This window comes from Pan paniscus, chromosome 12 (genome assembly GCF_029289425.2).
Source record: "Pan paniscus chromosome 12, NHGRI_mPanPan1-v2.0_pri, whole genome shotgun sequence".
Taxonomy (NCBI): domain Eukaryota; kingdom Metazoa; phylum Chordata; class Mammalia; order Primates; family Hominidae; genus Pan; species Pan paniscus.
Window position 1 is genome coordinate 31,789,947 of NC_073261.2, and position 71,592 is coordinate 31,861,538.

The 71,592-nt window shown below is 46.3% G+C and overlaps 1 protein-coding gene and 1 long non-coding RNA gene across 3 annotated transcripts; both read left to right on the top strand.

Annotated features, from left to right (window-relative positions):
• The first annotated feature begins 9,091 nt into the window (after positions 1 to 9,091).
• NEURL3 (neuralized E3 ubiquitin protein ligase 3) lies at positions 9,092 to 20,980 on the top strand. Of its 2 annotated transcripts, none has more exons than XM_034953763.3 (4): positions 9,092 to 9,435; positions 17,703 to 18,188; positions 19,176 to 19,247; positions 20,182 to 20,980. In XM_034953763.3, exons 1-4 carry the CDS (start codon positions 9,360 to 9,362, stop codon positions 20,382 to 20,384), a joined length of 837 nt encoding a protein of 278 aa, XP_034809654.1. In that variant the 5' UTR covers positions 9,092 to 9,359; the 3' UTR covers positions 20,385 to 20,980. The 2 variants fall into 2 exon arrangements, with proteins under 2 accessions (XP_034809654.1, XP_034809656.1); XM_034953765.4 differs by lacking the exon at positions 9,092 to 9,435 and adding an exon at positions 12,881 to 13,362.
• Positions 20,981 to 32,001: 11,021 nt separating this feature from the next.
• On the top strand, positions 32,002 to 40,325 carry LOC117979005 (uncharacterized). The gene is made up of 3 exons (XR_004669626.3): positions 32,002 to 32,159; positions 36,826 to 36,902; positions 37,082 to 40,325. It is a non-coding gene; the product is annotated as an uncharacterized LOC117979005 (long non-coding RNA).
• The last annotated feature ends 31,267 nt before the right edge of the window (positions 40,326 to 71,592 follow it).

A 71,592-nucleotide genomic window follows, 5' to 3' on the forward strand; every position in this document is an offset into this window, starting at 1 on the left:
ATGGAATCTATTTCGTCTCCTTTTGAATTTGGGATGACCTTAGTGACTTGTTTGAGTCAGTAGAATGTGGTGTGTGATTTCTGAGACCAGATTAGAAAAGGTCACCCATCTTTCCTAGTTCTTTGGAGCACTTGCTCTCTGGACACTCCCATGTAGAGGCCATTTGTAGATGTTACAGTCAACAGTCTTCACTCAGCATGGTCTTTGAATAATCTTAGCTCAGATCCTAGATATGTGAGTGAAGGGGCCTCCAGGTGCTTCCAGCCCTCAGCCACATGAGCCATTCAGGACTTTCCAGCTGGAGCCCCAGACATCATTTAAAAAGTTGAGCTGGCTGGGCTTGGTGGCTCATGCCTGTAATCCCAGCACTTTGGGAGGCCGAGGTGGGTGGATCACTTGAGCTCAGGAGCTCGATACCAGCCTGGCCAACATGGTGAAACCCCGTCTCTACTAAAAATGCAAGAATTAGCCGGTCGTGGTTGTGCACGCCTGTAATCCCAGCTACTTGGGAGGCTGAGGCAGAAGAATCGCTTGAACCCGGGAGGTGGAGGTTTCAGTGAACTGAGATTGTGCCATTGCACTCCAGCCTCGGCAACAAGAGCGAAACACCATCTCAAAAAAAAAAAAAAAAAGTCGAGCCATCGTTGCTGTATCTGTTTGAGTTCCTAACCCACAAAACCTGTGAGCATAATAAAATGGCTGTTCTTTTACTTCACTAAATTTGGGGTGGCTTGTTATACCCCCAAAAAATAACTGGGACACTTCGATTGCATATATTTCCTGTGGGTTCCATTTCCATCTTACCAATATATATCCTACAGTTCCTATAGTAATTATTTCAGTGAGGATCTTGAGTGATAAAACTTGTTTTTGTCTACAAATATCTTTTCCCCCTTACTCTTAAATAATAATTTTCATGGGTCTGGAACTTGAAGTTCATGGTTGTCTTCCCTCAGCACATTGAATATATTTATGTTTATTGTTTTTGGCAGATATTATTAAGAAAATTTGTCTCCAATCTAATTATTGATCCTTTTAAATTAAGCTGTATTTTCTCCCTAGTTGCTTTTAAGATCTACCTTTGGTGTTCTGCAATGTCTATTTGTATATTTATTTTTATCATGCTCAGTAATCAATGTGCCTCTTCAATCTGAAGATTCATGGCTATTTCTTGTTCTAGAAAAACTTCATGCATTATTTGTTTGAATGTGGCAAATATTATCACTTTCTGATTCATTTTGACTTTTTCTTCTGGAACTCCTATTAGTGGTATATTGGACTTTCTCGTTTTATTATCCATGTCTTTTAGCTTTTCTTTCAAATATTCTCTTTGCCAGAGTTCTGGTGAATTTCTGCAGATCTGCCTTCCAGTACACCTATTCTCAATTCAACTGTGTCTAATCTGCTGGCTTGCCAGTATATTGTGTTTACAAATTCAATAACCATATTCTTTCGTCTCTGTGGTTCTTTTCCAAATCTGTTGTTTTACACAGTATCCTGTTCTTTATCATTTTTATTCCTTCCTTTGTATTTTTAATCATTTTAATATGCTAATTTTATATCTCTTTTGGCTTGTCCTATTATTTCAGGTTCTTAGAGGTAATGATTTTCTTTTTTTTTTTTTTTTTTTTTTTGAGATGGAGTCTCACTCTGTAGTCCAGGCTGGAGTGCAGTGGCGCAATCTCGGCTCACTGTAAGCTCCGCCTCCCGGGATCATGCCATTCTCCTGCCTCAGACTCCCGTAGCTGGGACTACAGGTGCCCGCCACCACGCCTGGCTAATTTTTTTGTATTTTTAGTAGAGACGGGGTTTCACCGTGTTAGCCAGGATGGTCTCGATCTCCTGACCTCGTGATCCGCCTGCCTCAGCCTCCCAAAGTGCTGGGATTACAGGCGTGAGCCACCACGCCCAGCTGGAGGTAATGATTTTCTTGTGTGTTGTGCCTGCTGGCTCTCCTTCATGGCAGATGGTTTCTTCATGTGATTTGTAGCTGTTGTTTGTGAATTCATCTGCAGTGGAGTTGTTTTGTTCCATGGGAGTCCTATATATTCTGGATTGTGAAAATGGCCTCAGAGATGTTTTGTATTTGTTTCTGACAACTGCTCCCAAGGGCTCATGGGGGAGCATTTTTGTGTAATTTTTCATCTTGGGAATTCTTTGCCATATGGATATCATAAATTTGGCTGCCACCTTCATGAATAGTTTTGGTTTTCAGTTTTGATTTTTCCCAGGAAACTTTTCTGCCACCCAGAGGCCTGGGCAAAGACAAAATTCATGTGTCACCTCCTAGTTTTGTGGGTAATTCTTTTCTGAGGGGCCATCCTTCCAGGGTTCTTGCTTTATACAGAGGTCTCAGTTCCAGTTCTCCACAAGGCCACACCTCTGGATCCTAGTGGGTGTTGAACCCTCAGCTCCCGTTGGTGGGGCCCCCGTCGATGTCCAGTTTCTCACTGGGCCCCCTGGGTTAAAGCCCAAATCTGGCTCTAAGTTCTCTCTGTACACTCGACACCTCGATGCTTCTCCACTCCTTTTTCAAGTTCCGCTGTTGTTCTAACATCTTTCACTTATATTTGGTTCTGAGTTTCTCAGTGTTGGCAGGGGAGGTGGCATCAGCATTAGCTGAGTCCATGGTGTTGCCAGAATCTGAAGTCAGTGGTCTTGATGTTTAGCAGAGCACCTCAGGGAGATTTGGGGGCACGCAAAGTTAGGCCTGGGGATAATATTAGTTCAGAGGGGGAGCTGTACTGCTCTGCATGAGAAATAGATTTGGGGGTGAGGAGATTTGAATTGGCTCCAAGAGAGGGAGAATGAGGGGGCTGGGGGTGGAGGAAGGCTCTGGCTTATGAAGAATGAACAGTGTGATGTCATGTTGACACAAATATTGCAGGGCCCTTGAAAATAGGGGTTGGGGGTGCATGGTGGCTCACAGCTGGAATCCCAGGACTTTGGGAGGCTGAGGCAAGAGGATTGCTTGAGCCCAGAAGTTCAAGACCAGCTTGGGCAATATGGTGAGACCCCATCTCCACAAAAGTTTTTAAAAAAACTTATCAGGCATGGTGGCAGGTGTCTGTAGCCCCAGCTACTCAGAAGGCTAAGGCAGGAGGATCACTTGAGCCCAGGAGTTCGAGGCTGCAGTGAGCTATGATTGCACCACTGCTCTCCAGCCTGGGTGATAGAGAAAGACCAGGTCTCTAAAAGAAAGAAAGAGAGAGAGAAAATAAATAATGGTTTCCTGAGATTCAGTTTAACTTGGTTCTCTGTGCTGTGAGCTGCACTGTAAGCCTTGCCTCCCTGCTCACACTTTGTGTGACCCTAAACCTTCAGTAAAAGTTGCTGCTCACAAATGTCTGTGTCAGTGCTACCTGAGTAAAATCAAGGGGGAAGAGGCTACCTGGGTGCACTGGGCTGCAGGGAAGAAAACATCCGCAGGAAAGGAGACAAGGAGAAGGAGGGACCTAGTGGGAGATGATTGAATCATGGTGTGGGGGATCTTTCCCGTGCTGTTCTTGTGATAGTGAATGTGTCTCACAAGATGTAATGGTTTTTAAAACGGGAGTGTCTCTGCACAAGCTTTCTCCTTTGCCTGGTGCCATCCATGCAAGATGTGACTTGCTCCTCCTTGCCTTCCACCATGATTGTGAGGCCTCCCCAGCCATGTGGAACCGTAAGTCCAATAAACCTCTTTCTTTTGGAAATTGTCCAGTCTCGGGTATGTCTTTATCGGCAGCATGAAAATGGAGCCTTGCTTACCCCACCCACCCTGGAGTCCCTGGAGCCCTTGAGCAGGAGGCAGTGGGCTTCTCTCTGAATGGAGAAAGAGGATCCAGAGGATCCAGGCAGTCTCCTTACTTCAGCTCAAATAAATAGCACACTACCCTCAGCTAATGCACTCACCTGCAGCCTCCACTCGGAGTGACTTCTGCAAACATGCATGCTATGTCTGCAGTTCCTTCCAAAGCCTGCAGCCCCACACCCACCCAGTAGCCTCTGACTTAGCCACCTGGATGATCCAGAACAAACCTGAGAACAAAGAAGTGTGGCTTAAAAATGATACATGTCGCCCAGTACATGTACTGTACTTTTGCACATTTTCAAAGGACATGTGAGATTTCACTCAGGACCCTGATCTTTATTTTATTTTTATTTTTTTTGAGATGGAGTCTCTGTCACCCAGGCTGGAGTGCAGTGGCCTGATCTTGGCTCACTGCAACCTCCGCCTCCCAGGTTTCAAGTGATTCTCCTGCTCAGCCTCCTGAGTAGCTGGGATTACAGGTGTGCACCATCAAGCCAGGCTAATTTTTATGTTTTTAGTAAAGATGGGTTTTTGCCATGTTGGCCAGTCTGGTCTCAAACTCCCGACCTCAGGTGATCCGCCTGCCTCAGCCTCCCAAAGTGCTGGGATTGCAGGCCTGAGCCACTGTGCCTGGCCTTATTTTTTATTTTATTTTTGAAATAGAGTCTTGCTCTGTCACCCAAGCTGGAGTGCAGCCGCATGAACTCGGCTCACTGCAGCCTCTGCCTCCTGGGTTCTAGCGATTCTCGTGTCTCAGCCTCCCGAGTAGCTGGCGTTACAGGCGTGTGCCACCATCACACCCAGCTAATCTTTGTATTTTTTTGTAGAGACAGGGTTTTGCCCTGTTGTCCAGGCTGGTCTCAAATTCCTGGCCTCAAGCAATCCACCCACCTGGCGCCTCCCAAAGTGCTGGGATTACAGGTATGAGCCACTATGCTCGGCCTCATCTTTATTTTAGAATTAACAAAACGGTGGAGAACTTTGGGGTCAGTCCTGGTTTGACCTATACGAGTCACTCAGTCTTTCTGAGCCCCAGTCCCCATCTGTAATACACCCCAGTCCCACAGCCAGTGGGTGGCAGAGTCCCCACTCCGTGCTGCTGACTGTGCTAGGCTATTTCGTGGCACTTGCAAAGGCTCAGCACATCATGGGCCCCCAGTGTGTGCTGACTGTATGGCTGAAAGGATTGATGAGACACTAAAGTCCCCCATGAAGGCACAAACCAGAAAGTAAGTACTCGTCCAGTCACAATGAAAGGAATGAAAGCATAAGGACGATGTGCATGCACGTGTGGCGCCGGGGACCCATGCTCCAGGTTAGCTACTGGAAGACACAGAGCCTAACCCAAGCCAAGACAACTCAGATACACTGACAGGATTTGAGGACCCTGTCTTTCTTCCCTCCACCGAATATCTTCACACACAAGGAGGAGCAGAGAGAGGCAGCAGCAGCCCAGTCAGGGCAGAGGTAGTGCTTCGCTTCAGAGGGAAGTGTTGACTCTTAGCTTGCTTCTCAAAGCTCAAGTCGGGGGCTGGGCATGGTGGCTCACGCCTGTAATATCAGCACTTTGGGAGGCCAAGGCAGGCAGATAACCTGAGGTCAGGAGTTCGAGACCAGCCTGGCCAACGTGGTGAAACCCCATCTCTACTAAAATTGCAAAAATTAGCCTGGCATGGCGGCATGCCCCTGTAATCCCAGCTACTCGGGAGGCTGAGGTGGGTGGATTGCTTGAACCCGGGAGGCAGAGGCTGCAGTGAGCCGAGATCGTGCCACTGTACTCCACCCTCATGACAGAGCTAGACCTTGTCAAAAAAAAAAAAAAAAAAAAAAAAAAAAAAGCTCAAGTTGGGAGAGGAGAGGCTCCTTAAGACAGAATGGGCTGGAGTCCACTCCACTCCGGCAGGGAACATTTGGCCCTAGCTCTGCCAGGGTGGAGGGGGTGTCAGGAGACCTAGGGAATGGTCAATCCCTGCCTGTGGAGGATGGACCGTGCCCAAGGCCTGGGCAGTAGAGACAATGACAATGGCTGCAATGAGCTTTGACAATGGGCAAAAACTCAGAGGAGTGGAAGGAAGATATTTTCTTCCTCTCTGCGCTATTTTGGCTTTGGTGAGGGACCAGAAGGAACTCCAGGGATCTGGAAAAATTCTACTGGAGAAGTTGGTGATTTGTCCTTCTGGCCAGTAGAGGTGGTCCTCAGCTACAACAGCTCCCCTGCCCACCCACCCACAGTGCCCCCACAGCTGAGTTCCTGCGGGCTGGGTGCCAGGCGATGTGCATGCCGCACATGTGAGTCCCAGGTGCATGGGGTCTCCCAGCGCTCAGAGCCTCCCACCACCCTGCACCCAGGGTGCCATGCCCTCTCTCTTTCCCTGCACCCTATGGCTGCTGTTTTCCCTCAATATCCATTCTCTCCTTCTCTATTGTAATATTGGAACACTCCAATTTCTGTCTAGCTGGGCACATGATTGCCCAGAATGAAGCCTACACTTCCCAGTTCCTTGCAGCTGGATGTGGCCACACAACTAAGCTTTGGTCAATGGGATTCAAGCTGAAGTTTGGGCCATGTGTGCTCTTTCTGGCTGTGCCCTTTAAGGAAAGGGGCATGCCATGGCCCACTCTGGCCCCTTTTCCCTGCTGGCAGGAGGCATAACACTTCTCTTGACCCACCTGTCTGGGGCTGCAGATGCCCCTGTCCAGGAGGTTTGGCAGAGCCAGGGGCTGCCCTAGCCATGCTGGGTTGGAGGTCTCAGGGTCCTGGAGAGGCACAGTGCTTGTGACCTCACCTGAGCGATCCCACACAGGGCTCCACGGGCCCCACCTTGCAGTGAGAGGACTGTTGGGCACAGTGAATGGCCCCAAGAAAGGCACTGATGTCCTCTTCAGTAAGTGGGGGGCGGGGGGGGGTGGTTTACTGGTAAGAGCAGGTATTTACTGGTTAGTGCAGTTCCCTGTGTGGGAATGTGCTACTCATTACTCATTCAGCCCTCCTATCAGCCCGCACAGAAGGCCTCTTTATTTCCATTTTGCACATGAGAAAATTAAGGCTTAGAAAGTGTTGTTAGCCAGCCCACAGGCTTATGGCTATTAAAGTCTGGATTTGAACCCAGCTCTGGCTTCAAAATTTATGCAGTTGGTCACTCCATTGTTCTCCTTCCCCAGTAACTCCGAAAGATCCATCAGAGTCCTCCAGCTGAACGACTGGATCCCTGCCTGGCTGATCCCATCCACCACTGTATGACTGATCGCTCCATCTATGTTCCCAGTGCTGTCATCTCACCTGAGCTTCCACTTGGATTCTCAGTTGCCTTTGAGCCACCTGACTTGATGGTTAACAGCTGCCTCAGACACAGCTATCTGCTAGTACTGTGTTCCTCCCAGACTACCCTCAGTAGATCTGTGTCCCTCCCCGGGGCCCTGGCATCACCTCCCACTGTTGCCAGGCTTAGCCTTGGCTCTCCTGGGGTGCCCTTCCCTGCCTCGTGCCCTTATTAACTTCTCACAGTTCCCTTCCCCTCCTTGCATGCTTCCATTTTCTGCCCAACAGTTCCAGGTTCCTCAACCCTTGGCTCCTGCTGAGAATCTTTCAGCAATCCCCTATTTGCTACGGAAGAGTCCAGCCCCTCCACGGCACGGCCCCTGTGATTAGGCTGCCTTCCTGCCCCCCTCCTCACAAGTTGAAGGACCACTGCTCCACTCTACCCTGGGCTAGGCAGTGCTGGCTTCCCACCAACATCCAGTTTCTCCTTCTTCCTTAGTGACAGACCCCAATTTTTAGCTGCTCTTCCCGATAAAGACTACATTTCTGTTTCCCTTGCAGCTAGCTGTGGCCATGTGACAAGCTTCTGGCCAATGAGCTATAAATGAAAACGTTACATAGGCCCTCCAGTAAATCAGCTTAATTGCAAGCTGGCTTGGCTTAGCTTAGAGGAGTGCCCATTTGAGTCTTTCTCTTCCCTGATGCTTGGAGCTCTGATGTACTGGCTGGAGTTCCAGCAGCACTTTTGGTACATGACGTGACCTTGAGGCCAGTGCTAGAATGGTGGAGCTGAACAGCGGAGAAAGCCTGGGTCCCCTGTGACTGCAGAGGTGTCATGACTAGCTGGACTGCCTGTCTTCAGCTTATTTTATGTGAAAAAGAAATGAACATGCCTTGCTCAAGCCACTGTCCTTTTGGACATTCTCTTGCATGCAAGCAATCCTAATCCTACCTGATACAACCATACAGCACAGATCATGTCTCCGTTCCTATGCTTTTGTGTGTGTATTCCTTCTCCCTGAAATGCCTTTCATTCCTTTCCTGGCTGTTGAAATCCTATTTACCTTTCAGGGCACAATTTTAATAACTCTTCTTCCACAAAACCTTCACCCATTCCCTGGGCATAACAACCCCTCGACACCGCTGGTTTTCCCAGCCCTCAGTTTGGCCCTCTTGTAGCACTTACCTAAATTCCAGGGCATGCACAAAGTGGCTGAAGGATGAGGATTGGGTTTCCTTCAATCTCTGGTTACCCAGAACTGGGACAGTGCTTGGCACATAGCAGGCACTAAATCAATTCCTGTTGAACACACATGCATGCACACATGCACACGCATGCACACGCACACACGCATGCACACGCATACACACACTCCACACAGGGCAGGCACCACCAGGGCAGGTACCAGGTGTCTTTCCAGGACAGACACCCTGACAGTTGTGTATGGGGTGAGGGGGCACGGGAAAAAGGAAAACAAGAAACCAAAAGAAGAGAGGGCACACCTTTCCCTTGACCCTTCCCTCACGCACAGGCATGAGCAGCCACGCCAGGCCTGGAAGCTGTGCCTCTCTCCCCCAGCTCCCCTCTCTGGCAGGCTCCCCATTCATGCCCAGTGGGCGCTCCCGTGCTGGCTGCTGGCGGGGAGAACCAGGAGGGAGGAAGGCTGTGGAGGCGCCCGGCAGAATCAGGACCCAGGAGGACCGCAGCAGAGCGGAAGTGACAGCACAGACCTGTTAATAACTCTGGGCTGGTACTGTGCTACAGGCTGGCCTCCCTCTCCTCCCTCCCACCCCCAAGGCCCCGTGGGGGCTGCAGCTATTGGTCCAGAGGGCTTGTTGGAGTTGTTGGGTGCTCGAGAGGCAGGCCGACTTGGTGGCTGAGGGCGGCGCCTAGGACACAGTTGCAGTCCTGGCGGAGCGTTTGTGGCCCATTCCCTCCAGGGCACCAGGCCTGTGGTCAGTTCCGCTGCCGGCCACCGGGTGGCAGTGCTGGTCAAGCCCTCCAGCCTCCAGAGCCGGTCTTCCCAGGCGGCGTGGATGCTCCCTGACTCACCAGCTCCGCCAGAACGACATTGTTAGGGCTGGAAGGGCTTAGCCAACATAACACGAAGACGCAATTTATGTATGATTTGAGGGTCCGATTGGAAGGGTTTTTTGTACATCTACACACCTGTGTGACCACGATCAAGGTGCAGGACGTTTCCAGCTCCCCAGAGGCTTCCCGTGTCCCTGCCGATCACTACCTCCCAAAGGCAGCCTTGTCCTGCTTCGAACACCACGGATGGGTTTTGCCTGAACTTCCTATGAATGGCAGCACGCGGTGCTCTTTGGGTCTTCCCTTACATCAGCCTCACGGCTGTGAGGTTTATCCACGTCGTTGCAGGTAGCAGTAATTTGTTGTCATTGGCACAGTATTCCATGGCGCGCATATGTGGCAGTTTAGGTCCTGCTGATGGTTGTGGGAAGCTGGGCCGGGAGCAGCCTCTGAGACAGAGATCAGGGACAGGGCTGCTTAGGCGGCAGACCCGGGGAAGCATAGGCCTGGACTGGGTGTGGGTGGGACACTGGCCTTGGCCTCCGGGGAATGGGCCCTGCATTCCCGGGGATCTGAGCAGTTCAGCTCCCCCAGCTGAGGGTGAGGTGGACAGCAGTGGACATTCGCTTGTTTCCAGGCTGGGGCTGTTGTGCAGAGCGCTGCTGTGGGCCAGCACACTTGGTTCACGGGGGTGGCATGGCTGGGCCATGAGGCTGGCAGAGGGGTGCCTTGTGCAAAAGCTCCCAACGCTGCCCTGTTTGGCCCCTGCGCGCCCTGGCCGACCGCCCACAGCGCCCGCGGCCCTGATGTTCTGGGGCTGGTTTCTAGGCAGGGCAGCCCCTGCCCTCTGAGATTTTGGCCCGGCGGGGAACGGATGAGGGCTGGCAAGTGTCATAGGTAGGCGTCCCTGGGCCTTAATGGCAGGGACCACGAGGGACCGGGCTGCCTGACAGTGCCCCAGGTTGGGCTGGGCTCCCGGTCCCGCTGGGCCGCACGCTGGAGTGGGCGCGGGGCAGCAGTGGCTTCCTCGTGTGCCAGGCTCTTCCCGGAGCGCGGGTTGAGTCTTGAGAGATAACCTGCGTGAAGACATGTGTAGTGATGGGGCTCTGGGCAAGAGAGGCCGACTGCAACAGAGGGGTCCCAGTGAGGCTACCACCCACCCTGGGAGACGGGTGTGTGGGAGCTGCGGTATAGTGAGCCTCGGCGCCGCTCACCTCCCTCTGGGGCGCCCCTCCCGGCTTTGGGGGCTCCCGGGCCCTCGGCGCCTCCTGCAGTACTGACCGCCGCCAGCAGGGGCCGCCTCAGTCTCGGCACAGCGGAGACCGCCCCGCGCTCGAGGGCACGGGCCCGCCCGTCTCAGAGCAAAGGTTTGCAGCGGGGCTGGCGGGTGACATCTACTGCGGGGCAGCCTCCAACTGACACTCAGCAGCCAGTTAGGCCTATCTACAAATCTGCTCTGTGCCCGCGCAGTCCAGTGGAGGAGATATTCCTAATTAGGGGGCACTTCCAAGGGGCGGAGTCTCCGCGGCGAGTGGCCGTGGAGGGGCGCAAGGCAGATGGTCTCCAGCCACGATACCTGGGCCAGTCCCAGCCTGTCACGTCATGCCTAGTGAGCTGAACAAGCTGCGTAACTGTCGTGTGCCTCAGTTTCCCCACGTGTATAATGGAAATGATTACAATAAACAGGACCTTTTTGAGGAGTTGCCATGAGGACTATCAGGTAAGTTCTGGACTTAGAACGGTAGCATTCCGGGCCAGGAGCGGTGGCTCACGCCTGTAATCCCAGCACTTTGGGAGGCCGAGGCGGGTGGATCACGAGGTCAGTAGATGGAGACCATCCTGGCCAACATGGTGAAACCTCATCTCTACTAAAAATACAAAAATTAACTGGGCGTCATGGAGAGCGCCACAGTCCCAGCTACTTGGGAGGCTGAGGCAGGAAAGTTGCTTGAACCTGGGAGGCAGAGGTTGCAGTGAGCCGAGATCGTGCCACTGCACTCCAGTCTGGGCCACAGAGCGAGACTCCGTCTCAAAAACAACAACAACAACAACAATAACAACAACAACAACAACAAAAACGGTAGCATTCTGCAGGGGAGGAAAAGTACAAAAGTAAAATCTTTCCCCACCCATTGCTCGGTTCATGGCTAGGACACCTATAACAAAAGACAGGTCAACAAGAGAAAAGCACACAAATTTATTTCATGTAAATTTTACATGACACAGGGGCCTTTGGAAATGAAGACCCAAAGAAATGGAGACATGTATTTTTATGCGTTGGTTTCATGAAGAGTGGGCATCGTGGAGAAGTGATTGGCTAAAGGGGGAAGGGGTAATAAACCGGGGAGAGTCGGCCAGCCTGTTCAGATTCTTCTCTCTGTCCCTGTGTCTTCAGAGGTAAGGATGGGTCTTATGGCCTCATGGCCCTACTTCAGGGGATTCGGGCAAAGGGAAGGTGAGCGAGGCCTTCCTGCTTCTGCTGTTTTCTTAAATGCCAAAGTGCCATATTTTGGGGTGGCATGTCCTGAACCCTGGCAGTTTGTTCAATAAACAAACACAGAGTGTGTGGCGGGTATGCCTGTACCCTGGATGGGAGGCTTTAGGCAGGCTTTAGCTCCTCAGAATGACCTCCTCTGCCCCCCAGCTGCCTCATGGCCCAAGGTCCCACTGATGCAACTATACCACCCCAGCCTGCTGGCTTTGGGTGGCCTGAGGGCCATAGCTTGCCAGGTAATTTTCCAGACAGTGTGAGGCTCAGAGTTGACTTCCCTGATAAGATGCCATACATACCTCTCATGAGAGTGTGATTTATTAACAAGATGCATGGCTGCAGCGCTCTGGGGAACCACCCAAGGCAGCCTGCACTAAGGTGGAGACGTACCTGGCACTAGCCATCCCTTAGCCGAGCAGTCACTGATTGTGGCCTTGATCTGGGGTCTTGGGAGGGGCTTAGCCCACAGGTTGAGGGTCAGGGCACTCACAAGGCTCCAAACCCACCAGGCCCTTGCCCCCGAAAGTGGGGTCCACTTGGCCAGGTGCGGTGGCTCATGCCTGTAATCTCAGCACCTGGGGATGCCAAGATGGGGGGACTGCTTGAGGCCAGAAGTTTGAGACCAGCCTGGGCCACATAGCTAGACCTGTCTTCACAATATCAGAAATATTAGCTGAGCATGGTGGAGTGCAGCTGTGATCCCAGCTACTCAGGAGGCTGAGGTGGGAGGATCAATTGAGCTTGGGAGTTTGAGGTTGTAGTGAGCCATGATCACACCACTGCACTCTAGCCTGAATGACAGTGAGACCCTGTCTCAAAAAAAAAAAGTCGGGTCCACATATCTCAGGTAGGGCCTCAGGCTTTCTGAGTCAATCTGCATTTTAACAAGATCCCCAGGAGATTTGAGAGTATGTTGCAATGTGAGTGAGGAGCACTAGGTTAGAGTAAGCCACCTTCCCTCCATGAGCCTCAGTTTTCCTAACCGAAATAAATATTGACGGGCTAGAATACCTTTGGCTTCTTTTCCAGTGCTAACACATTGGGAGCTAGACCTTTGCAGTGACCGTCTGTAGGGCTATTTGCATTTTGTGGCAGTTCTGGGAAAGTGGAATTCCCAGAAATTCCAGTGGGAAAGGCTGGAGGGACCATCAGCTCCTCTCCTCTTCTGTCTGCTTTACCCCTCCTCTCTGTTGGAGGTGCACAATTTCCCAGGTCCTGGGATACAGCAAATCCAATTCAATCTGCTTCAGCAACACAGATTGAGTTCCTTCTGTGTGCCAGGGTCTGCTGCAGTGAATCTCCATCCTGGCTGTACATTAGAATCATCTGCGTTGCTCTGTAAACTCCCGATGCCTGGGTTCCACCCTAGGCCAGTGGAACCGGAGTCTTTGGGGGCGGGGCTGGACATAGGTATTTATTAACATGCTTGGACCATTACAATGCACAGCCAGCTTGAGACTGGTCAGAAGTGAGAAAGAAGGCTACCGTAAGACCTACCCAGGCCAGTCCCCCATTCCTGTTTCCTTCTCTTAGGCCGGCCAGCACCAGCAGGTCAGGCTGCGAGTCAAGAGAAATCACTGGGAAATCCCCTGGATATAGTAACACATGACAGCACCATTGAATTAATCATCAACTTTGTAACGTGATCTCTGGCCCATAAAAAGCAGACCTGCTGAATCTTTGGTAACCTGTCCACTGGCCTTCTCCAGGCAGTTCCTTCTAGACCTGGGGACCTGTGCCCGAGGACCTTAGACTGATGGGTGCCCAGCTCTGCTTCGAGGCCAGTAAGTAGACCTCCTGCAAGCCTGGAGCTTGGTCTCTGGACTGGGGTACAGGTAGCAGAGGGTGCTCTGTGTCATTGCTGGAGTAGAGATGTGGTCAGTGTAAAGTTTAGGGGGCTGGTGGGGTCCCAGTTCTGCCAAGTTGAGCTATGGGACCTTGGGTAAGTCACTTTGTCCCTGGGCCTCAGTTTCTACATCTCCAGGCCGGGGACGATGCCTGCTGGCTTACAGGGATCTTTATAAAATCAAAAGCACAAATCAAAAGAGTGATAGGCACAAAGGTTCTCTGCAAGCCTCACCTGAGGCCACAGGTGTCCCGTAGTGGAAGAGCCATATGCGGGGGAGATAGAGGACCTGGTCTTTTTTTTTTTTTTTTTTTTTTTTTGAGACGGAGTCTCGCTCTGTTGCCCAGGCTGGAGTGCAGTGGCGTGATCTCAGCTCACTGCAAGCAAGCTCTGCCTCCTGGGTTCACGCCATTCTCCTGCCTCAGCCTCCTGAGTAGCTGGGACTACAGGCACCCACCACCACGCCCGGCTAATTTTGTTTTGTATTTTTAGTACAGAAGGGGTTTCACCATGTTAGCCAGGATGGTCGCGATCTCCTGACCTCGTGATCCACCCGCCTCGGCCTCCCAAAGTGCTGGGATTACAGGCATGAGCCACCGCACCCGGCCTTGAGGACCTGGTCTTTCAGCACCAGCTATTGGGGTTGTGCATCTCTGGACCTACCCTCCCAGGTAAAGAGCTGGGAGCCTGGGCTCAGGGTCCTCTGTCCCCTGGTGGGCACCATGGGCTCACAGACTAGTAGTTGGCTGTGCCAAGAGCCACTGCTGCTGTCACAGTAATGGTGTTTGGCAGGGAAATGATGGGCCTTAAAGGAGGTGGCATGAGAGTGAAGCAGCCAGGAGCAGCGCTGGGATCCCCCACTTTCTGGCTGCAAAAACACAGATGACTAGCACAGCCTTCTCAAGCTCTGAGGGCTTCCCCCGAGGCGGGATGAGGAGAAAAAGAGGCTGCAAAGTGCTTATGGGTGCCTGACACCCCGAAAGGCTTGACACCTGGAGGAGTGGTGAGGATGGAGATCCCTAGAGGCTCTTGCTGAGCAAGGGGCCGCCCCTGCCCCACTCAGATTCCAAGACCTTAGAGAATCTGGAATCTGACTCTACCTGTCCTGGAGTAGAGACACCCCAGAGGCCCTGTTTAGCCCGCAGGCAGTCCACCCCCTCAGCAGTGGGGACCCCGGGGCAGGTGGAGTAATTGGAGAGATTGCCCATGGGCAGGGCACTCAGCTTCTCTGAGCTCAGGGTCCTGCCTGCAAACAGGACCCATAGAAAGAGCGGCTGCCTCTAGGTGTGAGGGTGCTTGGGCACCAGGATGATCTGAACCCTGTGCCAGCCCAGCCACTGGGGACAGGTCTGCTTGGAGAGCCACATGTGGCCTATGCCCACCTCTGCCACTCCCCACCCTGGGAGTGGGGTGTCCCGGGCTGCCTGGGTCAAAGTGTGGGAGGACCCCTGCAGGCCTCGTGGGAGGAGGCAGGTGGAGTGGAGGTGGTGATCACACCCGTCAGGCCACCCCGACCCTGCTCCAGACCCAGGCACAGAGCCCTGTGTGAAGTAGGTGGACACGGTCCTGTGGGCCCTTGCCAGGCTGGTGGGTCGGGGGTGGGTTTCGGCCCCACTCAGCCTTAGTGGTGCACAGTGAATAGCTGACATGACCATGCAGACAGACCAAGAGTCTTCATAGATGAGAGGCTGTGCCCTAAGGGACCTTTTGCTGCCCTGCCAGGTCCCAGGGGGCTGCCCGAGGTAGGGGGCGGAGCCTGAGTGAGCAGCACAGAGGAGGCTGCTTAGGTGCCCCGGCTGCGGAATGACCTGTGCAGCCACCACGTCCCCTCGGCACCCATCAGCCCTGGTGACATGAGGACTTAGCTCCATACAGGGCTGCTGAGAAGGCTCCTGAAGCAGGGATCGGGGAGCTTTGCAAACTGTCAAATTATCCTCCAGGGCAAGGCCTGCTTCTCAAGGGCTCCCAGGGCCTCATGCACCCTCAAGGCCATTCCGGGGGAGTTCCCCTCCTCCCTGGACTGCCTCCAGCCAGCCAGTTCCCTACTCCCTCCAGGAAGTGGATGGAGGAGTGAGGTCACCTGCCGTCCTCCACCCCTCCTTGCCCCCAGAGCCAGTCCTGCATGGAGCCAGCCTCTGTCCCGGGCACCTGCCTAGAGGGTGGGGTGGAAACTCCATCCCCAATGAGCACGGGCTCATCTCTGCTGGTTCCCATCTAGGCCCATGGTGCTGAGCATGACAGGGCTCCAGCTCCCCTGACCCCAGGGGTTCCCCTTTCCCTGTAGGGGCTGCACTAGGTGAGGCTGGGAGAACTCCTCATCAACCCTAGTTCTGCCCCTGATTGCTGTGGGGTGGGGCTAGCCACTTGCCCACTGTCTGCCTCTTAGGATGGCAGCAGGATTGGGTGTGGCAGTTTGTAGAGAGGGCTCGGATGCCGGCCACCATCTCTGGCACCGCCCCTCGTCCAGGGCCATTGCTCCAGCCTCTTGCCAAGCCCACTCCAGGGCTTCTCTCCAGTTCCCACCTCAGGGATGGGCAGTGACCCAGCCAAAGGGCTGGCCTCTGCCCTCCTAGATTGTGGCTGGTTGTGCCAAAAGGCCCTGCTTGCCCTGTCACCCCCAGCCCCATGCCTGGCCAGGTAGGCAGTGAACAGGACTCCAGACAGGTGTCCTGAGACTCCTGGCCTTGCTGGACATGCACTTCACTGCCGTTTGTGGGTGAGGAGGCTGGGCCCTGGAGGACAGTGACCTGCCTGGGCCAGCAGCAGGGCAGGCCTGGAATGGGGGTGTTAGCCATGGCCCAGCTGGTGTCCCACTGCCCTCCATGGAGCAGCCTCAACCATGGGCACAAGGTCAGGTTCACTGATGTCAGGGACCCCAGCCTGGCTCCGGCTCTCCATGTGTGCTGGCTCTGGGACTTCTCCTTGCCTAGGTGCAGCCTTGAGGCACGGGGAGCTGGGCAGGCCTGCTGGGATTCTCGGGAAGGGATGAGTGCATCATGGGAAGGCACGGGCGGGGCACAGGCGAGGGGTGAATGCGGATACACAGGGCTCTGTGAGAGTCCCAAGGCCACGGTGAGCACTGGTCTTTAATGCTGGGGAAAGGTCACTGCAGGTAGGCTTACCTTTGGCCTGTGGAAGTCAGGGACAGAGTCACTGTCACCGCAAACATGTCCTGGTGCCTGACCAGATGGAGCCTCCTGGCCCTGGGCTCCGCTAGAGGGTGTAAACCTGTGTGTAGTCAGAGTGCCTGCCTTGCCAGGGGAGTGTGACCTGATCTGGGAGGGGAGTGGCCTTGCTCCTTAGGATGGGGTCTGGCTTAAGTTCTGATTGAATTCGCCTTTTATTTTCAACAGCAAACAGCCAGCCAGCCTCCCTCCCCCAGCCCAGAAAGAGCAGGACCAGGAGGGGAGGGGCAAGGCCGGCTAAGGCAGTTCTGGGGTAGGAAGCCCCACCAGCTTCCTGCAGGCTGAGTGGAGAGGAAGGGCTGCTCAGTGAGGTGCTTTCCCCTTCTGACTGCCAGGCAGAGTCCTATGGGAAGTCCCCTGGTTTCAGAGCCCATGCCAGAGCCAGGCTGGACCCCACCCAGGATTCTGAGGGGCTAACCTGGGACTTCCTCTCCAGCCTGCACCTATACTCTGTGGGGAGCAGCCAAGCCCCTTTCTCTCCCAGGACAAGGATGTCACCATTGCTGGGGGCCATGGTCTTCACAAGTGATGCAGTTCCCCATGGGAAAACAAGAGAGACAAGCAGAGAGGGAATAGCAGACAGCCTCCTGGAGCAGACCACAGTCAGCGAATCTGTCTGTCTCCTCTTCCGTCATTTTTAGGTGCATATGGAATAAACGTATGGGCTGGGCGCAGTGGCTCATGCCTGTAATCCTAGCGCTTTGGGAGGCAGAGGCAGGAGGATCACTTGAGGCCAAGAGTTCAAGACCAGCCTGGGCAACACAGCAAGAACTCATCTCTGAAAACAAAACAAAACAAAACAAACAAAAAAGCCGTGTATAACAAATATATAGATATTTATGCCTGACTAACCCTACTCTTTCTCTTGAACAATAATAACCATTACTAGATTGGTCGCAGGAAGAGCGCAAAGAGACATCAGTTCCTATAGTTTTCATAACAACCCTGCAGGAACCGAGAGAGGTGGAAATGGTCCCTAGGGGAAGGTCAAGGTGCTCCCAGGTGTGAGGGACTCTGGGATACTGGGGGCTCTCTGGGGAGCTGGTGGGTCCAGACCCGGTTAGCACTGACACTCCCCATCCTCAACCCACAGACGCCAAGGCGCCCCGAGAGGCACTTCGCTTCCATGCCGAGGCCAAGGGCGCACAGGTGCGTCTGGACACGCGTGGCTGCATCGCGCACAGGCGCACCACGTTCCACGACGGCATCGTGTTCAGCCAGCGGCCGGTGCGCCTGGGCGAGCGTGTGGCGCTGCGAGTGCTGCGGGAGGAGAGCGGCTGGTGCGGCGGCCTCCGCGTGGGCTTCACGCGCCTGGACCCCGCGTGCGTGTCCGTACCCAGCCTGCCGCCCTTCGTGTGCCCCGACCTGGAGGAGCAGAGCCCGACGTGGGCGGCCGTGCTGCCTGAGGGCTGCGCGCTCACTGGGGACGTGGTCCGCTTCTGGGTGGACCGCCGCGGCCGCCTCTTCGCCAAGGTCAACGCCGGCTGCCGGCTCCTGCTGCGTGAGGGCGTGCCCGTCGGCGCCCCGCTCTGGGCCGTGATGGACGTGTACGGGACCACTAAGGCCATCGAGCTGCTGGGTGAGGCGACCATGGGGACCCCGCAGGGGAGGTGGGGAGATGGGGGCTCCAGTGGCACCCCACACCGATCCAGAGCCACAGGAAGAACGTTCACATTCAGTTATTCCATCAGCCCCTGCCCAGTGTTAGCTGTGAAGATGGGCACTGGAGACGCCAGATAGACAAAGCTCAGTCGTAGGGAGGGCAGTCTTGTCCCTAAAGAATGATAAGCAGATAGGACCAGCACTCACACCATCTGTTACTCAAACACCTGTTAGAGTGCCCATCTCCTTTTACAAAGGAAGAAACATTTGGGCTGGCTTTGCAGCCTAAATAGGAGTTCACTAGATACAAAGGTGGCAAGCAAAGGGAACACACAGGTGAGGCTAGAGGTGCGCATGGAGAGTGCCTGCAGGGAGAAAGCTGAGCCTCTCAGTCAGTGGGGGGGAAAAGAGAGCCATCCCTTTAGCCACCCCAGAAGAAGGTGGATTTCAGGAGAGCACAGAGAGGCAGTAATACCCATAACAAGAAATATTGGCATTCCTGGGCCGGGTGGTGGTCCACTCCCCGCCTCCTGCCAGCAAATTTGTTAAAACCATTTGTCACAGCTGCCAGCGCCTCACACCTGAAGCACCTGATTTGCTGGGTCTGGAGTGGAGCCCTGAACCTGTGTTTGTCCAGGCTCTTGGGAGATGTTGATGCCCATCTGGGTTGGGAATGTGGCTCGGCTGAGGGTCTCCACTCAGGCAGCGGCTGGAGGGCAAAGAAGAGGGGCCTGAAGGAAGGTGGCTCAGGAGGAGGAATCTCCAGCCCCAAGGAGTCTCGGATTCTCAGCTGGGTCAAGCTGGGGAAGGGATGGCCAGGACAGGGTCTTAAAATTTGGGGATGGGGGCTCAGCATTGCAACCCAGGAAAGAAAGGAGACCAGACACTTTGCTGCGGGGCCAGGGGCGGGGATGGGGGCACCTGGGCTTGCCGTCCTGGACCTGAGTTTCTCTCTCTGCCTCAGATCCCACAGCCAGCCGGCTCCCAACAGCCATGCCATGGGACCTCAGCAACAAGGCTGTGCCTGAGCCCAAAGGTGAGTGCCTTCCCAAGAATCAGGGACTCCCCGGGAATCCAGCACGTGGGAGTGGAGGGAGAAGCCCCACGTCCTACTGGTTGTTCATTCAAGTCTCTCACAGGCTTTGGGCCAAAAGATTTGGCTCTGCCTACTGGAAACCTAAAAGCAACCTGGCGTCTCTGCCTTCGAGAGCATTTGCCTACTCTGTGAGTTATAAGAGCACTTTTATGAACAGACAGTGTTATTTTGTTCTTGCTTTAAAAAGTCATCCACATTCATTGTAAATGCTTTGCCGATGGAAATAAAGATGAAAGGATAGGTGGGGTGCAGTGGCTCACACCTGTAATCCCTATACTTTGGGAGGCCGAGGCAGGAGGATCGCTTGGACCCAGGAGTTTGAGACCAGCCTGGGCAACATGGCGAAACCCTGTCTCTACAAAAAGTACAAAAATTAGCTGAGTGTGCTGGTGCATGTCTGTGGTCCCAGCTACTCGGGAGGCTGAGGTGGAAGGATGGCTTGAGCCCAGCTGGCTGAGGCTGCAGTGAGCTGTGATCACACCACTGTACCCCAGCCTGGATGACAGAGTGAGACTGTCTCTAAAAAATAAAAAAAGATTAAAGGATAAAGAGGAAAGTTAAAAAAAAGCACCCATTACCTCTTGGGTGGATTTCCTCCCAGTATTTTCGGTCATCGATATAGACATGTGTGTATATACGGACTTGTCTGTGCTGTGTTTTCCTTCTCTCTAAATTGGAATTGGAATATATATATATATAAAATGGTTTTCTTCCCCCTTTTTTTTCACTTGATTACACTGTAAGCATTTCCTCACTAGGTAACAGTCTTCAAAATATAGCTACATGTTTCTCTGTCATTCTCTGTGGTCACATTGTGAGCGGGTTGCCCACCCCTTCCCCCATGTGCCCTGACCTGTGTTGTTCCCTCTTCCAGCCACACCAGGAGAGGAGTGTGCCATCTGCTTCTATCACGCTGCCAACACCCGCCTTGTGCCCTGCGGCCACACATACTTCTGCAGATACTGTGCCTGGCGGGTCTTCAGCGATACGGCCAAGTGCCCTGTGTGCCGCTGGCAGATAGAGGCGGTAGCCCCTGCGCAGGGCCCTCCTGCTCTGAGGGTTGAGGAAGGCTCATGAAAGGAGGCTTCCCAGTATGAGTGGCAGCCCGGGCCTAGATCTGAGTCTGGCCCCTGCAGAGGAAGGAGGCGCAGCCCTACCTTCTTTCTGGGGAAGAGTCAGAAAGGCTGATTAGCAAGAGGTGGGGCAGAGAGAGGAAGGCAGGGAGGTGCTGTCTGCTGCCTCCACCTGTTCCCCAACAGGATAGCAAGGAAAAACCCCTCTTTCTGTCCATGCCAGAACTATCCTTCTGATGGGGTGCTTTGTTTAGAGATGGGGTGGCCCAATCCCCAATCAGTTTTACGTCTGAGGGAGTTCAGGTATCTGTTGTGTCTGGTGAAGCCCTGTACCTCCTGGGTATTGAAGAACCTGGACTTGAAGCAGGAGGTATCTGCATGGAATGTATAAAGTTCCACGTGGAAGCTGGGTTGCCTCCTACAAGTCCCCAGTAGAGTGGATCTGTAGTTACCCGCCCTGCCTCCCTTTCAGGGTGGTCATGAGGTCCCAGAGAGACCATGCATCTGAAGATGATTTAAAACATGAAAGTGTATTGTTGTCACTGTGGTAATTTCCTTGCCAGTTTCTGAGATATCAAAATAAAGTTTGTGTTTCCTGAATGATTTTGTAGTGCCTGTATCCTCTTGCTTGCAGTCTGGGAGTGGGGTAGGAGCTGTGGGCTGTTCGGGATGATGCAGCATTTGGAGACATGCCATTCTGTCTTCCCCACAATCTGGGCTTGTAGGTGGCCTGGGTGGGCCTCTGGGCACTCGGGCCCATGGACTGAGCACATGAAGGGGGTAGTCTTATAATCCCAGTCCTTAAGTCCCAACCAGACTTTTCGCCGTTGCCACCCTTGATTTTGGGGCACTGCCTGGAGGCTCTGACCCCCGACTGAAGGCAGGAGTTGGCCGGCCTGGGAGCCCACCTCAGCAGGTGTCTGGCAGTGGCAAGCTGTGCCTGTGACTTTGCTGTTGTCCCCTGCTCTGTGGCTGCTGGGGAGGCCACTCCTGGGGGAGAGGGCTATATGAAGGGAATCCGAAACTATTGTGCCCCAAATGGAAAGTATGGGCACCTCCACACACTGCCTTTCTGCCCATCGCATAGCCAAACAGAAGGTCAGGATGCTGGATTTGATGACACCTGAGTATCTTTCACTCTGGAGTGGGATCCCCTCACTACCACCCACAAGTGCTCTGACCTGGGGCATGTGAGTTGACCTCCGTGAGCCTCAGTTTCATCATCTGTAAAATGGAAGTAGGATAATTTTCTTGCTGGTAAGTTGTGAGGAGCATGAACATTCAACTTCTAACTTAGAAGAAGGACTCAAAACTGGCAGCTCCCTTTCCCTGGAAAAGGCATCTCCAGGGGAAGTTCCCAAGAGTGCACTGGAATGGTTGTCAGGGGCCTTGTGTGAGTCCCGGTAGCCCACTGACTTTTACCAAGGGCCTCCAATCACCCCAATACTTTGGAATGATTTCTATGGATCCTAAAGCAAGTGTTTTCATCCTTTAAATGTCTTATTTTTCCCCCTATGCCCAGATAGCTTCAAGGTGAGGGCAGTACTTTAATCCTAATTCCAGTGAACACTACCTTATTGGGTAACATCTAGAAAGACTGATTTTAGAAAACATCTCTAACCAGAGGTGGACCTTCTGGAATGGTGGAGTAAGGAAGGACTTCTGTAAACCCATTGTTCCATAAAAACAACAAAAATACTGGCAAAATTACCAAAATCAACTTTTTCAGAACTCTAGAAATTAACCAGAGGCTAACAATAATCTGAAGGATGCTTATCTGAGATAAACTGCTGTACTTTGGTAAGAACAGTGGGATTTGTGTGGTTAACTCCTCCCATCCCTCTGCCTCTAGCTCCACAGTAGTCCTGAAAACCAGCAGCCTTGAAGCCACTCAGGGTGGATGGACAGACTCAGTTGGGAGCTCCTCGGGAAGCTCCATCCCTAGACTATTGTCACTATCTGACTTACATCTTCGTTCTCTGGAAAAGTTTCATTTACAGGGCGTTGTCATTCTTTAACCCTACTTGGGGCCCTCTCCATGGGAAACCCCTATCCCTGGGACATTTGCCAAGCATAATCAGTTTCAATTGTTTAACATTACAGCTGCCTAAGTCTGTGATACTAGCTGAGGCAAACAAGAGCCTGGCCAGAGATTTAAAAGGAAGATCTGTGAAATGAGACGTCCGTAGAGAACTTTGAAAAGTTATGATATACTGCTGGGGATCTACAAGGCTGTGTACACACTCAGGAAAGACTAAGAGGACCCCAATCTCTCACTTTGGCTGACCTTGAGGCCCTGTGAAAGTAGGAAGCGAAGGGTAAGGCAGAGTTAGAAACTTCCTGAGCATTGAAGGTGTGCCCCAACCCACAAACAGAGCTCCTTGTCAAAAGATTTACTAGCTCAAGGCATTTAAGGAAATCTCTGTCTGATCATTAGCTGACCACTAATCTAACTGGGCAGAGACTTCAGTTGGCTACACATTACAAGGAGTGTAGACTTTACAGAATTAGTCCAGGAAAGTGAGCAAAAAACAACAGAAAAACAACAACAACAAAAGCCCCACAGAAACAGCAGCAACAAACTGGCAATGACAACAAGCCCTGGAAGAGTGAGTGTCTGATTATCAGGGCTTCCAAATTATATTACCTAAAGAGCTCTAGTTTTTAAAGAAAAATTATGAGATCTGCAAAGAAATAAGAAAGTATTGCCTATGCACAGGAAAAAATCAGTCACTAGAAACTGTCCCTGAGACAGCCTTGATGTTAGATTTACTAGACAAAACCTTTAAATCAGCTGTTATGAATATGTTCCGTGAGCTAAAGGAAGCCATGTCTAAAAAAATTTTTTTAAGTATGTCAATCATGTCTCACCAAATACAGAATATCAATCTATCAGAAAGATAAAAAACCAACCAAATAGAAATTCTGGAGTTGGAAAGTACAATACTTGAAGAAAAATTCACTAATACCAGCGGGGTCCAATAGCAGATTTAGGCTGGCAGGAGAAAGGATCAATGAACTTGAAGACAGGTTAATAGAGATGATTATGATTTAGTCTGAGGTATAGAAGGAAAAAAAGAAGAATGAACAAGCCCCAGAGACCTATGAGACACTGTCAAATGCACCAACATACATGTAAAGGGAGTACCAGAAAGAGAACAGGAAGATAAGGGGGAAGAAAGAAATTGTATAAGTAAAGTCCAAAGAGTTTTCAAATTTTCTAGGGAAAAAAAAAATCTATATATATATCTATATGTATATATTTGAGACAGAATCTCACTCTGTCACCCAAGTGGGAGTGTGGTGGTGAGAGCTCAGCTTACTGCATCCTCTGCCTCCCGGGTTCAAGCAATTCTCCTGCCTCAGCCTCCCAAGTAGCTGGGATTACAGGTGTGCACCACGAGGCCCAGCTAATTTTTGTATTTTTAGTAGAGACAGGGTTTTACCATGTTGGCCCACCTGGTCTTGAACTCCTGACCTCAGGTAATTCACCTACCTCAGCCTCCCAAAGTGTTGGAATTACAGGCGTGAGCTACCACGCCTGGCCAATTTTCTGAAAATATTAATCTATACATCCAAGAAGCTCAATGAATTCCAAGTTGGATTACTTAAAGGCTGGTCCTCACTCTAATGTGCTACTCTGCCTCCACCCTAAGAAGGATAAACTGAAAGAGATCCACACCAAGGTATATCGTAGTCAAATTGTCAAAAACCAAAGACAATGGAATCTTTAAAGCCTCAAAAAAAAAAAAAAACCACTTAATTGCATACAAGTTATCCACAATAACAACTAACTTCTCATCAGAAATCATGGGGACCAGAAGACAGTGGAATGATGTAAGTACTGGAGGAAAAGGACTGTGAACCAAAAATTCTGTATCCAGCAAAACTGTCCTTCAAAAGTGAAGAAGAAATTAAGATATTCCCAGATAAACAAAAACAGAAAATTCATTACCAGTACATGTGCTCTACAAGAAATATGGGATTCTTTAAGACTGAAATGAAAGGAATGATCTCTAACATTTCTCTAATTTTATAGATAGGAAAACTGAGGGGCAGGTAGAAGGAATCATCTTATAAATGATGGGATAAGAATTAGATCCTTGTTATAACCACACTGATGCAATCATTTCTTCATTCATCAAATTAATTCCAAGAACATTGAAACATCTGACTCTAGAAGCCATCTTAGTATGAGCACAGACTTGCCTATGTCCTTGGGAGCAACACTGGGGAATAAATAATTATATTCAATGTGGTAAGTGTTAGAATAGCTTATACTGGCTGGGTGCGGTGGCTGACGCCTGTAATCCCAGCACTTTGGGAGGCTGAGGCAGGCAGATCACAAGGTCAGGAGTGTGAGACCAGCTTGGCCAATATGGCGAAACCCTGTCTCTACTAAAAATACAAAAATTAGCCAGGCGTGGTGGCGCACGCCTGTAGTCCCAGCTACTCGGGAAGCTGAGGCAGAAGACTCGCTTGAACCTGAGAGGCAGAGGTTGCAGTGAGCCAAGATCATGCCACTGCACTCCAGCCTGGGCGACAGAGTGAGACTCTGTCAAAAAAAAAAAAAAATAGCCTATACTAAGAGCTTTTCAACTTCCATTTCAAGATGATAGACTGAGCACATGTAGTTGTTTCCTTTTATTCCAAGTCTCTATACATTGCTCAGAATGATTTAAACAAATATATTTCTTCCCTATAAAACAATATAGGGAAAATCTGGTGAACTAAAACCACAATAAAAGGTGGAAAACAGGTGGGATCAGATTAAATATGGAAACCGTGCCAGAGGAGAGGACTGCCGCAAAAGGTGAGAGCAGCTCTAGGAATGCTTCAAACTCAGGACTTGTGAACTGGGAACCGCAGGTGGTCCCTGATCGACTGACCGTGACTGGTAGAGGCTCACAGAATAGACAGCCAGGAACGTTCACCTCAGGCCACACAGTGAGTCACAGAGGTGTCTTCCCATGGGCAGGATCAGTGAGAGGTGAACAACTGGGTGTGAGGCAAGACAAAGCCCCAGAGATTAACAGCTCCCAAGGATAGCAGGAAGCTTCCACATCTGGAAGTTTCACCATTGGCTCATGCTGCCCAGCAGCACATCCCATCCTTTCATTCCACTTTACACAGGTACACCAAGTCATAGCTGCATGTCCTACACCTTTCTGCAAGCAGGCCACTTAGGCTAACAAGGAATTTCAGATCCAAAGGTGAACTCACAGCCAAGAAAAGCCAAATATTTGAAAAAAGTGAATATCATGATGGAAAGGACTGACAGCAAAAGGAGTTCATACCTGAAAAAATAGGGTTAATAAAGCATACAAACCTGGGCTTTAGGATAACTATAATCAGATATGAAAGGATATTGCATTGAAAAATCTAGATACCTTTGGAATTAGAAGCTTGACTATTAAAATTTAAAATAACTTATTTGATAGAGTGAGTAGCAGAAAATATGTAGCTGAAAAATGTATTAATGATCTGGAATCAACCAGAATGCATTCCAAAATTAACAAGAGATGAAATATATAAAAAGAGAATAAACAGAATAGATGAAGTTCAAATAACCATCCAATGTGAATTCCAGAAGAAAAAAATAGAGAAAATGGACAAAAGAGAAACTCAAAGAAAGATTAGAGCTGGGCGTGGTGGCTCATGCCTATAATCCCAGCACTTTGGGAGGCCAAGGTGGGAGGATCGCTTGTGGCCAGGAGTTCAAGACCAGCCTGGCCAACATATAAGACTCCCATCTCTACCAGAAATAAAAATAAAAGAACAATTTCTCAGAATTGAAGAAAGACATAGCTTTTCAGATTGAAAAAGCCCCCCAGTTGCCAAACAGAATAAGTGAAGAAAAGACTTTCATTTTGACACATACTGGTGACATTTCAGAGTACCAGGGATAAACAGAAAACCCAAGAAGAAAAAAAAAACACCCCAAAACAGATCACACACAAAAGAATTAGAATCACATTATCAGTAGGCTTTTTCTCAGCAATACTTGGTACAGAATGACAATAGAACAATATCTTCAAAGTTCAGGGGGATTTTCTTTAATTGAAGCATATTTACTATAATAATATGCACATATCTTTTTTTTTTCTTTTTGAGACAAGGTCTCACTCTGTCGTCCAGGCTGGAGTGCAGTGGCACAATCATGGCTCACTGCAGCCTCCGCCTCCCTGGCCTCAGGTGATCCTCCCACCTCAGCCTTCAGAGTAAGCTGGGACTACAGGCGCATGCCGCCACACCTGACTAATTTTTTAATATTTAGTACAGATGAGATCTTGCAATATTGCCCAGGCTGGTCTTGAACTCCTGGGCCCAAGTGATCCACTTGTGTTGGCTTCCCAAAGTACTAAGATTATAGGCATGAGCCACTGTGCCTGGCCTATGCACAGATCTTAAGTCCCCATTTTGATGAGGAAATAATTTTGAAATCTAAAATTCTGCAGACAGCGACTCTCTCATTCAAAGGTGAGCGTAAAATGAAGAAATATTCAGATATAAAAAGACTCAAAGTTTATCATTTAACAGATACTTTATAGGCAAATTATTAGAAGAATCACTTCAGAAAAAAGAAAAAACAAGAAAAATTAGTATGATTGTAACCATTAAAAGCAAAAAAAGTTGAATCTAAGTAAATGTTAATTGTAAAAAATTAATAATAATTTGAAATGAAAACCACAGATGATATCAACATGGGTGGAATGGCAAAAATAAAAAGCATGCTAAGGTTCTTTTCTTATCAAGAAGAGGGTTTTTAAAATTTTTTTAGTTTTTTTGAGACAGAGTCTTGCTCTTGTTGCCCAGGCTGGAGTGTAACGTTATGATCTTGGCTCACTGCAACCTCTGCCTCCTGGGTTCAAGCAATTCTCCCGCCTCAGCCTCCCGAGTAGCTAGGATTATAGGTGCCTGCCACCATGCCTGGCTAATTTTTGTATCTTTAGTAGACAAGGTTTCACCATGTTGGCCAGGCTGGTCTTGAACTCCTGACCTCAGGTGATTTGCCCGCCTTGGCCTCCCAAAGTGCTGGGATTACAGGTGTGAGCTACCACACCTGGCCAGGAAGAAGTTATTTTTAACAATATAAATGAGAAAAAAATAAGTTTAATTTGTATGGTAAAGAACATACAAACAAAATGTAGAACTACAAATAAAATATATAAATTCCAAATCATGCGAAAAATAATAGAACTTCAATTCCTGCAGCCCAACAAAAGTCAGGAAATTGGATAAAAGGATTTTTAAAAATGTATATAGTCTAGCCCTGTCATCCAGGCTGGCACAATCGTAGCTCACTGCAGCCTCAAATTCCTGGGCTCCAGCTATCCTCTTGCCTCAGCCTCCCAAGCAGCTGGTACTCCAGGCATGTGCTACCATGCCTGGCTTTTTATTTTATTTTATTTTTTATTTTTATTTGTTGAGACTGAGTCTCAATATGTTGCCTAGGCTGGTCTCAAACTCTTAACCTCAAGTGATCCTCTGACTTCAGCCTTCTGAATAGCTGGGATTGCAGGTGCAAACCACTGCACCTGCTGAGACAACACACTTTCTGATTTTGAATTATACTACAAAGCTATAGTAATCAATACAGTATGGTACTGGCAAAAAAAAAACAGAAAAATAGATCCATAAAACAGAATAAGGATCCCAGAAATAAACCCATGCATATATGATCAACTTATCTTCAACAAAGCACCAAGAATACAGAATAGGGAAACGACAGTCTCTTCAATCAATGGTATGGAGAAAACTGGATAGCCACATGAAAAAGAATAAAATTGGACCCTATCTTACACTATGCACAAAAGTCAACTGAAAATGGATTAGACTTAAATGTAAGACCTGAAACCGTAAAACTCCTAGAAGAATGATTTTTTGGATATGACATCCAAAGCATGAGTAACAAAAGCAAAAACAAGTGGGACTGCATCAAACTAAAAAGCTTCTGCATAGCAAAGGAAACAATCAACAAACTGAAAAGGCCACAGTAGAAAATATTTGCAATATTTTGTATACAATAAGGGGTTAATATCCAAAATATATAAGGGACTCATATGACTCAATATTAGAAAAACAAATAACCTGATTTAAAACTGGGCAAAAGACCTGAATAGACATTTCTCCAAAGAAGACATAACAATGGCCAATACGTATATTAAAAGGTGTTCAATATCACTAATCATCAAGAAAACTGCAAATAAAATCCACAATGAGATATCACCTCACACCTGTTAGAATGTCTAATGTCAGAAAGTCAAAAGATAACAAGCGGTTGTGAGGATATGAAGAAACAGGAACCCTTATATACTGCTGGTGGGGATACAGACTGCTACAGTCATTATGAAAAACAGTGCGTTTCCAATTGCATGGCTTAAAAAATAGGAACACAGTATGCAGGTTCCTCAAAAAATTAAGAATAGAACTATCATATGATCTAACAGTCTCACTTCTGAGTATGTATCTGAAGGAAATAGAAGCAGGATCTTGAAGAGATGGCTGCCCTGCTATGTTCACTCCAGCATTATTCACAATAGTCAAGATATGGAAACAACCTAAGTGTCCATTGATAGGTGAATGGATAAAGAAAATGTTATATATATGTATTTATTTTTCAGCCTTAAAAAAAGGAAATCCCGTCATTTACAACAACATGGTTGAACCCGGAGGACATTACGCCAAATGAAATAAGCCAGACACGAAAAAGCTGAACTCATAGAAACAGAGTAGAAGGGTGGTTACTAGGAGATGGTGGTGGGGAAAATGGGGAGATGTTGATCAAAGGGCACAAACTTTCAGTTATAAGATGAGTAAGTTCTGAAGACCTAAATGTATAACATGGCCACTATAGTTAATAATAATAAGGTATTGTATACTTGAAATTTGCTAGGCTAGTGGATCTTAAATGTTCTCACCACACCTCCAAAATGGTAACTATATGAGATGATGGATATGTTAATTAGCTTGATTATGGTAATCACTTCACAATATATACATATATCATATATACATTTATCAAAACATTATATCGTATACCTTAAGTATATACAATTTTATCTGTCAATCATAGCTTAACAGAGCAGAATGAAGTAAAGAGACACACACACACACACATATATATACACATGCACACATATATATACACACACACATATATATATATATTTTTTGAGTCAGAGTCTTGCTCTGTTGGTCAGGCTGGAGTGCAGTGGCATGATCTTGGCTCACTGCAACCTCTGTCTTCTGGGTTCAAGCGATTCTCCTGCCTCAGCCTCCTGAGTAGCTGGGATTGCAGGCGCCCGCCACCACATCCAGCTAATTTTTGTATTTTTAGTAGAGACAGGGTTTCACCATGTTGGCCAGGCTGGTCTCGAACCCCTGACCTCAGGTGATCCTCCTGCCTCGGCCTCCCGAAGTCCTAGGATTACAGGTGTGAGTCACCACGCCTGGCCACATGTATTTTTTAAAGCCATAAAAGAGAGATTGATAAATTTGATTACGCAGGATTTTTTTAAAAGCTTCTGTGTGACAAAAGATACCATGAATAAAACTAAGAAGCAAGATAATAGATGGGAAGTAGAGACTTTCAACACATATAACAGAATGGAATGATGTTGAAACTTACAAAACACTTACTCCTACAATCAATAAGAAAAGCACAGATAGCTCACAGTGAGTGTCCAAGATCACATACGGAGAAATCAATCCAATCACTTATGGGGTCAATAAACATGAGAATAAACTTTGCAAGAGCCTGGGAAGTGCAAATTAAGACAGCAGCAAGACACCAACAAAATAGAACTTGGTTGGATGGTGAAATGGTGAAAGGGTACAACATTTCAGTTAGAAAACTTTTCCACTGCCGGGCAAGGTGGCACAGGCCTGTAATCCCAGCACTTTGGGAGGCTGAGACAGGAGGATCACTTAAGTCCAGGAGTTCAAGTCCAATCTGGGCAACATAGGGAGACCTTATCTCTACAAAAAAATTAAAAAATTGGCCAGGTGTGGTGGCCTGTGCCTGTGGTCCCAGCTACTTGGGAGGCTGAGGTGGGAGGATTGCCTGAGCCCAGGAGATTGAGCCTGCAGAGAGTTATGATCATGCCACTGCACTCCAGCCTGGATGGCAGAGTGAGACCCTGTTCAAAACAAAATCAAAAACAAACAAAAAAGAAATCAATTACACAAAAACATTGGAGGCATTATCTACTAAAATTTAAACTATTCATACACTATCGCCCACCAGTGTCTACTCCAGAAAGTCACTCACTGCTTGCAAGAATGACCTGGCAGCAATTCTCGTGACAGGAAAGCACTTGGAAACAAACTTTATATATTTACCAGTAGGAAAGTGGTTATATCAACCATGGTTTATCCATATTATAGAACATTGTGCTGTGGTTCCAAGGAATAAGTTTTTATTTTTTGATTTTTTAACTTTATTTTGTTTGGAACTAGGGTCTCACTCTGTCACCCAGACTGGAGTGCAGTGGCGTGATTATAGCTCACTACAGCCTCCGCCTCCTGGGCTCATGCAATCCTCCCACCTCAGCCTCCCAAGTAGCTGGGACAACAGGTGGGCACCACCACATCTGGCTAATTTTTTAAATTTTTTGTAGAGACAGGATCTTGCTGTGTTGCTCAGGCTGGTCCTGAACTCCTTGGGCTCAAGAAATCCTCCTACTTCAGCCTCCCAAAGGTTGGGATGACAGGTGTGAGCCACTGCATCCAGCCCAAGGAATATGTTATCATTATGTTTCTGACATACAGGATGTAGCATACAGTAAATGTCATGAATATAAAAATGCATAAAATAATGTGTGTGTGTGTTGGTATATGAATGGCAAAGGGTCCAGGAGGGTAAGAGAAGTGACCCTGAGAAAGGACTGGGATGGGGTTGTGATTGGGAGGACTTGAACATTTCACTGGCATGTGGGGACTTTTTTTTTTTTTTTAACAATGAGAATGAGCTTACATATTGGTTAAAAAGCCAAAAACAGTTGCTTTGGGAAACAGTGGTGGCTCCTCAAAAACTTAAACACAGAAGGACTGTATGAGCCAGCGATTCCACTCCTACATATATACCCAAGGGAATTGGAAACACTTCCACACACAATTTGTACACAAATGTTGATGGAAGAATTATTCATAATGGCCCCAAGGTAGAAATGAATATTATTTGATCCTTTAAAAGGAATGAAATACTGATTCAGGCTACATCATGATGAGCCTTGAAAACGTTATGCTAAGAGAAGGAAACTAGTCACCAAAGGCCATATATGCACGATTCCATCCATATGAAATGTCTACAATAGGCAAATCCAGAAACAGAAAGTAGATTAGTGGGTTTCAGGGGCTGGGGAGAGGCAGAAATGGGGAGTGACAACTAAAGGGTACGGAGTTTCTTTTTAGGGTGAGGAAAATATCCTGAAATTAATTATGCTGATAGTTGCACAACTTTGTGAATAGAATACTAAAAACCATTGAACTGTGCATTTAAAAAAGATGAATATTATGATAATGTGAGTTACATCTCAATTAAAAAGTTATCCAAAACAAAACCTCTCCAAAATAGACAAAGAAGCGCTAGTGGGGAAAAAAGAGGAAGACGACATTAGCCCTGGCAGCAGCAACAGCTGAAGAGGAGATGCCTTTTGAGCTGGTCCTACAGGGAGAGTTTGGAAGGCAGAGGGGAATGGATGCCGGTCTTCCAGACAGCAGGCGCGGCACATGCAGAGATGGCAAAGGCAAGGTGTGCTGGGGGAGCTACGAGGAGGTGAGGAGGTCGGATTGGCCCAAGCAAAAGCGGGGGGGAGAGGCGAGAGGGAAGCGAGATGGGCCTGCCCTAGGAGCGCTCTACCGGCTGCGTGAGTGGCACCCTGGGGCTGCAGGAGGTCTGATCTGCCAGGGCCTCGGCCAGCCAGCAACTCACAGTGCTTGTAAGGCAGGCTGGGAGAGAGGCAGGCTGCGGCTAAGTTTCGCTTTCCTAGAAGCCTGAGATCACAGGTTCCCTTGACGTGAGGTCACTGGAGTAAAACAATGGAGGAAGCGTGTAATGAATCATTATCACAGGGGCAGAATACACGCAGTAAAAAGAAAGTAGAACTGCAACCAGGGACCTTTAGCGTCCTGTAAGCGGAGGCCTGCCCGGGCTGGCTCCAGGGACCTGCTACGGGGCTTTCCTGCAGATATGGGAAAATTCCCTCGTCCAGACTTTCACATCAGGCTTTCTGTTAGATCAATTGGAGAGGGAAGGGGGAGACCGGGTCCACCATGTCACCTGCCCCTGGCGCCCATCGCACACAGGGCCCCAGCGTGCTGTCCTCATGAGGCCTCGCCAGCATTACTCCCTGATGGCACTCCTCTCGCAACCCCCACCCCCACCCCTGCACTGCACGCCCTGACCCCCCTGCTGATCAACTGTTGAAGAAATTCCACTTGGAAGAAGTCTACAGTGGGGACTGGGGGTCCCGCGTGTGGGGGATGACTCCTAAGCCCGGAGGCAGAGGGAAGAGAACCGCGCACGGTCCCTTCCTCCACAGACCTGCACAGCAGATTAGCCTCTGCTGCCAGCTGCCCTGCTCCCCAGTCCCTTCCTTTGAAGGAATGGGTGGTAGGATCTCCACAGGAATCTAGAGGTGGTGCCTCTGTGGTTTTCTGGCGCAGCCAGCTTGTTTCTCTCAGATCTGTGTGAAGTGCGAGGGGCACAGCAGGGGGTGACATTCTCATTTTATAGCCAGGAAACTGAGGCGCAGAGGCTTTGTGTGACTTGCCTGCAGCCACACAGCAGCCCATGGTATGGTTGGGACCAGATCTGGAATCGCTGAATCCCAGCCAAGACTCCCTTCTGCCTCAAGCTGAGCCATTTATGGCTTGACATGGAGGCGGATCACCTGAACAGTCCCCATTCCCCACAAAGTTCTCAACAAAAAAAGGGCCAACTTGGACACAGTGATTGAGATGGAGACTGACCACGAGAGGAGGGCACTTCCTAATCCCCGTTTCTGGCCCTAAACATCTTCCTGGCTTTCTGTTCAGGACCCCCCCGACTCCCTCAAATGCTCTTGGATTCCGTTGACTTAAAGGATCAAATACATTTTGGCTCCTTGCCTGTCTCCCCCCAGGAGTATGTGCAGTCCTGGGGCTGACAGGGACTTGGAAGGAGAAGCCCAAGTGTCTTATTCTGTTTTTTTTGTTGTTGTTGTTGTTTGTTTTTTACTGTTAGAACACCACAGACTGGGCAATTTATAAAGAAAAGGGTTTATTTGGTTCATAGCTCTGGGAAGTCCAAGGGCATGGCTCTGGCATCTAGCGAGGGCCTTCATATTGAGTTATCCCAAGGTGGAAGGTGGAGGGTAGGAGGGAAGATGGGGACTGAACTTCACCCTTTTATCAGGAACCCACTCCCTCAGTGACTAGCTCACTCCTGCAATAACAATATTGTTTCACTCATGAGGGCAGAGGCTTCATGGCCTAATCACCCATCTCTTAAGGTCTTCACAATGGTAATTAAATTTCAACATGAGCTTTGGAGGGGACATTCAACCACAGCACCAAGTATTATATTGGAGGGAATAGACTGCCTGTCCTTTCCCTAAATTGAGACTAAGAGGATATGACCATTGGCTAAAATGGGGGGAGGCAGGCCCTTGGGTTACCCTAAGGTAGAACCCTTTTAAAACATTTGTGAGGAGAGAGGGTCCCATACCTGTGTAGCAAATGTGTGTTCTCCCAGTCACAAGGAGATGTCAGGAAGTGTGTGTCCTCTTGGGGGACAGACTGGGGGCTGGCCTCTGAGAGGCCCAAGGCTGGCTTTTTCACCCCCAGTGAATGTATGAGGCCCAGAAATTCGATGCTGTCAGCACGCAGTGGGAGCAGCTGTCACCCCTACTCCTTGGGGTAAAGCCGAGAGAAGTGTGAAACAGCCCACATGCCCATGGCAGCTGTAGAAAGGCCCTGCTCAGACTCCTGCTGTGAGGAGCACAGTTGACAGACCCAGCCTGTCGTGAGCTTCCCTCCGCCTCATCCTTCCTGACGCCATGCTTCTCCAATCTTTGATGTGGGAGCACCAGATAGAAGTATAGGGAGGCGGTATCTGGGCATCCCCTTTCCTGGGGGATGTGGGATGCCTGTAATGGTGACATTGTTTAGAGGACTCCTTATCAGCCTGGCCCAACAATTCCCAGAATGGCCCTGCAGCCCTAGACTCTTCCTGTCCACCCTCTTTCCTTCCCCTCTCCTTTCCCAGGCATCTGAGTGCAACATTCTCCAGCTCACCCCCCTGTCTCCTTCATAGGCATTTCCCCCAGTCAGTGTCTCATATGTCCAACTTCGTCTTGGTATCTGCTTCTGGGAAGACCCAACTTCTACAGTGTCCAACAAAAGAATGGATGAACTGACGTGTGGTCATGCAGTGAATGAGCTAGAGCTATGAGTGTCACATAGACAAATCTCAAAAATATCATGTTTAACTGGAAAAACCACATCGCAGAAGGGGGCTTCAGATAGATCCCTGCTCCCAACCCACCAGCTGCTCTAAGCACTTCACGCGTAGTTACACATTTGATGCTCACACCAACACTCAGCATCATCCCCACTTTGCAGATGAAAATATCTAGGTAAATCACCTCACTGTGCCTTGATTTCCTCATCTGTAAGATGGGGATGACAATAATGCCTCCTTCATCGCATGATACTGTGAGCATTAAACAAGCACAAAACATTGAGTGTCGCTCCTGCTGTATTGCTAGCTTCTTTCGTCGCCGTCATTTGTATTTCGTGATTGATTCTTTTTTCCTGTCTGGAAGGCCACATCTTCCTTAGATATTTAATTGCTATTGTTGTAGTGTCCATATCTTGCTCATGGTTTTCTCTGGCTTTAAGGTCCTTCATGCCAACAAAAGCTGGGAAAGGGTCGTGGGAAGAGATGGAGTGTCTGGGAGGGGCATGACCTAGTCATGAATTCTTTAGCTGAATTACATCAGAGGCACCAGGCCTCACAGTGGCCAGGAGGGCTTGTTTGTGTGCTTTCTGGGTGGGGAATGAAGGGGTTGCCCAGGGCCAGGAGGCGAGGCTGCCAGGTGGGCTGAGGACCACCTGTGCCTATCCGCGAGGCTGGGAGCCAACAGGGAGAAATGGCAATGCAGCACCTACTGTGTGCTGGGCCCTTTCCATTCAAGCTCTCGTTTCATCCTCACAACCGTCCCCTTTTCTGGAGGAAAACCGAGGTTACTGGAAGAGGAGGAGCCACCATGGAACTCAGGTCCATCTGGCTCTAGGTGAAAAGTTTTTTCTTTGAGACTGAGTCTGGCTCTGTCGCCCAGACTGGAGTGCAGTGGTGCGATCTCGGCTCACTGCAACCTCTGCCTCCCGGGTTCAAGAGATTCTTGTGCCTTAGCCGCCTCCTGAGTAGGTGGGACTACAGATGCATGGGCTACAGATACAGTAGCTGGGACTACCATGCCCAGCTAATTTTTGTATGTTTAGTAGAGATGGGTTTCTCTTTCTTTCTTTTTCTTTCCTTCTTTCTTTCTTTCTTCTTTCTTTCTTTCTTTCTTCTTTCTTTCTTTCTTTTCTTTCTTTTTCTTCTTTCTTTCTTCTCTTTCATTCTTTCTCTTTCCCTCCCTTCCTTCTCTCCTTCCTTCTGTCTTTCTCTCTTTCTCTCTCTCTTTCTTTTCTTTCTTTCTCTTTCGTTTCCTTTCTTTCTTTCCTTCCTTCCTTCCTTCGTTTCTTTCTTTCTTTCTCTCTTTCTTTCTTTCTTTCTTTCTTTCTTTCTTTCCAGACAGAGTCTCGCTCTGTTGCCCAGACTGGAGTGCAGTGGCACAATCTCAGCTCACTGCAGCCTCCGCCTCCCAGGTTCAAGCGATTCTCCTGCCTCAGCCTCCCGAGTAGCTGGGATTACAGGTATGCACCCTCACGCCCAGCTAATTTTTGTATCTTTTGTAGAGTCAGAGTTTCACCATGTTAACCAGGCTGGTCTCAAACTCCTGACCTCAAGTGATCCGCCTGCCTCAGCCTCCCGAAATGCTGGGATTACAGGCATGAGCCACGGCACCTGGCCTAGAGATGGGGTTTCACCATGTTGGCCAGGCTGATCTCGAAGTCCTGGCCTCAAGTGATCCACTCACCTTGGCCTCCCAAAGTGCTGGGATCACAGGTGTGAGCCAGTGGGCCCAGCCTTCCAGATGAAATTTTGATTCCTGCCTGGTGACTAGAAACCAGGCCATCTGTCTTTGGGGCATTCCCTGGGGATGTTCACAACAGCCCTTCTTGATCGAATGCGCCGCACTGACTGGAAGGACCAAGAAGAAGGCTATCTTCTGGAAATCAGCAGGGTCACTTCCGTAAGGCTTCCTGGGTCTGTTTGTTCACTCTGGAATAGCAGAAATTTAGCATGTTACTTTAGAGTAAAAACGTTATTTGCTTTATATCCTTATCTCAAGGAATTCCCAGATCCAACCTTAACCAAGTTCTGATAAAATATAAATGAAGCCCAGATGGAAGGTCAGCGGGGAAGCAGGTGAGACGCTTTATCCTGAGCAACAACACACATCTGTATTGGGTGTCATTTTGCTTAAAATACTTGTGGGGAGGGAGGGTCCCATACCTGTGAAACAAGTGGGTGTCCCTCAGGTAACCTCTGTTTTTATTCCACACCTACTTTGAAGCAGGATTCATCACTTTTTCTTATTCTTCCAGAAGAAAATCTGCCCCCAGAGCGTTGGTGAGAGGAGCACATGTGATTGGAGAGGCCGGCGTGTGTGGAGCGTTCTGCACGCCCTTCACCTCGCCCCATGGCGCTGGCTGCCATGTCCCTCTGCTTGGCTGTGCCACCCTCTAGGGGATCTATTCCTTCCCTTTCCCCCAGGCATCCATCACCTTTGCCAGATCCAGGCTGCGGCACCATGGTTTTCCCTCCACTAACCTCAGTATCCCTTCTTTCTCATGCACAGTTTTGTCACCACATCCATCTCCCTACCAAACAAACAAGGATGTCCAGTTACCTAGAGCAGCACTTTCATAAGCAGCAGTGATCATCTCAATACATGCGCAAAACATGCTTCACAAATTCCAATGTGTGTTCATAATTTTTTCTTTTTTTTTTTGAGACAGAATCTTGCTCTGTTGCCCAGGCTGGAGTGCAGTGGTGTGATCTCAGCTCACTGCAACCTCCGCTTCCTAGGTTCAAGTGATTCTCCTGCCTCAGCCTCCCAAGTAGCTGGGATTACAGGCAAGTGCCACCAAGCCCGGCTAATTTTTGTATTTTTAGTAGAGACAGGGTTTCACCATGTTGACCACGCTAGTCTCGAACTCCTGACCTCAAGTGATCAGCCCGCCTCAGCCTCCCAAAGTGCTAGGATTACAGGCATGAGCCACCATTCCCGGCTGCATTCATAATTAAAAAAAAAAATCTCTCAGAATATTAGAAAGAGAAACTTCAATTGGATAAGGATATCTCTGAAAAAAATCTATAGCTAACATCCCAGTGAATAGTTAAAGATTAAAAGATCACTTCTGTTCAACATTGTGCTGGGAGAGTCCTAACTTATGCCGGAAGGTCCTCCCAGCAAAGGAAAAATAGAAAAAGAAAAAAGAAAGAGAAAACAAAGGAAAAGCAGAGATATTCGAAAGAAATAACAAAACTGTCTTTTTTCCTCAGACAACCTGATTATGTATAAAATCCTAAGGAATTTACCAAAAAAGCTCTTAAAAACTAATATGGGAATTCAGCAAAGTCACAGGATATATGCTCAATATAAAAAATTGGTTGTAATAAAAATCATTAGTATTTATATACACTAGCAGTGAACTATCTGAAAATTATATTTTAAAAAATTCCATTTACAATTGCATCAAAGAATAAAATATTTAGGAATAAATTTAACCAAAAAAGTGCAAGAATTGTACTCTAAAAACTACCCAAAAAATCACTAAAATAAATTAAAGAAAAGCTAAATAAGTGGAGAGACATCTATGTTTATGAATTGGAAAACCTAATATTGCTATGATGGCAATATTCCCCAAAATTGATCTACAGATTCACCAAATTTCCCACCTGTCTATTTTGCAGAAATCGAGAAGTTGATTCTAAAATTCAAATAGAAATTCAAGTGATCCAAGCTAGCTGAAATAATCTTGAGAAGAAAAAACTAAGTTAGAGTACTCACACTTCTTGATTTCAAAACTTATTATAAAGCTACAGTAATCAAAACTGTGTGGTAATGGCACAAGGATAGTCATATTGTTTGATGGAATAAAATTGAGAATCCAGAAATAAACTGTTACATTTATGATTAATTGATTTTTTCCAAGGGTGCCAAAACAATTCAATAGAGAAAAGAATGGTCTCTTCAAATGGTGCTGGGACAGCTGGATAGCCACATACAAAAGAATGAAGTTGGAGCCCTACATATGCAAAAACACATTTAAAAATTAACTCAAAATAAATCAAAGACTTCAATGTAAGAGCTAAAACTATGAAACTCTTAGAAAAAGCATGGGTTAAATCTTCATGACTTGGATTAGAGAATGGTTTCTTAGATATGACACAAAATTAGCTGGGTGTGGTGGCCCATGCCTGTAGTCTCAGCTACTTGGGAGGCTGAGGCAGGAGAATGGTTTGAACCCAGGAGGCGGAGGTTGCAGCGAGCCTGAGATTGCACCACTGCACTCCAGCCTGGGGAGACAGAGCGAGACCCTGTCTCAGGATTTAAAAAATATATATACACACATATATATATATAAAACAACAAAAGCACAAGCAACAGAAAAAAAAAAGACAAGATAAACTGGATTCCATCAAAATTAAACATTTTTGATCACCAAAATACACTACCCATATAGTGAAGAGATAAACCCACAAAATGAGGGAAAATATTTGCAAATTATATATCTGGTAAGGGTCTAGTGTCAATAATATATTAAGAACTCCTATAACTCAATTAAAAAAAAAAAGCCAAACAACCCAGTTTTAAAATGGGCAAAGGAAGCTGGTCTTGATGTTGTGTCTCTGCAGTCCTAGCTACTGACAAGACTGTGGGGGACGACTGCTTGAGTCCAGGAATTCGAGGCTGCAGTGAGCTATGATGACATCACTGTACACCAGCCTGGGTGACAGAGCAAGACACTGTCTCTTAAAAAAAAAAACAAAAAACGGGTGCAGGGCGCAGTGGCTCACGCTAGTAATCCCAGCACTTTGGGAGGCCGAGGCGGGCGGATCACCTGAGGTTAGGAGTTCAAGACCAGCCTGACCAACATGGTGAAACCCTGTCTTTACTAAAAATACAAAAATTAGCTGGATGTGGTGGCGGGCGCCTGTAATCCCAGCTACTCAGGAGGCTGAGAAAGGAGATTTGCTTAAACCTGGGAGGCGGAGGTTGCAGTGAGCCGAGATTGCGCCACTGCACTCCAGCCTGGGCAACAAAGAGTGAAACTCCACACACACACACACACACACACACACACACACACACACACACACACAAATGGGCAAAGGACATGAAAAGATGCTCAACCTTGTTAGTCATTAGAGAAAATCAAAGCCACAATGAGATATCATTTTATATACACTAGCTTGGCCATAACAAAACAAAACAAAAATGAAATAACGAGTGTTGGTGAGGATGCGGAGAAACTGGAAATGTTTCCACCCTTGTGCATTACTGGTGGAAATGTAAAATGGTGCAGCCATTGTGGAAAACAGTATGGTGGCTCCTCAAAAATTAAAAATTACCCTATGACCTGGCAATTCTACTCCTAGATAGGTACTCCAAGGAATTGGAAGCAGGTACTCAAACTAATACTTGTAGATGAATGTTCACAGCAGCACCACCCACAGCAGCCAAAAGATGGAACCAGCACAAATGTCCGTCAACCGATGAATGGATCGAGAAGATGTGGTATAGAATAACAATGGAAGATAATTCATCCAGAAAAAGGAAGGATGAACTACAAACAACACAATTAAAACAAAAAGACATGAAACATTTTAAAGTAAAATGGTAGAAAAATATACACCAGATAAGTAAGAATCTGAGGTAGCAAACTTAATATATAATAAAATAGAATTTGAGGCAAATAAGGAAATTATATAATGGTAGAAAATAAAAGCAATAGAACAAGAAGCCAAACCATTATAAACCTAAATACACCTAAGAATATACTCTTAAAATATACCAAGCGACAAGTGAAAGAACCATAGGAAGGAGATCAGTATCTATGATTAGAGATTTTAACACACCCCTCTTAGAAACTGGCAGAGCAAAAAAACAAAAATCAAAGAGTACAAGATTGAAACAATTTTACTAATAAGCTCAAGCTATCATATGTAGGTAACTCTTACTATTCAACAGCCACTAAGAAAATTTACATTCTTTCAAGCATTTGTTGAACATTTACAAGAATAGACTGTTTTAGGCCATAAATGAAGGTTCAATAAATTCCAAAAGATCAATACCCTTCAGAACTGTGCCATCCACTATAGTAGCCATTAGCTGCATGTTGTTGTCTAAATTAAACTAACATTAATTACAAATCACAATCCAGTTCCTGGGTGACACTAGTTGAATTTTACATGCTCAATTACTATTTGTGCCCACCAGCTACCGTATTAGGCAGTGAAGAGCATTTTCATCATTGCAGACATTTCCATCAGATAGAAGGATACCTGATTTAGAGGACAGCACCCAGCTAGACTGCAATGTAATTGGGGGGAAAGGTTAGCTTTAAAAATTCCTGAATGAATATCCTTATTCTTAGGAGATTCATGCCAGTATATTTTGAGGTGAAATGTCATCATGTCTGCAACTAACCTTTAAAGGCTCACTTACAAAGGATAGAAAGTGGGAGGGAGATAATACAAGAGAGGAAGGAAAGGGAAGGGAAATGAAGAGAGAGATAGGAATAGTGATAAAGTAAAAGTGGGAAAATATGGACAATTTTTGAAATGAAGTGTAAGCTGTATAAGCATTCATTGTCCCATTGTTTCAACTTTTCTGCATGTTTGAAGATGTTCAAAATAGTTATGGTGGGATCTCTCTATTTAGAAACTAAACAACATATTTCTAAATAACCTTTAGGTTAGAAAGGAAATTATAAAAGAAGTATTAGAACTGAATGAAAAGAACAGAAAGAAATCATACACTGCGTTTCAAAGTTTATGGGACACAGCTAAAGCTGTGCACAGAAGGCAATTGTAACTTTAAAATATGTTCATTAGGAAGTAGGAAAGGTTTAAAAAAAGTGAGCTAAATGTTCAATTCAATAAATTGGAAAAGAACATCAAAGCATACCAAAGAAAGAAAAATGATGGAAATAATAAAAATAGGGGCTGAAAACAATGAAATAGGGAAGGTTAATACAAATTTAAAACATTATTAGTCTTTAGTCTATAATGTATTAGTCTTTAGAATTAATAATTAATAATGTATTAGTCCTTAGAAAGACTAATAATGTTTTTGGCAAGACTGATCAAGAAAAACAGAAGATACAAATAAAATATATGAAGAAAGGTAGAAATAACAAGACATAGATTAATATACTTAGTAGAGAAATTTTACATGGATTTTCGTAAAGATCAGAAACAATTTTGACCAACAGCATTAATAAGAAAAGTAAAATAAATAAAATTGATGAGAATTGAAGGGAAAGAGAATAAACTATCATTATTTGTAAATGATATGACATCTCCCTAGGGAAAAAAAATCAACAGACAAACTTTCAGATCAGGAAGAATCTTTAGCAACTATTAAGTTTGCTGGATTCAAGATCAACCAGTGCTGGCAATAGTCAATTAAAAGTTTTAATAAAAAACAAGATACAATTTTTAACATTTACAAAACCATGAAGTATCAAAGAATTAACTAAGAATATATGAGATGTGTATGAAAAATACTTTAAAACTTTAATAAAAGACATTTGCACATGCTCCCTGACTTATGCGGGGATTATGTTCTTATAAACCCATCATAAGTTGAAAATATGCATTTAATACACCCAACCTACTGAATATCATCATCTAGGCTATCATAAATCTATCACAAGATGGACTAGGCTGTCATACCTTAGCCTAGTCTACCTTAAATGTGCTCAGAACACTTACATTAGCCTATAGTTGGACAAAATCGTGTAACACAAAACCTACTAAGCCTATTTATAATATAGTGTTGAATATCTTGTATAATTCACTGAATATGTACACTGGAGAGCACAGCATCGGTGTTCACCCTTGTGATTGAGAGGCTGACTGGGAGCTGTGCCCACCGCTGCTGCCCAGCGTCACAAGAGAGTATCGCGCTGTAATTTGCTAGCCCAGGGAAAGATCAAAACTCAAAATTCAAAGTATAGGTTATACTGGGTGCATATAGCTTTTCCGCCATCATAAAGTGGAGAAATTATGAGTCAAACCATTGTAAGTCGGAGACTGTAATAAGGATGATCTCAATGAATGAAGAGACAGACATACTCTTGAATGGGATGGTTTAATATGACAAGATATCAATTCTTACAAATTTCAATCTGTAAATTCAATACAATTCCAAAGCAAATTTGAATTTTTTTTAAGTTGATAAACTTGCTGTATTAGGTTAAGTAGTTTCCCCCTGAAATTCATGCCCACCCAAAACATGAGAATGTGACCTTTTTAAGAAATAGGGTCTTTGCAGATGTAATTAGTTAAGATGAGGTCATACTGCTGCTGGTATCCTTCTAAGAAAGCTGTGTGAAGACCGAGGCAGAGATGGAAGCAATACAGCTGCAACCTAAAAAATGCCAAGGAATGCCAAGGTCCCCAGAAGCCAGGAGGAGGTGGGGAAGGGTTCTTCCTGGGGCTGGAGGGAGCATGGCCCTGCCAACACCTTGATTTCAGAATTCCGGCCTCTGGAATGCAGAGAATACTTTCCATTGGTTTGAGCCACCACGTTTGTGGTAGCTCATTCCAGCAGCACTAGGGCACTCCCTCTGAAATTTATCTAGGAGATGAAAGATCCACAAGTATCTAAAACACGTTACCAAATATACAGCTAAGAAGAGTGCTGTGCTGGAACAAGATCAGTCAACCAGGGCATGGACCAGAATAGAGACACTGGAGGCAGACGTCTATATTCATGAGCATTCAGCACTGACTGTCTAGTATTTGGTGTTGAGAAAGTGACTCAGAAAATGAACAAAAAAAAAAAAGAAAAGAAAAAAGAAAAAAATAAAGCCAAATCTCTACCTAACACCATAGAAAAATGCTGTACTTCACATGGAATAAAGACTTAAAGCTATAAAACTAACAGACAGAAATGTAAGAGAACATCTTTTGAGACTTAAGGCTATGGAAGGACTTAACCAAACCTTCAAAAGCAGAAGTTATAAGGAAAAAATTATAATTTTGGTTACATCAAATATGAAAATTTATGTTCAACCAGGGCTCTATGGACAAATTTAAGACTGGTGCAGACTAGGGGAAAATATTTGTAATTTCTAGGGGCTGATATCTAGAACATTAGTCTAGACAAGTGCGTCTGGTGGAGTTCTCTGCAGTGAGGGAAGTGTTCTATAGCTGCTCGGTGCACCAGCTGCATGTAGCTACTGAGCACTTGAAATGTGGCTACTGTGAATTAGGAACTACATTTTTATTAATTTAACCATAAATAGCCATATTTGCCTAGTGATTACCCTGTTGGACAGTGCAGGTCTAGAACATAAAGGAACTCTTACAAATCATCAAGAACACGATAGAAATCACAACAGAAAGATAGGCAAAGGATATATCCAGCAATCCAAGAGAAAACCCTAAAGACTAGTAAATATAAAAAGATATGCTCAGAAAAGGGCAAATTCTTCCTCCTCTTCTTCTCCCTCTTCCTATTCCTCCTCCTCCTCCTACGCTGCTGCTTCTTCTTCTTCTTCTTTCTTCCTCTTCCTCTTCCTCCTCTTCTTCTTTCTTCCTCTTCCTCTTCTTCTTTCTTCCTCTTCCTCTTCTTCTTCATTTTTTTTTTTGAGACAGAGTTTCACTCCTGTTGCCCAGGCTGGAGTGCAATGGCACAATCTTGGCTCATTGCAACCTCCGCCTCCAGGGTTCAAGCAATTCTCCTGCCTCAGTCTCCCAAGTAGCTGGGATTACAGGTATGTGCCACCAGGCCCAGCACATTTTTGTATTTTTAGTAGAGACGGGACTTCACCATGTTGGCCAGGCTGGTCTCGAACTCCTGACCTCAGGTGATCTGCCTGCCTCGGCCTCCCAAAATGCTGGGATTACAGGCATGAGCCACCGCGCCCAGCCAGAAAAGGGTAAATTAAAATATCAATGAGGAAATTACCCTACATCTACAGACTGGCAAAAATTAGAAAGCTGAATCATGAAATTATTGTTGGGGTTGTAGGGATGTAGGAATCTCCAGGCATTGCTGGGGGAGGGTGGACAGCCCCCAGATTAGATATGCACAGAACAACATAAATGGATCGTGAAAACATGCTGCTGGAGGAAAAAAAAAGAAGCAGAGTTATATAGTGCAATGTTATTGTCATAAATTAAAAATGCATGTACAGAAAACACTGGCTAGAAAACATGCAAAAGGATACACATTAAAGACTGGAGCAGTTGCCTATGGGGAGAATGGAAAAGGAGTTGGGGTAAATGCAAATACATATATTAATAAAGGGCCAGGCACGGTGTCTCATGACTATAATCCCAAAACTTTGGAGGCTGAGGAGGATGGATTGTTTGAGTACAGGAGTTCGAGACCAGCCTGGGCAACATGGCAAAATGCTGTCTCTACAAAAAATACAAAAATTATCTGGGTGTGGTGGTGGGCACCTGTAGTTCTAGCTCCTCAGGAGGCTGAGGTGGGAGGATTGCTGGAATCCAAGAGGCAGAGGCTGCAGTGAGCCATGACTGCACCACTCAAAAAAAAAAAAGTATATATATATATATATATATATATATACACACATATATATATAAACAAAATTTAAAATATAAATAAAACAAGGGAAGAACTTTGCATGGGACAACAATGATAAATTAGTCAATAAGAAATATTTATTGTTAATCTCTTATCAGATGTAACCTCTGTTAAACAAATATTATGGGAAACTATTGTTTTGGACTGAGCTGCTGCACTAGGCCCCAAAAGGCCACACCTAACCGAAATGGAGTCACTCATGCTAAATGTCACATAATCTAATTGAAACTTTAAGGAAGCAGATAGGTAGATCACCAACCAGAACAGTTTTTTCTGAAAACAGGAGATTTCAGTCAACCTGAGCCAGGCTAATAAGGGAGTCTCCTCTGTTTTAACTCTCACAAAAAAGTAACCTGATAACCAATCAGCTTTTTAAAATCCCATTTCTTTATTCCCATCTTACAAAACCCACCCAGTGGGAGCTCTCATACTAGTTTGTAGAATGGAGGCTGCTGCAATTCATGAATCTCAAAAAGCCAATTAGATCCATAACTAAGTTAGTTGTAATTTTGCCTTTTGACACCCTTAACCCAAAACTGTTATCTTAAGGTGTTTATAATGTAGGTTTATAAAAGGAAAAGGTAAGGGTTAACATGTTATAGAAGACTGTTTGTATTTTGGAGTTAACTATAATTGTTACAGTTCATAATATTTAACCCACTGACTATGACACCATTGACTGATATGATTAGCCCAACCAATGTATAATAAAATGTAGACTTTCCAGGAATAAGTAAATCATTTCTTTTTTGCAGAAGTTTATGTAAATTTTAGAAATAAACCGTTTAACCTGCAATGCAAAATCTCTTTCATGGCACTAAGACACAGAAAAGGCAATAAAAATGGCTTCTTTTCATTGTTAGTATTTTTTTTTTTTTTGAGACAGGGTCTCGCTTTGTTGTCCAGGCTGGAGTGCAATGGCACAATCATGGCTTACTACAGCCTCAACCTCCTGGGCTCGATGATCCTCCCACTTCAGCCTCCCAAAGAGCTAGGACCACAGCACCACCACACTCTTTGCTATGTTGCCCATGCTGGTCTCCAACTCCTGAGCTCAAGTGATCCACCTGCCTTGGCCTCCTAGAGTGCTGGAATTACAGGTGTGAGCCACCGCGTCCAGCCTGGCCTCTCTTAAGGAAGAAACAGCCCTCCTGTGGATTGAATGAGCTGATTCCCTGAGCAGGGTCTTGATGCCACTCTCAGCCCCCCGCCTCCTCTCTGAGGCCCCTTGGTGGGATCCACTGCTGCGTGTGTGCACCCTGGGGTGGCAGCCAGCTGCAAGACAGGCACCTTGTAGGTGTGCAGCCCTGGGCACCATGTACACATTCACCCCTGCTCCAAAAGCTAGGACTACAGCCGCGTGCCACCATACCTGGCTAGTTTTTAATTTTTATTTTTAGTAGAAACAAGGTCTTACTATGTTGCCCAGGCTGGTCTCCAGCTCCTGAGCTCAAGCAATCCACCTGTCTCAGCCTCCCAAAGTGCTGGGATTACAGGTGTGAGCCACCGTGCCCGACCTGTTAATATTTTTATTTAAATGGCTAGTTCTCTTTTCTATCGTGGTAAAATATATATAATGTAAAAATTACCATTTTAACCATTTCTAAGTATAAAATTCAGTGGCATTAAATATATTCATATTGTAGTACAAATATATTCATATTGTGGTTAACCACTATCCATTTCTAGAACTTTTTCATCTCCCCAAACTGAAACTCTGTACCTGTTAAATAATTCCCTATACCCCCCACCCCCAATCCCTAGCAACCATGATTCTGTCTCTGTGAATTTGCCTATTCTAGATATTTCATATACGTGAAGTCATACAATATTTGTTCTTTTGTGTCTGGCTTATTTTTTAGTATAATGCCTTTGAGGTCTGTCCATGTTTATACCACGTGTCAGAATTTCATTCCTTTTTAAGGCTGAATAATACACCACTGTATGTATATACAACAGTTCCCCCCCTTTTGGGGTTTCTTCTTCCATGGTTTAAGTTACCTGGGGTCAACTGCAGTCGGAAAATATTAAACAGAAGATTCCAGAAATAAACAATTCATGAGTTTTAAATTTCTCACTGCTGTGAGTAGTGTGACAAAATTTCCCGCATCTATGCCACTGCCTGTTAGTCACTTAGTACCCAGCTTGGTTATCATATTGGCGATCTCAGTATTGCAGCATTTGTGTACAAGCAATCTTTATTTTACTTAACCGTTCTATTTATGATTCGTTATTGTTAATGTCTTACTGTGCCTAATTCATAAATTAAACTTTATCATAGGGATGTATGTATACGAAATAAACAGGGTTGGGCCTTGTAGCTCAGGCCTGTACTCCTGAAAAACACTTTGGAAGGTGGAAGTGGGAGGACCTCTTGAGCCCAGGAGTTTAAGACCAGTCTGGGCAATAGAGTGAGAACCCTGTCTCTCTCTCTCTCTCTCTCTCTCTCACACACACACACACACACACACACACACACACGGAAAAGGGGGAAAAAAACCCTTGGCATATGTAGGTAGGGTTCAATGCTATCCATGGTTTCCGGCATCCACCGGGGGTCATGGAACTGTCATGCGCCGATAAGGGGGACTACTGTACCACGTTTTGTTTACCCGCTCATCTGCAGACAGACCCTTGGGTTATGTCCACATTTGGCCTATTATGAGTGACGCTGCTGTGAACATGAGTGTACAAATACCTGTTCGAGTCCCTGCTTTCAATTCTTTTGGATGTATGTATACTTAGAAGTGGAATTGCTGGATCATACGATTATTACAAAGGGCTTTAACATGAAATGATGCCAGACTCACTCGTAAGAGAAAATGAGAATTAAATCTCTAGTAGGCGTTTTCATCTATAAGACTGACAAAGGTCCTGAATTGATGGAATGGGGGCAAGGGGCACTGTGCACCCTTTTTGTTCCTTTTGAATTATACGATTTTGCCTATCCATGTACTCCCTGGGGTCTGATTTTACCCGCCCCACAGGAATAAGCGGAGGGGCCTTTTGGACCCAGGCCGCGGCCCCAGATTCCTGGAACCCGATTTCGGATTCCTGGCCGGACTCCCGCCAACCCCGCCGTGGCCCCTGGGGTGTCCGCGGCTGGAGGGAAGCGCTTTCCCCTGGGGCCTGGCCCGGGTCCCCATACTGCACCCTGCCTCAGGCTGGCACCGCGGCTCTGGGCCACCCTGGGTGCGGCACAGCAGCCTGGGGCGAGCTGGGCAGGCCCCGTCTCCTGCCTCCCGCCTGCAGGGGCCCAAGGCCGCCCTCTACCAGTCCTGGAAGACAGTGACCAGCGGGTTGCCAGGGACCGAGAAGCCCGCACGGACCCTCCTTGGTACCGCCCTCTGCCGGTGGGTCGCGGGGCTGGAACCCTGCGCAGGCCCCTCAAGGGGTCTCCTGTTCCCGCCCTGTCCCATCCTGCCTCCCCAGTTTTCTTCTGCCCCTTCCCCTCCAGCCTGCAGGCTCCTAGTACCGCGGACCCTGCAGCTTCGGGCTCCGTCTATTTGTGTTCAATAAACATTTGTTGAAGTGATTTAAGGAAATAAATCATACACAGGAGACTTTCGTTTGAAAGGGAAGGACCCTAGGAAGAGAACTATAAAACCAGCCTTAGGACATCAGAGAAAATCTGAACAGATGGAAGGTATATCACATTCTTGCATAGGAATATTTTTGCATGGGTAAATAAATGACCAAGGTCTGCAAGATAAGCATGAAAAACAGCAGCCGGGGGAACCAAATGAGGACATTTTGTAACCAACCGATATAGTGTCTATGTGGGAAGAGACAACTAGATTCCTGGAACAGTGAGACAGTTCAGGAAGGGAGTCCAGTATATGCGAGGTTAACGGATTAAAAAGGAAGCGTTACAAGTAAGAGGGAAAAGCTAGCGTGTCCCCTCAATGGCCCTGGCCAACCTGTCTCTCCATCAGAAGGAAATAAACTGGACCCTCTCACACACCACAATCCCAAACTGAATTCTAGATGACGTTATAAATGTTAAAATAGCCAAAACCAAACCAAAGCAAAACTGAAGAAACCTAGGAGATTGATTCTTAGCCAAAATAGGAAATTCAGAAGCTATAAAAGACAGACATGTTTGCTTATATAATAATTTTAAAACTTTGCATGGTAAACAATACCATCAGCAAATTTAATAAAGAAACAGATGCCGGGCGCGGTGGCTCAGCCTGTAATCCCAGCACTTTGGGAGGCCGAGGCGGGCGGATCACAAGGTCAGGCGATCGAGACCATCCTGGCTAACACGGTGAAACCCCGTCTCTACTAAAAAAATACAAAAAAAAAATTAGCCGGGCGTGGTGGTGGGCACCTGTAGTCCCAGCTACTCGGGAGGCTGAGGCAGGAGAATGGCGTGAATCCGGGAGGCGGAGCTTGCAGTGAGCCGAGATCGTGCCACTGCACTCCAGCCTGGGTGACAGAGTGAGACTCCGTCTCAAAAAAAAAAAAAAAAAGAAACAGATTGGGAAAATACTATCTAATAATACTATCTCATAACCCAAAGGACAAAGGATCATTCTCTAGAATACAGTGCGTAGTATACAAAGAACTCTTACAAATTTGCAAGAAAAGATAACACAATTTTAAAAAGTGGACAAATGACACAAATAGAAAATTCACAGAAGAGCAATCCAAATGGCCACTCAACTATAAAAACATTCTCAAGTGTATTGGTGGTTGAATAAGTGCAAATTAAAGTCACAATGCTGTATCACTTGTTATCATGGAGGGCAGCCATGAGAGCTGTGGCTGGAGTTTTCCCCCTACAGGGCACTGCTTCAGGTTTTGGTAAACAGCAATTTGGCAACCTGTACTAAAATAAAACATACGCATACTTTTCACTATTGTAATTCTAGAAACAGACACACCACCACATCAGAACACATGAAAAAAGTTGTCAATGGCAGCACTGTGAATAGAGGCCGAGCACAGAGGGAGCGCTCATCAATGAGGAGGTGGGTGGATTAAGATGCGTCCTCAAGGTGAGTGGCAGGAAGCAATGAGATGAAGAAATTGGAGCTCTGCTCTTTAACTTGTAGGCTTTCCACGAGGTATTTGCAAAGATGTATGTTTAATAGAATTCCACTTTTGTAAAACAAATAAGGGCCAAAATCTCCTATGCATGTCTGTGTACACACACAAGCGCGTGCACACACACACATGCACGTGCACACACACACTCATGCACGCACACACCTGGGCATGTAAGCCTCATATGATTATATCAGTATGGAGAAGGTTCTGAAAGAATATGGGCAAGGTTACATGTGTGGGGTGAGGCAATGTGGGGTGGAGAAATGGAAAAGAGAGAGGAAGGACATAAGAGAGAAGATGGGGGCTGGGCGCAGTGGCTCACGCCTGTAATCCCAGCACTTTGGGAGGCTGAGGCAGGAGGATGCTTGAGCTCAGGAGCTCGAGACCAGCCTGGGCAACATAGCAAGACTGCGTCTCTACTAAAAACAAAAATAAAGGAAAAAATTACAAAAGAGAGAAGGTGGGGAGAAGGAAGGGGAATGGGGAGCTGGGAGGGAAGGAGAGGCTTGAAAGGAAAAAGGCAGGCAGGTAAAAGGAAAAAATCTTCACAGTAGACAGACAAAAGCATATATTATATATTTTAATTTGTGTAAAATTATTTATGTAGTAAATATATGCTCAGAGACATAAAAAGATATAACTTTATATCTACTAATGGTAGCAAGGCCCATGACACATATTGTGCAGTGGCATGGGCAAGGGGTGGTTTTATACACACACACGTGCCCACATATGTGTACATGCCACCCACTCACACCCATATGTGTACACACAATTTTGGCTAAAGCAGCCATTCCCCATCCCACAAGTGGGATGAGTGAGCATGCAGGTGAGTGAGGAGAAAGGTCCTACAGCCTTGGCTGCCAATGTTGTCTGCCTCCAAGGGCAGAGGACCGGGTCAGGCATTGACTTCAATGGAGGTGATAGGCTTTGGCTCTGTACATTTTGGGTTGGTTTCACTGGCTACTAGGATGTTTTTCATTTTTGGAATTTAAAAGGCATCAATAAAGAACATTCTTTTTTTTTTCCAGCTGGGCACGGTGGCTCACACCTGTAATCCCAGCACTTCAGGAGGCCGAGGCAGGCAGATAACCTGAGGTCAGGAGTTCGAGACCAGCCTGACCAACATGGTGAAACTCTGTCTCTACTAAAAATACAAAAATTAGCCAGGCATGGTGGTGGGTACCTGTAATCCCAGCTACTTGGGAGGCTGAGGCAGGAGAATTGCTTGCGCCCGGGAGGTGGACGTTGCAGTGAGCCATGATTGTACCACTGCACTCCAGCCTGGGCGATAGAGCAAGACTCAGTCTCAAAAAAAAAAAAAACAAAAAAAAAAAACATTTTTTTCTTTTAAACCAGGGAAGTTTTGGTGAATGCCACTGGAGAACTGCCCCCTTCTCACCCAGTGACTAGGGACAGGGGAGCACCCCAACTCAGTGCTGGCTGAAGGCCCATGGCCCAGCACTCTAGAGTGGGGCCCAGAGCTGACCTCAGGGTCAAGGGGAGGGCTCAGAGAGGCTCTGCCACTGCCCTTGGCCACAAACCCTTTACAGAGCAGAGCTCGGGCTTGAACCCAAATCTGCCACTCTGTCCAAAAGCGAGTTCTATTTCAAGCCATGAGAAAACCCTTCCACTTACCACTTCTGTCACTGGACCAGGTCCTTTGATATAAGTACATAGAAAAGTCCTGACCCAAATCTCAATGGACACGTTGGTAATTTTTTTCAGTACAAACACACAGTCGGAAAATTGGATAAAATACACGAAACAACTGCAGAGGCTGAGCAGCACGGGACAGGAGAGAAAGAAAGCCAATGGAGTGAGCTTTGTGACCTCCAATTTCCTACCTGGAGGCAGTTCCCAGAGTGTAGTATAGAAAGGGCATCCCCAGCAAGGTGTGGCAGTCTTGCTGAGTAGAGGACAATGGAATCGGTGTTTGCTAGGCTGTGGTAATCAGAATTTGGAAAGCAGAGTACCAGAGACAAAGAATCCAGGTGGAGAAAAGCTCCAGAAATACTAATAGGGGTCACATAAGCTTTTTGGCTGAATATCAGTATGTGAATGAGTAAGGCGAAAACTCCATAAAGCCAGACCAAAAAAACCCAAGTACCTGGGAAAGAACAATGACTGCATGCCAAATAATTCTCACATCTTACACAGAGCCAGGAACCATTCAAGTTTCTACCAGCCAAAGAACGGGGAGTTCTTTGAACACATGGGACATTGGCTAGAGACCCCAGAACAGCTATTCACAGAGTGAAACCACACTGAGACAAATAAAGGTTCTGGAAGCCAGTTGCGATGGTGCGTGCCCATAGGCCCACTCAGGAGGCTGAGGCCTGAGCATTACTTGAGACCAGGAGTTCAAGGCCAGCCTGGGCAACATAGAAAGACCCTGTCTCTAAAAGAAAGAGAAACAGGATATGATGGAACTGCTTTTTAAGGTAGTTAAAGGAGGTGCCTTGGAGAACTATTTATGCAAAATTAGGGCTACAGTCTCAGTAGAAGTCCACAGTAGAGAAGGGCTTATCCAAAAGGTTTGTAGGAGGCTGAGACAGGCAGACCATTTGAGCCCAGGTGCTGGAGACCTGCCAGGGCAACATAGTGAGACCCTATGTCTACAGAGCAGAGCTGGGGCTCTGAGAGTTAAAAAAAAAAAAAAAACTTAAAAAAAAATTAGCCAGGTGTGGTGGTGCATACCTGTAGCATCAGCTACTCGGTAGCTGAGGTGGGAGAATTGCTTGAGCCCAGGAGGTCAAGGCTGCAGTGAGCTGTGATCACACCACTGCACTCCAGCCTGGGCGACAGAGCGAGACCCCCATCTCAAAAACAAACAAACAGAAAGCTTTGTAAGGGTGACTTTTGTCTTTAGTGAAGTGAACCCCACTAAGATTTACAAGAAACTCACAAAGGTTTTAAATGGTTGGCAGAAACGCCATCAGCATGGACTGAAAGTGACAGAAACAATACAAAATAGGATTAATATCCTTATAAAAAGAGACACCAGAGAACTCATCTTCCTCTCTTGCCATGTGAGGACACAGTGAGAAAGGCCACCTACAAGCCAGAAAGAGGGCCCTTAACAGAACCTGACCATCTTGGCACTCTGATCTCGGACTTCCAGCCTCAGGAACTGTAGGAAATCAGTATGTGGTTAAGCCCCCAGTCGATGGGGCTTTATTAAGGCAGCCTGAGCTGAACCATATGAAGAACAAATGCAGCGGCAAGGGCACCGCCTTGCAGGTCTTTAAAGAGTCTGTGGAGAGCCTGGGGGAACTTGGTGGGGTTTCCTGGACCATTGAAGAAATTGATTTGAACAAAGGGAATGTAGGTTTTAAATATCAGAGAATCTGATCTGCTTGGAAACTAGAACTTTAACACAGTGGATTTTAAATGTCTGGTTGTGCCTATTAATGATAGACTGGATAAAGAAAATGTGACACATATACACTGTGGAATACTATACAGCCATAAAAAAGAATGAGTTCATGTCCTTTGCAGGGACATGGATAAAGCTTGAAGCCATCATTCTCAGCAAACTAACACAGGAACACAAAGCCGAATACCACATGTTCTCACTCATAAGTGGGACTTGAACGATGAGAACACATGGATACAGGGAGGGGAATATCACATACCAGGGCCTGTCAGAGCATGAGGGACAAGGGGAGGGAGAGCATTAGGAAAAATACCTAATGTGTGTGGGGCTTAAAACCTAGATGATGGGTTGATAGGTGCAGCAAACCACCATGGCACATGTATACCTATGTAACAAACCTGCACATTCTGCACATGTATCCCAGAACTTAAAGTAAAATAAAAATAAATAAATAAATGTCTGTTTGATGTTTCCATTGCTTTTCCCTTATGCATAGTTTTCCACAAAAATCTCTCTTGCCAACTAAAGCCTTACGAGTCACAAGGTTTTTCATGAATGGCACACTTTCCAAAGGGCCTGAGAGATGCTGCATCTGGAAAATCCTTCCTCGAAGCTCACCTTGAATACTGCCCCCTACACACAGACTCTCCTAACCTGCCCTCTTCCAGGTGTCATCAACTAATGGCTCCATCATCCAGTGGGAATTGGCAGGGCATGACCTCCAAGACTAGGTCATTAAAGGCATGGCTGCTTCCTCCCCACTGTCTCTTGGATTACCTGCCCTTGGTAATCTCTTGGATTACCTGCCCTTGAGGAAGCCAGCTGTCATATTGTGAGAAAACTCAAGCAGCCCCGGTGGAGAGGTCTACATGAAGAGAAGCTGAAGCCTCCTGCCAACAGCCATGTTAGTGAGCCCAACAGTCCCCAGTCAAGTCTTCAGAGAGAAGACTGCAGCCCTAGCCATATCTCAAATGCATTCTCATGCAAGGCGCCTACCCAGAAGCACCTAGCTAAGTTGCTCCCAAATTCTTGACTCACAGAAGCTGTGTGAGATAATAAATATTTATTGTTTCAAACCCTTGAGTTTTAGGGTAATTTGTTATGCAGCAATAGATCACTAATACATGAGGGGTAAAAAAGTCACCTAGACTGGGCCTGTCATAAGTTTGGTTTTCTGGAAAAATAGACTGGGAAAGGGATTAGTGTGTAAAGGTTTATTTGAAAGCATTCTGGGGAACCACACTGGTGGCAGGAGGAGGCAGGGACAGGACTGCGCAGAGGGAGAACTCAGGCTGGGTTCTCTCCCCTGGCGGCCTCAGCTGCTACACAGGGAGCTCTGAAGCTGGAGTGACCCTTCAGAGCCTTCCTGAGCTAGGGTGAGAGGGCTGGCCATTGCTCAGTACACACACAGATCAGCCCTTGAAGCAGGAGAGAACCTGCCTCCAGGACTGAGTCAACCCCGGTTCCTCGGCCTGGCCATTGCTCAGTACACACACAGATCAGCCCTTGAAGCAGGAGAGAACCTGCCTCCAGGACTGAGTCAACCCTGGTTCCTCGGCCTGGCCTCTGTAGGCTCTGGGTTGACCAAGCAGACTGAACACAAAACATTTTGATATCTGTCAGATTCCTTTAGGGACTAGATCCATTTCTGTTCTCTGCTGTATCCCCCTGTTGGTCTGTTCCTCTGCCAATACCACACTGTTTTAATTTCTGCAGCTTTATATCATGCTTAGGTTCAGTAAAGCTAGACTCCCTTCCTTGCCTGCTTTTGCTAATTTCCCTTGGGCACAATACCCCTGATCCTGTCTGCTAAATCTCGTCATGGTCCAGCCCTGCCTCTGCTTCCCCCAGAGCCCCCCTCCTGGAGGGCAGCCTCATGTCCTCACCTCCAGCACAAAGCCTCCTCTCTGAAAACTCTTGGAAGACTCCTTTAAGGGAGTGTGTATGTGGCTACAGAGATTTGAGGATTGGAATAGTCAGTCCTCATCATTCATAGATTCCAAGTTTGTAAATTTGCCTACCAACAAAATTTGTTACCCCCAAATTAATAATCATGGCACTATTACGGTCATTTGCAGAGCAGAGAAAAATCTGAATTGATTGCCGTTCCCAGCTGAAATCAAACAAGGTGAGCCTCTCTACTGCCTTCTTTCAGCTTTCATACTGTAAAGTGGCTTTTCCTGATCTATTTAGTATCATATTTGTTCACATTTTTTTGCTTTTTTTTTTGGTGATTTTGCTGTTTAAAAATGGCCCCTAAAGGTTGGACATGGTGGCTCATGCCTGTAATGCCAGCTCTTTGGGAGGTCAAGGTGGGAAGATCACCTGAGCCCAGGAGTTCAAGGCCAGCCTGGGCGACAGAGTGAGACCTTGTCTCAGAAAAGAAAAGAAAAAAAGGAAGTCCCTTAAGCATAGTGCTGAAGTTCTATCTAATATCATTACACGCAGGAAATCTGTGATGAAATACATGTCTTTTTTTTTTTTTTTTACTTTAAGTTCTGGGATATATGTGCTGAACATGCAGGTTTATTACATAGGTATACATGTGCTGTGGTGGTTTGCTACACCCATCAACCCATCATCTAGGTTTTAAGCTCCACATGCATTAGGTATTTGTCCTAATGCTCTCCCTCCCCTTGCCCCCACCCAACAACAGGCCCTGGTGTGTGTTGTTCCCCTGCCTGTGTCCATGTGTTCTCACTGATCAACTCACATTTATGAGTGAGAACATGTAATGTTTGATTTTTTGTTCCTGTGTTAGTTTGCTGAGGATGATGGCTTCCAGCTTCATCCATGTCCCTGCAAAGAACATGAATTCATTCTTTTTTATGGCTGTATAGTATTCCATGGTGTATATGTGCCACATTTTCTTTATCCAGTCTATGTATCATTGATGACCATTTGGGTTGGTTCCAAGACTTTACTATTGTAAACAGTGCTGCAATAAACATATGTGTGCATGTGTCTTTATAGTAGAATGATTTATAATCCTTTGGGTATATACCCAGTAATGGGATTGCTGCATCAAATAGTATTTCTGGTTCTAGATCCTTGAGGAATCACCACACTGTCTTCCACAATGGTTGAATTAATTTACACTCCTACCAACAGTGTGAAAGTGTTCCTATTTCTCCACATCCTCACCAGCATCTGTTGTTTCCAGACTTTTTAATGATCGCCATTCTAACTGGCATGAGAGGGTATCTCATTGTGGTGTTGATTTGCATTTCTGTAATGACCAGTGATGATGAGCTTTTCTTCATAAGTTTGTTGGCCACATGAATGTCTTCTTTTGAGAAGTGTCTGTTCATACACTTTGCCCACTTTTTGATGGGGTTGTTTGCTTTTTTCTTGTAAATTTGTTTAAGTTCCTTGTAGATTCTGGTTATTACACCTTTGTCAGATGGATAGATTGCAAAAATTTTCTGCCATTCTGTAGGTTGCCTGTTCACTCTGATGATAGTTTCTTTTGCTGAGCAGAAGCTCTTTTGTTTAATTAAGTCCCATTTGTCAATTTTGGCTTTTGTTGCAATTGGTTTTGGTGTTTTATTCACGAAGTCTTTGCCCATGAATATGTCCTGTATGTTATGGCCTAGGTTTTCTTCTAGGGTTTTCATGGTTTTACATTTTACGTTTAAGTCTTTAACCCATCTTGAGTTAATTTTTGTATGAGATGTAAGGAAGGGGTCTAGTTTCTGTTTTCTGCATATGGCTAGTCAGTTTTCCCAGCACCATTTATTAAATAGAGAATCCTTTCCTGATTGCTTGTTTTTGTCAGGTTTGTTGAAGATCAGATGGTTGTAGATGTGTGGTGCTATTTCTGAGGACTCTGTTCTGCTCCATTGGTCTATATATCTGTTTTGGTACCAGTGCCATGCTGTTTTGGTTACTGTAGCCTTGTAGTATAGTTTGAAGTCAGGTAGCATGATACCTCCAGCTTTGTTCTTTTTGCTTAGTATTGTCTTGGCTATACAGGCTCTTTTTTGGTTCCATATGCAATTTAAAGTAGTTTTTTTTCAAGTTCTGGGAAGAAAGTCAATGATAGCTTGATGGGAATAACACTGAATCTATAAATTACTTTGGGAAGCATGACCATTTTTCATATTGATTCTTCCTATCCATGAGCATGGAATGTTTTTCCATTGTTTGTGTATTCTCTTATTTCCTTGAGCAGTGGTTTGTAGTTCTCCTTGAAGAAGTCCTTCACGTCCCTTGTAAGTTGTATTCTTAGGTATTTTATTTTCTTTGTAGCAATTGTGAATGGGAGTTCGCTCATGATTTGGCTGCCTGCTTGTCCATTACTAGTGTATAGGAATGCTTGTGATTTTTGCATATTGATTTTGTATTCTGAGACTTTGCTGAAGTTGTTTATCAGCTTAAGGAGTTTTTGGGCTGGGACTATGGGGTTTTCTAAATATACAATCATGTCATCTGCAAACAGAGACAATTTGACTTCCTGTCTTCCTATTTGAATATGCTTTATTTCTTTCTCTTGCCTGATTGCTCTGGCCAGAACTTCTAATACTATGTTGAATATGAGTGGTGAGAGAGGGCATCCTTGTCTTATGCCTATTCTCAGAAGGAATGCTTCCAGCTTTTGCCCATTCAGTATGATATTGGCTATGGGTTTGTCATAAACAGCTCTTATTACTTTGAGATATCTTCCATCAGTACCTAGTTTATTGAGAGTTTTTAGTATGAAGGGGTGTTGAATTTCATCAAAGGCCTTTTCTGCATCTATTGAGATAATCATGTGGTCTTTTTTTCATTTGTTGTTTATGTGATGGATTACGCTTACTGATTTTCATGTGTTGAACCAGCCTTGCATCCCAGGGATGAAGCCGATTTGATTGTGATGGACAAGCTTTCTGATGTGCTACTGGATTCGGTTTGCCAGTATTTTATTGAGGATTTTCGCATTGATATTCATCAGGTTTATTGGCCTGAAATTTTTGTTGTTGTTGTGTCTCTGCTAGGTTTTGGAATCAGGATGATGCTGGCCTCATAAAATGAGTTAGAGAGCAGTCCCTCTTTTTCTATTGTTTGGAATAGTTTCAGAAGGAAAGGTATCAGCTCCTCTTTGTACCTCTGGTGGAATTCGGCTGTGAATCTGTCTGGTCTTGGGCTTTCCTTAGTTGGTAGGTTATTAATTATTGCCTCATTTCCGAACTTCTTATTGGTCTGTTCAGAGATTCAACTTCCTCGTTTAGTCTTGAGAGGGTGTATGTGTCTAGGAATTTATCCATTTCTTCTATATTTTCTAGTTTATTTGCATAGAGGTGTTTATAGTATTACCTGATGGTAGTTTGTATTTCTGTGGGATCAGTGGTGATATCCCCTTTATCATTTTTTATTGTGTCTATTAGATTCTTCTCTCTTTTCTTCTTCATTAGTCTGGCTAGTGGTCTATCTATTTTGTTAATCTTTTCAAAAAACCAGCTCCTGGATTCATTGATTTTATGAAGGGTATTTTTGTGTCTCTATCTCCTTCAGTTCTGTTCTGATCTTAGTTATTACTTGGCCTCTGCTAGCTCTTGAATTTGTTTGCTCTTTCTTCTCTAGTTCTTTTAATTGTGATGTTAGAGTGTCAATTTTAGATCTTTCCCACTTTCTGATGTGGCCATTTAGTGCTATAAATTTCCCTCTAAACACTTCTTTAGCTGTGTCCCAGAGATTCTGGTATGTTTTCTTTTTATTCTCCTTGGTTTCAAAGAACTTGGTTATTTCCGCCTTAATTTTGTTATTTACCCAGTAGTCATTCAGGAGCAAGTTGTTCAGTTTCCATGTAGTTGTGAGGTTTTGAGTGAGTTTCTTAATCCTGAGTTCTAATTTGACTGCACTGTGGTCTGAGAGGTTGTTTGTTTTGATTCCCATTCTTTTGCATTTGTTGAGGAGTGTTTTACTTCCAATTATGTGGTCAATTTTAGAATAAGTGTGATGTGGTGCTGAGAAGAATGTATATTGTGTTGATTTGGGGTGGAGAGTTCTGTAGATGTCTATTATGTCCGCTTGGTCCAGAGCTGAGCTCAAGTCCTGAATATCCTTGTTAATTTCTGTCTTGTTGATCCGTCTAATATTGAGAGTGGGGTGTTAAAGTCTCCCACTACTATTGGGTGTGAGTCTAAATCTCTTTGTAGGTCTCTAAGAACTTGTTTTATGAATTTGGGTGCTCCTGTATTGGGTGCATATATATTTAGGATAGTTAGCTCTTCTTGTTGCATTGATCCCTTTACCATTATGTAATGCCCTTCTTTGTCTTTTTTGATCTTTGTTGGTTTAAAGTCTGTTTTATCAGAGACTAGGATTGCAACCCCTGCTTTTTTTTTTTTTTTTTTTTTTTTGCTTTCCATTTGCTTGGTAAATATTTCTCCATCCCTTTATTTTGAGCCTATATGTGTCTTTGCATGTGAGATGGGTCTCCTGAATACAGCACACCGATGGGTCTTGACTCTTTATCCAATTTGCCAGTCTGTGTCTTGTAATTGGGGCATTTATCCCATTTACATTTAAGGTTAATACTGTTATGTGTGAATTTGATCCTGTCATCATGATGCTGGCTGGTTATTTTGCACATTAGTTGATGCAGTTTCTCCAAGTATCGTTGGTCTTTACAATTTGGCATGTTTTTGCACTGGCTGGTACTGGTTTTTCCTTTCCGTATTTAGTGCTTCCTTCAGGAGCTCTTGTAAGGCAGGCCTGGTGGTGACAAAATCCCTCAGCATTTGCTTGTCTGTAAAGGATTTTATTTATCCTTCACTTATGAAACTTAGTTTGGCTGGATATGAAATTCTGGGTTGAAAATTCTTTTCTTTAAGAATGTTGAATATTGGCCCCCACTCTCTTCTGGCTTGTAGGTTTTCTGCAGAGAGATCTGCTGTTAGTCTGATGGGCTTCCCTTTGTAGGTAACCTGACCTTTCTCTCTGGCTGCTCTTAACATTTTTTCCTTCACTTCAACATTGGAGAATCTGATGATTATGTGTCTTGAGTTTGCTCTTCTAAAGGAGTAACTTAGTGGTGTTCTCTGTATTTCCTGAATTTGAATGTTGGTCTGTCTTGCTAGGTTTGGGACATTCTCCTGGATAATATCCTGAAGAGTGTTTTCCAACTTGGTTCCATTCTCCCCGTCACTTTCAGGGACCCCAATCAAGCATAGGTTTGGTCTTTTCACATAGTCCCATATTTTTTGGAGGCTTTGTTCATTCCTTTTCAATTTTTTTTGTCTAATCTCGTCTTTACACCTTATTTCAGTAAGTTGATTTTCAATCTCTGATATCCTTTCTTTCGCTTGATCGATGTCACTATTGATAGTTGTGTATACTTCACAAAGATCTTGTGCTGTGTTTTTCAGCTCCATTAGGTCATTTATGTTCATCTCTAAACTGGTTATTCTAGTTAGTAGTTCCTGCAACATTTTGTCAAGGTTCTTAGCTTCCTTGCATTGAGTTAGAACATGCTTCTTTATCTCAGAGGAGTTTGTTATTACCCACGGTCTACTTCTCTCAATTCATCAAACCATTCTCTGTCCAGTTCTGTGTTCTTGCTGGAGAGGAGTTGTGATCATTTGCAGGAGAAGAGGCATTCTGGTTTTTGGAATTTTCAGCATTTTTGTGCTGGTTTTTCCTCATCTTCATGGATTTATCTACCTTTGATCTTTGAGGCTGATAACCTGTGGATAGGGTTTCTAGGTGAGGTTCCTTTTTGTTGATGTTGTTATTGCTTTCTGTTTGTTAGTTTTTCTTCTAACAGTAAGGCCCCTCTTCTGCAGGTCTGCTGCAGTTTGCTGGAGATCCACTCCAGACCCTATTTGCCTGGTATCACCGGTGGAGGCTGCAGAACAGCAAAGATTGCTGCCTGCTTTTTCCTGTGGAAGCTTCATCCCAGAGGGACACTGGCCTGATGCCACCTGGAGCTCTGCAGTATGAGGTGTCTGTCAACCCCTGTTGGGAGGTCTCTCCCAGTCAGGAGGCATGGGTATCAGGGGCCCACTTGAGAAGGCAGTCTGTCCCTTAGCAGAACTTGAGCACTGTGCTGGGAGAGCCCACCTTGTCAGGATCTGCTACTCTCTTCAGAGCAAGAAGGCAGGAATGTTGAAGTCTGCCAAAGCTGCACCCACTGCCACCCCTTCCCCCAGGTGTTCTGTCCCAGTGAGATGGGAGTTTTATCTATAAGCCCCTGACTGGCACTGCTGCCTTTCTTTCAGAGACGCTCTGCCCAGTGAAGAGGAATCTAGAGAGGCAGACTGGCCACAGCTGCTTTGCTGCACTGGGTTGAGTTCCGCCCAATCTGAACTCCAGGCCTCCTTAGTGCTGACAGGGGAAAACCGCCTACTCAAGCCTCTGTAATGGCAGATGCCCCTCCCCCCACCAAGCTCAACAGTCCCAGGTTGAGTTCAGACTGCTGGGCTGGCAGTGAGAATTTCAAGCCAGTGGTTCTTAGCTTGCTGGGTTCCATGGGAGGGGGACCTGCTGAGTGAGACCACTTGGCTCCCTGGCTTCAGCCCCTTTTCCAGGGGATTGAACAGTTCTGTCTTGTTGGGGTTACAGGTGCCACTGGGTTTGAAAGAAAAAACTCCTGCAACTAGCTCGGTGTCTGCTGAACAGCTGCCCAGTTTTTGTGCTTGAAACCAAGGGCCCTGGTGGTGCAGGCACAAGGGGGAATCTCCTGGTCTGTGGATTGCAAAAGTGTAGTATCTAGGCTGGATAGCACAGTCCCTCACGGCTTCCTTTAGCTGGGAAAGGGAAACCCCTGGCTCTTTGCACTTCCTGGGTGAGGCGAAGCCCCACCCTGCTTCAGCTCACCCTCCATGGGCTGCACCCACTGCCTATCCAATCCCAGTGAGATGAACACAGTACCTCAGTTGGAAATGCAGAAATCACCCACCTTCTGCGATGGTCTCACTGGGAGCTGCAGACCAGAGCTGTTCTTATTTGGCCATCTTGCCAGGTCCCCCAAAATACATGTCTTAAGTAAACTTCATTCAGGCATGATTTATAGTATTGTTGGCTATTGAGTTCAATGTTAGTACATCAACAATACATAGTAAATAAGGTGTGTTTCAACAGAAATGCACATAAAACAAGATTTTGTGTTGATAAGTTGACAAAAATGTGACCAGAGGCTTGCAGGAACCTACCTCTGAATTTTTCCTAGGAGCAATGGCTCTGTATTTGTTAATTCAGCAGTTGAGGTGATTTTATAAAACTGAACTATGGCTAGTAATGAGGCATGACTGTAATTTATTGGTACAAAACACCTTCTGCTAGTATCTCCTTCAGAGGCTGTAAAGCATTGTATTAGCCTCAAGCCTGGGCAGGACTGTCCTGTCCCAGGGGAACTGGTGCCTCCCATTTTCATTACCTCCAAGCTCCCCAGGTGGCAGAGGCTGTCAGTGGCAGAGGTGGGAGTGCTGCTGAGCAGTGTGCTGGGACCACTGGATCACCAAGACTGCCATTTTGCAGAGAGGCAAGCCCCTGAATCATCACGTCATGAGGGATAGAGATGGGAAATAAATATTCCTACCAAATCTACTATTCTGTATTGTCCTCACTGTCCTAGAGGGTTTCCAGTCTACCTCTTTGTGGTGGCCACCTCTCATCTCTCCCACATGCAGGACTTTTCTGGGAACATGGGCTCGCAGTGAGGTAGACTCAGAAGCCAGAGTCCCATATCCACCAGTGGAGTCCCTAGAAGTTTGGTGTTGGTCTGATCTCAGCATCCACTGTGATAACAATAATAAACATTCATCAGTCACCTACTGTGTGACAGGAACTGTGCTAAGCACTTCATAAAGATAAACTCAATCCTTTCAACAAGCCCCACTCACAGAAGAGGCTGCTGAGGTGCAGGAAGAAGCAGTAACTTGCCTGCCCAGGTTACTATTTACCTAGCTGGCAGTCACACAGTTATTCAGCCCCGTTCCTAATGTTTGTGGGGCCCAGGCCCACACACCCTAGGTCTAGACATTGAAGTGTTCTATCTAGCTAACAAGGTATTGAAATATGTTCCTCTCCTACCACCTTGACAAATATGCCATCATCTGGCCTGGAAGGCCAAGTCAAATCTTGGAGTTCTTGGACTCCTTGGATTTCCTTGCAGGAACCTAGTGGGGTGGGACAAGCTGGCTCCAGCCCTCAGCCATGGCCTACACCAGTCTACACCATGTCCTATACCACAAAGGGCCTCACAAGCAAATGTCTGACCACCCCTGCCCATGCATCAACACAGCAGACACCCTGCAAAAAGTGGCCCCAGGCGCAGGGACATGTCCACCCACAGCACAGTCACTGTCGGAGGACGGATGCTGAGTAGAGGTCTACAAGTGCCTAGAAGTGGTGGCAGGGGTGTCTGAGCATGAGCTTTCAGCGTTGGGGGGAGTATTAGTTTGTTTTCATACTATTATAAGCATCTGCCAGAGACTGGGTAATTTACAAAGGAAAGAGGTTTAATTGACTTACAGATCTGCATGGCTGGGGAGGCCTCAGGAAACTTACAATTGCAGCGGAAGGCACCTCTTTACAGGGCGGCAGGAGAGAGAATGAGAACCAAGCAAAAGGGGGAAGACCCTTATAAAACCATCAGATCTCAGAAGCCCCTTATAAAACTCACTCACTATCATGGGAACAGTATGGGGGAAACTGCCCCCATAATTCTGCTATCTCCACCCGGTCCCTCCCACAACATGTGGGGATTATGGGAACTACATACAATTCAAGATGAGATTTGGATGAGGACACAACCAAACCACATCAGGAAGGCCAGCCCACAACCCCCACCCTCAGACATGTCTCCTTGTCCCCGCAAAGTGGCTAACAGACGGGGCCTCTGAAGCTTGGGTGAGTGGTCTGAGGTGGTGATGCTGCTCCTGCATGGACTGAGTGCCCTTCCAGGCCACTGGGCTCCAAGCACATGTGCTCCCAACCCATTAATAGTTTGGGCTAATGAGTAATTGTTAATGGGTAATTGACATTAACAATCTCGGATCTGTTAACGGGTAATGGACAGGTCATGCCACAGCTGCTGGTGAAGTCAAGACAGATCCTAGAGGAGTTTGAAGAGCGAGAAGTGTAGGCCACTGGGTAAGTGGGAACTACGCCATGGCATTTTTCTTTCTTTCCACTGGGTCCCCTCCCTGCCCTGCCCTTACTCCAGGGTCAAGCTCCTTGCATATCTGGCACTGCTCAGCAACCTCCTCCTAGAACACGACAGCCCACGGCCAGAGTCCTAGCAATTAATGACTCCTACCAGAGGCTTAAGGAAGCCTATGCTCTCTATGATCCAATTTCATTCCAATCCCTTCAGCATACGCTTCTTTAGTGCCTACAGTGTGCACAGCATGGTGTCCAGAGAAGCACACGGTGCCCACTCTCAGGCTATGCTGTCACAGCGTGGTGTCCAGAGAAGCACACGGTGCCCACTCTCAGGCTATGCTGTCACAGCGTGGTGTCCAGAGAAGCACACGGTGCCCACTCTCAGGCTATGCTGTCACAGCGTGGTGTCCAGAGAAGCACACGGTGCCCACTCTCAGGCTATGCTGTCACAGCGTGGTGTCCAGAGAAGCACACGGTGCCCACTCTCAGGCTATGCTGTCACAGCGTGGTGTCCAGAGAAGCACACGGTGCCCACTCTCAGGCTATGCTGTCACAGCGTGGTGTCCAGAGAAGCACACGGTGCCCACTCTCAGGCTATGCTGTCACAGCGTGGTGTCCAGAGAAGCACATGGTGCCCACTCTCAGGCTATGCTGTCACAGCGTGGTGTCCAGAGAAGCACACGGTGCCCACTCTCAGGCTATGCTGTCACAGCGTGGTGTCCAGAGAAGCACACGGTGCCCACTCTCAGGCTATGCTGTCACAGCGTGGTGTCCAGAGAAGCACACGGTGCCCACTCTCAGGCTATGCTGTCACAGCATGGTGTCCAGAGAAGCACACGGTGCCCACTCTCAGGCTATGCTGTCACAGCATGGTGTCCAGAGAAGCACATGGTGCCCACTCTCAGGCTATGCTGTCAAGTGCTCTGGCTGCAGAGGTCGGGGCCCTCAGGGAGGTGGGGTGTCAGGGAAGTGGGTGTCTCAGAGTGCATGAGGGTTGAACTGTCCTCAGTGGCGGGAGGGCTTGACTTCTCAGTACACATGTTCCCAATTACTCATTCAATGAAGCTGTTATTAAGGCTACCGTGGCATGCTGGGAGCTGGACGGCAAGGATGCCTGAGACTGGAACTCTGCTGGAGGGAGGTTAAGCAGGGAACAGATACAAAGAGGTGGAAGCCCTGGGAGGCAGCTGTTCCAGAAGGTGAGGCCAAGGTTGTCAGGCCCAGGAGCAGTGGACTGAGGTGATGGGGAGTAGCACACGCTGGGCTCTGGGCTGAGGCTGGGAGGGTGAGCTCTTAGGAGCATGAGGGTGAGGAGGGAGTGAAAGGGTGCAAACCGAAGGTGGTCTTTAGAGCCCAGTGGAAGGTTCCCAGAGGAAAATGACCTTCCCAGGCTGCAAGTCTCAGTAGGACTCCTTGACACAGATAGTCCAAAAGTCCCCTGCTCTAACAGTCTACCTAATGGACTTGATCTTGCAGCCACATGCAGTAATGATATAACTAGCATTTACTGAGCACCAACTATGAGTTAAGCACTGAATTAACCTTGTCCTCACAACCCTATGACATGCACACCTTGTTGCAGCGAAGGGCATATAGCTAGGAAGTGGCAGATCTGGGGTTGGTAGCCATGTAACCTCCCTCATGTTACTTAGCCCCTCTGAGGCTCAGTGTTCTCAGTTGAAAATAAATACATAACAGTATCTGCATCTTGAGGATATTGTGAGAGTTCATGAGTGATATAGTTTGGATATTTGTCCCTGCAGCTCTCATGTTGAAATGTGATCTCCAATGCTGGAGGTGGGGCCTGGTGGGAGATGTTGGGTCATGGGGGCGGATCCCTCAAGAATGGCTTGGTGCCATCCTCTTGGTGATGAGTGGGTTCTCTATTAGTTCACGTGAGGGCTGGTGGTTTAAAGGAGCTTAGCACCTCCTTTCTCTTTTTTGCTCTCTCTCTTGCCATGTGACACTCCTGCTCCCCTTCACTTTCCACTATGAGTAAAAGCTTCCTGAAGCCACACCAGAAGCCAAGCAGATGTTGATGCCATGCTTGTACAGCCTGCAGAACCATCTGCCAAATAAACCTCTTTTCTTTACAAATCACCAAGTCTCAGGTATTCCTTTATAGCAACATAAAACAGACTAAAACAATGAGCTAATACATGTGAACATTCTAAGACCAGGCATAGAATCAAGCCAAACTAGTGGTAGCTATGGCTGGCTACTCAGTAGATTCATTTCTGAGTTTGGAACACTGACATCACTGAGATCTTGAAATTGAACTTCAAGGGGGCAGTGGCTGGAGAGTAAGCAGAAGGAAGCCCTCTTGGAGGCAGTGTTTTCCAGCACAGGGGGCCTCCATGACGGATATGACTACTCATTTGTACTTGGAATCATTTTCTAGCAAATTTAGTTGGCTTGGTTAACATCAACGAGTGGAGACTTATGCTTCCAAAATGGAATAACAGGGACTAGATTACCCTCCCTCCAGAAACAATGTAAACAAACAAACAAACAAACAAACAAACAAACAAAAAACAGACAAAATATTCAAAATATTGCAGAACTGAACGGGCTCCATTTGCTCATTTGCAATGGAAAGCCCAGCACCAAAGCATCAGATTTTTTAGAGAGAAAGGTTTACTGGAAGGCAGCTGAGCAAGGAGATGGTAGATGGGCTCAAGTTGGTCTCCCCAGTTTGTGGTTTGGGGCAGCTTTCGTGGACTACGGAGGACAGGTTGGTATGCAGAAGCACTGGCAGGGCAGGTTTTGATTGGGAAGACTTCAAACAAGACTATTTATGGGAAGGCACGAGGAGAGGTCTTATCACCAGACATTCCTGGGCTCTGATGGACCTCTCGCTTTTCAAAGCTTTCCATGTTGGGGTTCCAACTATGTCCTGATTTATGGTTTCTGGGGAGTGTGGCCAGGCTTTAGTTCTGGGTGTTGAGGTTGAAGTCTCCTTTTCTGCCCGCACTCTGGCTGCATAATGTGCACTTTCTTGACTCTGTGCTTGTAAAGTAACTTGACAACCTGTTATCAACACAATAGGGCTAGCTAGAAATGTCCCTGCAGTTGGGAGACCACGTAGGGCATTAGAACTGGTCCTGTGGTTACAAAAATACAGATAACAAAGGCTTGGAAGATGTTGGACATCAGACAACAAAGACAGTCATCCCTGAAAGATAAAAAATAAAAGATATGAGCCCTGTGATTGACCTGCTGACTGCCCGGAGTTTCCAGGCCTCATGCAGGAAGGAGGAAGCCAGATAGGATCCAAGGCTCCTAGAATTGAGAGGACTGAGCTGGGAATCTGAGCAGATTGGAATTCACAGGACAGAGTAGGAAGGGAGAAAGACATAGAGCTCTGGAGGTCTGAGCACTGGTCAGTGCGTGCATGTAAGAAATTTACATGTGTAATTGTAATTTCATGTGCAGCTTTCTTCCCTCCAAAAGTGTTAGAAAGAACCACCAGAAAGGATTACAGGAAACAGTCCTGGGATAATATAGTCAGAAAGAGTTTCAGTTCCCACCAGCAAGAATATAAAACTTCATAATTCATGAGGGATTGGGTAAATTATTCAGAAGGTCTTTAACTGAGTGGGGCAAAATTAGACCTAGACTAAAAGCTGCTGGCCACACCTAATCAAGCATAAAAGGAAAAAAATAACTGTTTCCATGTTACTTGTGTGCATCCCAAAACACAATGGGAGAATATTTAGAGGAATATGTTATAATATAAGGCTAGAGATTTTATTTCATTTTATTTTATTTATTTATTTATTTATTTTTTGAGACGGAGTCTGGCTGCATGCCCAGGCTGGAGTGCAGTGGTGCAGTCTCAGCTCACTGCAACCTCAGTCTCCCTGGTTCAAGCGATTCTTCTGCCTCAGCCTCCCAAGGAGCTGAGACCACAGGCGTGCACCACCACGCCCAGCTAACTTTTGTATTTTTAGTAGAGACAGGGTTTCACCATTTTGGCCAGCATGGTTTCAATCTCTTGACCTTGTGATCTGCCTACCTCGGCCTCCCAAAGTGCTGGGATTACAGGCATGAGCCACCACGCACAACCAGGGCTAGAGATTTTAAAACATAACAATTTAAAAATAAAATAAAGGAATATGAACAAATCCAGCCACTAGCAACGTGAGATTCAAAATGTCTATCATCCAATCACAATTTATCAGGCACAAAAAGAAACAATAAAAATATGACTTCTGTCGATCTTAAATAATGAGATTCACAGAATCTAATTAAGTGCAGAGTTTATGCAAGAGCAAAGCTTGAGGATATCCACCCAGGAAAGCACCAACTCCACACAAAAGGAGTCAGTGTTTCCAAAGTGGAAGAGTTACGGTTTTGCTTAAGTGGACAGAGACAGAAAAGCTCCAGCAGGATTGCAGTTTCCATACAAGACCAGGTACAGATGCCACAGTGATTTGATTGGTGCAGATTGCTACATTCCAAGGAAGATTCTTCATTACTCCATGACGGGGAGGAGTGATTTGACGGGGTCTGATTTCTGGTGCCGTTTGGTCTTAATTACTTACAGAGGGAAAAAAAGGCAGGAGTTGCAGCTGCATACTGCCTCACTGAGGCTGCGTAGCCAAAGGCCTGCAAGGCTCAGGATAATTTAAAGTTCCAATAGCTTTAAGTTTGAATTATTTTAAGCTTGAGTTACTTAATGTTATACTCCTAATCAACAGAAGAATTGCTCAATCAAAACTAATCAAGAAATGACACAGATGATGCAACTAGTAGAAAGCAACGTTAAAAACTATAATTATCACTGTATTCCACAGGTACAAAAAGGAAGAGGGAAGACTGATCCTGTTAAGTGGAAATATGGAAGGCACAGAAACGATGTAAACTGTACATCTATAGATGAAAATTACAAGATCTGATATAAAAAATACACTATGTATGATTTTTTTCTTTTTGAGAGGGAGTCTTGCTCTGTCACCCAGGCTGGAGTGCAGTGGTGCGATCTCGGCTCACTGCAACCTCCACCTCCCGGGTTCAAGTGATTCTCCTGTCTCAGCCTCCTGAGTAGCTGGGATTACAGGCATGCACCACCACACATGGCGAAGTTTTGTATTTTTAGTAGAGATGGGGTTTCACTATGTTGGTCAGGCTGGTCTCGAACTCCTGACTTCATGATCCGCTCGCCTTGGCCTCCCAAAGTGCTGCAATTACAGGCATGACAGGCATGAGCCACCAAGCCCAGCTGAGCTTTTTTTTTTGTTTTTTTTTTTTTGTTTTTGCTTTATTAGACAGAGTCTCATTCTGTCACTCAGGTTAGAGTGCAGTGGTGCAATCTTGGCTCACTGCAACCTGTGCCTCCCAGGTTCAAGTTATTATCCTGCCTCAGCTTCCTGAGTAGCTGGAGTTACAGATACCTGCCACCACATTCAGTTAATTTTTGTAGTTTTAGTACAGAAGGGATTTCGCCATGTTAGCCAAGCTGTTCTCAAACTCTTGACTCCTGCAATTGGAGTCTTCAAAGTGGAGGACAGAAAAAATATTTTTAAAAAATTATAATGAAAAAATTCCAAATTTGATGAAAACTCTAAGCCTACAGGTCCAAAAAACAAAATTAATATCAAGTCAAAAACATAAAGAAAACTACTCCAAGGCACATCATAAACCAATTTTTTTTTATTAGTATACTTTAAGTTCTAGGGTACATGTGCACATTGTGCAGGTTTCTTACATATGTATACATGTGCCATGTTGGTGTGGTGCACCCATTAACTCGTCATTTACATTAGGTATGTCTCCTAATGCTATCCCTCCTCCCTTCCCCCACCCCAAAACAGGCCCCGGTGTGTGATGTTCCCCTTCCTCTGTCCAAGTGTTCTTATTGTTCAATTCCCACCTATGAGTGAGAACATGCGATGTTTGGTTTTCTGTCAGTGCAATAGTTTGCTCAGAATGATGGTTTCCAGCTTCATCCATGTCCCTACAAAGGACATGAACTCATCCTTTTTTATGGCTGCATAGTATTCCACAGTGTATATGTGCCACATTTTCTTCTTCTTTTTTTTCTTTTTTATTATTTTTTATTATTATACTTTAAGTTTTAGGGTACATGTGCACATTGTGCAGGTTAGTTACATATGTATACATGTGCCATGCTGGTGCGCTGCACCCACTAACTCGTCATCTAGCATTAGGTATATCTCCCAATGCTATCCCTCCCCCCTCCTCCGACCCCACAACAGGCCCCAGAGTGTGATGTTCCCCTTCCTGTGTCCATGTGTTCTCATTGTTCAATTCCCACCTATGAGTGAGAATATGCGGTGTTTGATTTTTTGTTCTTGCAATAGTTTACTGAGAATGATGATTTCCAATTTCATCCATGTCCCTACAAAGGACATGAACTCATCATTTTTTATGGCTGTATAGTATTCCATGGTGTATATGTGCCACATTTTCTTAATCCAGTCTATCATTGTTGGACATTTGGGTTGGTTCCAAGTCTTTGCTATTGTGAATAATGCCGCAATAAACATACGTGTACATGTGTCTTTATAGCAGCATGATTTATAGTCATTTGGGTATACACCCATTAATGGGATGGCTGGGTCAAATGGTATTTCTAGTTCTAGATCCCTGAGGAATCGCCACACTGACTTCCACAATGGTTGAACTAGTTTACAGTCCCACCAACAGTGTAAAAGTGTTGCTATTTCTCCACATCCTCTCCAGCACCTGTTGTTTCCTGACTTTTTAATGATTGC

Coding starts and splice junctions, on each gene's coding strand:
- NEURL3 (XM_034953763.3), top strand. CDS start 9,360: ATGGCAGCACGCGGTGCTCTTTGGGTCTTCCCTTACATCAGCCTCACG. Junction 18,189..19,175: donor TAAGGCCATCGAGCTGCTGG/GTGAGGCGACCA, acceptor TCTCTGCCTCAG/ATCCCACAGCCAGCCGGCTC. Junction 19,248..20,181: donor GGCTGTGCCTGAGCCCAAAG/GTGAGTGCCTTC, acceptor TCCCTCTTCCAG/CCACACCAGGAGAGGAGTGT.